At 33.0% G+C, this 72,089-nt stretch overlaps 1 protein-coding gene across 1 annotated transcript; it reads left to right on the top strand.

The window, feature by feature from the left end:
- The first annotated feature begins 42,579 nt into the window (after positions 1–42,579).
- Positions 42,580–58,574, top strand: LOC149423939 (protein yellow-like). Its single transcript, XM_089632201.1, has 4 exons — positions 42,580–42,647; positions 45,032–45,266; positions 57,073–57,261; positions 57,432–58,574. Exons 2-4 carry the CDS (start codon positions 45,035–45,037, stop codon positions 58,391–58,393), a joined length of 1,383 nt encoding a protein of 460 aa, XP_089488327.1. The 5' UTR covers positions 42,580–42,647; positions 45,032–45,034; the 3' UTR covers positions 58,394–58,574.
- The last annotated feature ends 13,515 nt before the right edge of the window (positions 58,575–72,089 follow it).

Genomic DNA, 72,089 nt, shown 5'->3' with positions numbered 1-72,089 from the left:
TGGAAATAACAATACAACACTGTAATATTGTAATTTATACACATTGTATTAAATTTGTTGCAAAATTTTGTCTGCTGCCTAAAAAAAATTAGAACAGATTATTTTGCAAATAACTTATGACGTAAAAATTAGAAAATACGTAATCACTATCAACAGCCACTGCATATTCAATGCAGAGTGATAAGCATTCATCCCCATCACGAATACCAACGTTACCTTGACGGAGATTCTTATTTTTTCTCACATAAAAGATGTTGTTTATTCGATAATACTATTTCGAAGATTTTAATAGCGCCCTCTTTGTGAAAAATTACCTCTAGGGCGCTGTACTGTACAAATATATATAATAATAATAATAATATTTGGATCATTTGTATAACGCCGTTTTTGTGTTAATCACCTTAAGGGCGCTTTATAAATATACAATATTTTAACAACCTATGACGAACAGATTGCATCCACCGTTTATAAAATCAATAATACAAAACTACACGTACAATGCACTTGACTACTTAATCGTTAAAATCACAGAGGTTGTTAAAATGTTCGTAGGTATTATTGATGTATATTATGGTCAGGCAGATAATACACTGGACGTCAGATTGGCAGATTAACACTTGAGAAATTTAGATATGCACAATAATGTACGTAATTGCATGGAGAAAACTTACGGATATAAAATAATGCTGATTTAGAATCTTAAATGATTAGCCTGAAACACCCATATAATTTGAAAAATCATAAATAATCATTGTTTATAATAATTTGTTATCCTTTATGCTATGCAAAAGAATCTTGTCTTGTAAACACAGATTTATCTTTAAAAAATAATAATTTTAAGAACCTCTTCACATAATTTTAATCCAGTTAAAAACGAGATTGTAGGCCCTTAACGAATAAATTGATAGGTTTCCTAATAACTTTCAGTAAGATAGAAACATATTATAATATGTCGGAACATGTGTTAAAAAAATCATAATATATTCGCATTTCGTTATTGTAGGTATATTATCAAGACAAGTGTAGGTGCACGAACACGTGTTCCGATATGTTAGAAATTAATCTTGTTTTTAACCGGATTACTAATAATACGACTTTTGATAATTTAGCGATACTCATTTTTATCCGCGTGGAAACACACTATATTAGAGACGTTATTATTTAATCATGGTGATTAATGTATTAAAATTATATTCTTTAATATACGTGTTTAAGAAGCCAAAAAGCAAATTTTATGATGTATACAGTACAAGAATTTGTTTTAGAATTTATCTTCCTGTAATGCTTATTTTCTGCTTTTGTGCTTCCTATGTCGCTTATTTTGTGCTCACCCCTGATCCGTTCTATCCATATATCGAAGTCCTATTTAAGTAATGTAATTAATTTATTTTAGTCGAAATAAATAATTAATATGAATAAGAATTGATAGATAGAGTGGATCAATAACACACATTCAAGTAATGATATTTATATGTAGATAGGTACTTAACCTTATAAAAAACACTCAATAAAATAAGCAATGTATGTAGGTATAAATTATGTAATTACTTAGGCTTCAGCCGCTATGTATGTAAGTAATATCCTGTTAAATTACAGAAAGTTTCACATTGTTTAATTTCAAAATGTTGCCAAACTAACAAACATGATACCTTACTCGGTAGGTACCTATCAATTAGGTACTGCCAACACCATTTTTCTGCTTTAATTAGTACTGTATCTCACAAATGCTTTACCAGTGAGAGCTCTAGTATTTAGTGGGTACCTAAATAACTTATAGGATTGCATATCGTTGAATAACTAATTATAAATATAAGTTTTCAATGATAACATACCTTATTTAAATAATATCACATGCAATGTGGATTTAATGAGCAATCAAACTAGTTAAGACGAGACAATGCTCTAAAATAAATCCAGAATCTTAATGGGGTAAGTGAAGCAGCCGTGCACAAAAATATGCGACGCGCAGCCCTGGTGTATTGTTCAGACCTACAATTGAATTTGCCTTATCAAATCTCTGAAATAATGTGTGAATCGTAAGAACTTTCCTGTAGCAGGTCTAAACAGTCGATCTTTCCGTGGGGTTTGTTTAATTGATTTCTGATGAACTTATGACTAAAATCTTAAATGTTTCTAGAGGGATCCCTCAGGAAGTCAAGAAAAAGAAAAATAAAAAAGAAAATCTGGTGAGGTAAGTTTTTAGATTCTCACGGCCAAAAGCATTTTTATTGTTTGTTTTTGGGGTGTTATGCCGTGTTGCGCTAACTCTTTCATTAGCCGACGTTTCGGACAGCGTTGCAGTGTCCATCATCAGGGCAGATCCGGTAGATCCGAAGATGTGTGATGTAATGAAGGAGTTAGCGCAACACGGCATAACACCCCAAAAACAAACAATAAAAAAGAAAATCTGGTGTTTTATAAAATTTTCAAACCGTTTTACATAAAATATTTATTTATATTAAATAATTTACTTAAATATAAATAACTTATATCCGTAGGGATCCCTCTAGAAACATTTAAGATTTTAGTAATCCGTTCATCGGAAATAATTCAAATGTGTTCGTCGTGAGAACCCCCGGTATTAGAGTCTAAGTGTACGAACACAAAGAACGCTTGTTTCGGCTTTCAGATTAGCCGGCGAGTAAGCGGCCGACTGGCGCAGGCGCGCCGACAAGAATGTTTGTATCTAAACGTGTGAGAACGCACATAGTGAAGGTAGGTTCAGATTTGTGTCTGCGCGCTGGCGCGCCGAAAAGCTTTACCGGAATGAATTCTTAATTCCTACTCTCCGGTGCGGCCGGTTAGTGAAGCTTGTTTTGGAAGCTAGTGTCAAAACATAAGTCCTGTCAAAATGAGCGACTTACTAATTGCTGCTGTTTTTAACAAATCGCCGATCTGGGATAAAAGAAACAGTTTACATAGCAACAGAAATGTTGTCGACAAGAGCTGGAAAGAAATCAGTAAGGATATGAATGAAAACCTTACGAACAAAAGTACGAACTGAGAAAATTTTATGATAACCTCAAATGTCACGACTGAATTGAGGTATATTTAAAAAATCTTTCTTCGTCCGCCTTAAGCTCACTAAACAAGTGATGATATTCACCATGACTTTTTCTACTAGTATTAATTGGATGAATACCAATTGTTTTATTACTTAATTTCAAGAAAGAATTCTCCAAAAGTAAAAAATCTTCTTCCTACGAGCTTGACATTTTGTTAAAACTGCCAGCTGCTATCAGGCTACCGCGCAAATGGCGCGGATTTTACCGGCGTTCAATGTGACCACAACTCGGCGCCAATCTTCTCCGGCGGACTCAGGAACTGAGTGCTGGTATTCCGAAAGCCGAAACACGCATTCTTTGTGTTCGTACACTAAGGTCGCCTTAATACTATTTTCACGGATGCAATATAAGTTACTTTAAAAACAAATCTACATAATATATGTATACATATCAACCTCTAAGTAGTCTAAAAATTTAATCTCTTGGCTATAAAGAATTCATAGCACCACTATTTACATAAGTACGTTTACAGAGAAATTATTTGACATTGGAAGTTTTTTTAATTCGATTCATATTAGGTACTTATGTAAAATGTAAAGCGTAATGAATAACATTAAGAAAGGTACACTCAAATACTTTGGGCATGTTGAGCGAACGAACGAAGCAAGACATGTTAGGAAAATATATGACGCAAATGTGCATGGTAGAAAAATTCGGGGACGCCCCAGGAACACATGACACGACCAAGAGTACTAGATACTTGAGTCAGGCCATATCAAGAGTCAGAATAATATAATAGTATTTATGAAACGATGTAAGAATGTGAATGAGGCAGGAAGTGTGTGCCAAGATCGAGTTGTTTGGCGGTCCATCCTCTCTGCATACCCCTGCGGAAAAAATGGCTTGATGGTTAGTTAGTCAGTTAATATTTAATTGATATAAAACTAACTTGGTACGTTGGAAGATGAATGGGGGTGCGAAGGAGCGCAAACTCCGGCTGAGGCGACACAAACCCTGACCTCGAGGATAACCGCTTCAAATTATACATGGTTAACATGGATATCCGGATTAAATTTTATACCTTCATATGCTTTTATAATATGTTAATATAAGTAAAATAAAATAATTATTTTACTAATATACAAGTCACTATCAAACCGCGGTGAAGCCACTAACAGACGGTCAATTTTTAGACTTTAATGCTAGAATAATATTCACGGAAAGCAAATAAAATAGTCAAATTTATTAATTGCTCTCGTTTATCGACTTTTTGGCGTAAAAAAGATTGAATCAATTTTTTTAATAATTTATTTCATCAATATTGACAATCGGACATAAGTATTCACACACGGAGAAAAATTACTGATAAAAAATTGATATTTTACTAAATATATTAACAAATTCTTAGTTTTCCTTTTAAAACGGGAGTGTAGGTCATTTACGAATGAATTGATAGGTACCCTGATACACTTTAAGTAAACTATCGATGTCCGAACACTTATAACTCCTTACATTTTTGCATTTCTTCTTGATATATTATTAAAACGCAGATGTATGAACACGTGTTATTACCAAGAATTTACGAACGCTTTATCAGGAAGCTGCCTACAGTTCCGTTTTTAACAGGATGACTAATAATTAATTTGAAGAGATTTTCAACAAATCAGCATTACCTACCCATTTTAGTGAACTTCCTCTACCTTAAACAATGACATGGACACTTCTAGCATTGACTTCCTGATTTTATATTATTTCTTTACTCAATTCAGACTACCCCGTGAAAAATCACGGGCTAGTCTGAATTCTTGATTCTTGACGAATCAGTTCCAATTATAGAAATAATAAAAATTTGTATCAAAGGTAGGTTATTTTGTCGCTTTTCTAAATTCTTCACGTAACTAATTCCAAATTTGAAAATGACGCTTAAAAACAATGCAAATTTGTAACCAGATTTCACGCAGGACTAACTAACACACAGCACAGACAATAAAAATTAGATAGATAATATTAATGAAAATTAGTTTATTTTAATTTTTTTGTTTATTTATTAAATAATAATATTTCAAAAAGTAATTTAAAGTTACACAAATAAAACATGATAATAATAAAAATTTACCGTTTTTAAATACTGATTTTTTAATCACTACGCGGAAACCTAACTAGCATCCTACTTCAAATGCGTAGATTAGTAGGTACTAAGGTCGTAGTAAATATGAAAATCAATTTTCTTTTGCTGTGACAAATAAGTCAATTAAAAAACCCACTCAGTTTCACCTTCACAGCTAATTTAAACTAAGTCCATAGATAGAAACACTCATTATAATAATTTCAAGTTATTATCTACTTGTTAATGTCTTGACTTCAAACCGCATAATGGCCAGTTGCACAATCAAAATGCTTTACACTGTAAAACAAACAAAACATATCCCAAGGCGGTATATTTTGGATTAATTTTCCTTATACACATTACGATAGGTACGAAAGTAAACATTGTTTGATTATGATAGATTGATAAAACTACATGACGTGAAAAATGAACATTTCAAATGTAAAGAGACCAAACTCTTATAATGTTGAGACAAAGATAATTCACTCCTCAAAAGATGTTCTTGTTTCCTACTATTATTGCATTAATCTTACTCACATAACCGACAGAGGAGATTGAATCTAATTGAATTATAATGAACACAAAGGTAGATAACTCCCATTTTTTAATACGAATATCAAGAAAAAAACTGAAATCTAAGGGTGGTTTTAAGATAGGCACGAGTTTAAACATAATACCAGACTTCATTCACCCCTAAGCTAAATGACCATCATGCTTTTAATATTATAAATTACACTTGGTAGAATATAATACATTTTAAGGTTGTTTTAAAGCCTGTTTTAATGTTATAGCCATTAGGAACGACACCCTTTTTTCACCGACCTCTCATTAAAACAATAATTTCTTTTATTTGATGTGTTTGAGTTTCCGTATATAATTGAAATCTTGAAGAAAAAATGTATTTTAAATTAATGATAAATATAACTTGTCTAATATTCAATTTGCTCCCGTAATTAACATTTTATTGAGGTACCACAGAACTAGTTGGGTACAAAAGATTTTTTTTTAAAATCATAATCAAGGTTAACTCTAATATTCATTCTGTATCGAATAGAAATTTTTACTTATTGTTAAAGAATTTACTTTTGTTAAGCGATATCTACTTATATTGATCATAATATGAAATGATACCTCTCGTATGTACGAGTAGGTATACTTTGTTGAAAAGCTATAATGTTTCCTTATATACTCCATATCTACCGGACTGATTTCTCTAAAAAATTTTAAAGATTGTTTTTATTAAGACGAAGTTTTTACGCCTTATTTCTGCACGGGAAAGAGGTACGGAAAGAGGAACGGAGTCAAATTAAAGTAGATTTTCTAAAGTAACAATGGTAATGAATTGTAAAAAACGACGTGGACGCCCGAGGAAAACTTAACTCTTAACATAAATAAAATAAATTAGAAATAGTAGTTTTTTTAACGTGGATTTCATGTTAAGGAAACGGTAGAAAAGACACGATTCAATAATTATTTGTGGTAAAATGACCCGTACGTGATGAACTAAGAAAGAGGAGTGTATGTACTACTTGGTACGGAGAGAATGGTTGAATATGTCGAGGAAGCCCGAGGAAGACATGGCACGATCAAGTGAAACAAATACTGACAAGTACACTAGAATCATCCATCATCAACAGCATCCCCAAAGATGACATATAACCTGAGGGGAATTATTTTCCTCAGGGCCTCCTGTGTGGAGCTAATGTAATTATATAAAGCTATAATAATAAATATATTTTTGAATGTTTTAGTTGTATTTGCGTGCGTTAGTTAGTCCTATGTGAAAATTTATTAAAAAAATGAATTTAAGTGCCGTTTTCAAAAAAATCTTCACAAGCTGGAATTGATTTATCAAAAATCGAGAATTAAGTCTACGCTGGTTAAATTCAAAGTGCACTAACTTCGGGGGTTGATTATACACGATGGTAAAAGTAAAAAAGTTCATAGTTCAAAATTTTTAATTTACAATAAAACTTGATAACAATTTAAGATCAACAAAAATTGTGCTTATTACGTAACCAGTTAGCTAATGGACCCCTATGTTACCTATTGTAAGAACCTGTGCGTTGGTTATACTATTTTATTTTTAAACAAAGTCGATATTGAAGACAACGCAAGCACTCAAATTTACCAATAAAACAATAAAGTATTCATGTAGGGAATTTATATTACCACGAATCTATAACACATTATATTTATTATAATATCCTGGTAGTGATACCTGGTTAACCCTTCCATTGTTACCAAATAATTCTTTAGAAAATCAATAATTACTCGAACAGTCGATAATTGGCCAGGTGTGCAAGTCTGCAGACAGCTTCCAAGGCCTTACATGGGTTCATTGTAAAAGTTACAAGAACGTGATATACTTCTACATATGAAGGCAAATAATTTTATAATGGTGATTCGTTAGTATTATTTCATTTGAATAAAAGCAATTAAACAAATGATAATTGAAACTTGGCCGATATTGAAAGATAAAGACCTGCTAAATAAGATATCGGAGTCAGAAATATTGTTTGATTCATTCAACGAGCACAAGACTCTTACAAAGCAATTACGGAGGAGAACAAATATGGGTGGAATGCACATTATATGAGTGAAAAATTTGATAGTTGAAATTAAATTTGGGTTGTTTCACAGAATTTGATCATTTCATCAAATTTCAAAGTAAAAATTCAAGTCCTGTGAGAGTTCTATTCAAGTTCTGTCATTGTTTCAAAGTACTTAGATAATCACATAATTTAAATAGAACTTTCACAGAACTTATATTTTCATACAAAATTTGATGAATTATTCAAATTCTGTGAAACAAAAGCTTTATGTTCATGAATTTTCACCAATCTTTATATCTACCCATACGCAATTATTTTCGCCATATCTACAATAAAAAATGTATGTTTGTATCAGAGCATGGTCAACCGATCATTTTACACGACCCGGGGTGCTCACGACCCGGGTTGCTGACGACCCACTGGCCCATAACTCGCTCTTTTTTACATTGAAAAAACACCATAGAGGCGCCGCCGGCGGCCGTACCAGGTCATACCCGAAACCCGTCACTGAGTACTTAAGACCAGTGAAATTTTATAGATGCTAGGATATGAATACAAAAGGGTGGACAAAATATAAAATGTTTGCAACGTTGGCATCATTTTTAATTTATTTTATGGTTACATTATTTTTTCTGTCAGGTTACATGATATATTATGAAGGTTACATTTATAACTATTTATGTAGTTAGCCTGAAACACTCATCCACATTGAAAAATCTCCTGATAAAAGATACATGACGCCAACGGGACAAATAATGTAACAAGCAGTAATTGTTGAATGAAACACTAGTACATATTGAATTATTTCGCGGATAAGAGATAAGCCGCCATAGATCAGTGGTCAGAGCTGTCGACCGGAAATCGAAAGGACACGGGTTCATGTCCCGTTGGTATGTATTTTTTATCAGGAGATTTTTCAATGTGGATGAGTGTTTCAGGCTAATAATTATTGCTTATAAAATAATTGTTAAAAATCTTGTCTTAAAAACATTAGTTTACCAAAAAAAAAAAATTATGTAGTGTTTTCATGGCGGTGAGAACATGTTAATCATTAAAAAAAACTTTAAAACTATGTACATACATAAAACAGAGAGGATTAAAAAAAAATGAATATTTAAAAAAAGGAAGTAAGGAAAAGAGGAAATATAAGTTATAAATATAAAGGAATACAATTAAACGATTAATAGGAAACAACATTACTGTTGATTTTCTTTCCCCCATAAATCGATTAATTTTAAACGAGTAATAATGCTGTTGACCAAATAATTGGGGTTTGGGTGTTGCAACCAATGGCCTAGACCCCAAGCATACCCTCGCGAGAATCGGGTGCTGATAACCCGGTTGCTCATCACACTCATACATCTATTGTCGCTCACCTGCACCGGCATCCGGCACCCGGTCGCCGGCACGTTGTCACGAGAGTATGTTGCGAGACCGGGTGCTCGTTCTTTGATGGCTCGTGAGCGGGTTTCAATGAGCGGATCATTCGCGTTCAACCCAGGACTAGTATATATACTAAATCGTTTGTTTCCAAATAATAATTGCGTCTTCCGTGATTTTTGTTAGATATATTACAGAGCAGCATTTTATTCTCGGCAATCCCCTAAATGCAAAAAGATCTTCACGCAATTACTTTTTTTACAAATTAAATCATTTTTTCAACAACCACTTAAATGTTATATATGTGGGTGTCCACTTAATTAGAATAACAATCTATAGCTGATGATGGTCGAAAAGGCAGTGTAACCTGTTTCACTGCATATCTCTTTTAAATCCTGTTATACGAATCTGAAAAAAAAACCTATTCATTTTTCAAGTCGTTAGTGGTTTTTTTGGATGTTATATAAGGATTGCTGAATGACCTGACCACGTTAATGTATGCAACTGCATTAATAATATGTTTTCACTTGTAAAAGTAAGAAACAGACAGAATCTCTCTCTCAATTGCGTTAATTTGTTTTGATATCAAATGAATGAAATAAAACGATATTTTTTTAAACTCATGAAGTTGTCGCTAATTTCAAATTTTGGTGTGATAAATGATTTGACGAACTTCAAAATGGCGAAATCAGACTGAACATTATGAAATCTGGTAGGTATTTAAACATTATTTTGAAGACGCTTTCCGACGTCTATCCCGTTTTTAACCGGATTACCAATAATGCTAAGAGATTCTTAATAAACTATCAATACTCATTTTCAATGAAGGAATATCATTTTTTTAAATTCCGTACAGAATACCTATTTTTGTTCCTTGTTGGTTTCAACCTCGTATGTTTATTACGTAGGATTGATTTCGGACTAAATGGTGATTTGTCTTTAAAAGTTACTTGAAAATTCGGGATGAAAATGTCTTTGCGAATATCATATCATATCCAGAGCTTACCCAGTTATATCCAGTTTTTTTTTTAATTATAAAATCAAATTGTTGTTCAATATAACAAAAAAGCCTCGCGTTGAATAATTTCACATCAATATAGTTCCTCTTTCCCTTCCCCACTTACCTTCAGCCTCACAACATCCCCCAATTGGGGATGCCATAGTCTCACTGGCTCCAGACGGGAGCAGTTGGGACTCTTGTGAGATATTCACTATAAAAATAAATAAAAAGTTAAATGAAACAGAGAACATATTTTACAATATCTAATAAAAAAACATTAAAAGGATCCTACTTATGCATTAAAAATACATACTAAGGTAACTATATAAGATAAAGTTTGATATTTACAAATAACATTGTACAAATAATAATCAGGACGTTGGAGGTGAGTACAATCCCAGACGACCGATATAGTTATATATAGTCGTAGGATAATAGATAAGTTATAAGGAAATTTAAAAACAACGAAAATAAACAGTCATGTAGAGTATTATGCCCAAGTATAATATAATTTAATTTAAATCGCTTGATAAGGCGTTTATAAATCACAGGTCAAAAGTTTTAAGACAAGTTGATATTGTCTCAAGGCTTCAACGGATATATAGGCACAACCTGCCTTGTTGCCAAAAGTTTCATTGAGAACTAATGAAGTCATAGTTTTCAACGGTTTTCGTATGTGAAATACAAATAATGACTAATGGGATTTAATATCCGGTTATTACGCACATTGTTAGTAATCTGTACATGTAGGTACTACAATAATTTGTTAGTCTTTTTACATACTAACCACCAGAAGTGCGGTATTTATTTTTGAGTACTGTATAATCATTCTGTTTGGCTTGTGCTCATTTAGTATACGGTACAATAACTACATAGAATACGAGTAAACTCGATCAAGTCGCAATGACAGTGAGTCATAGATTAACAGAACACGTGCATACATGATCCGACTTTGATTCTTTGCGGTTGAACGAAATGGCAGATAGTGTTTTATCCAGCTATAATTTATAAAGCAGTTCTCATATCATAACCATCCACTGGATAAACTTTTATTCTGTTTATTTATTCAAAATTAAGTATAAGATTGCCTTTACAAACTTGCGTATGATCTCGTAAATCGCTTATATAAGTGATTTATGGCAAAATTAGCAATGTATACGACAATGTAAGTTTCTCGCCGTAATTTATAGCTACAGAAGTTACAGAAGTCGTAAGAGGCGTAAGTTGTTGACAGGTCTAATGGCGCCCTCGCGAACTTACAGCCTTCTCACAGCTTATGAAATCAGTTTGATAAGTTGAGACGCTTACCATGGTAAATGGTACCTAAACGCGCCGATGCGAGATGTCAAATATTAATAGATAAGTTTTCGAAGGTTTTTCTTTTTTCAAAAAAAACTAGTTTTTTTTACTAAGCAAAATCTGATTTGAATACGTGGATAAGTGCATTATGAACTCCCAAAATAAAATATAAAATAACAGTAGATCTCAAAGAACTCAAATCTAGCACTACGAAAACGAATGTAAACGGAAAGAAGATTTTCTGATTCCAAAAAGCGAAGAGATATAATTTATTATTAGGTAGAAAAAAAACTTACCAAAAATACGTATCCGCCTTTTTAATTATCGGTCCAATTCTTTCTAATCTCAACGTTTCTGTTTATAAGATTACGTATGTGAATTCTGGTTGGCATCCGGATAAAATTAAAGAACTCCATTCCGTTCAGAATTGTTTCCATCAAGCCAACTTATATTCCATTATTTTATTTTGGCCTTTTTGTCTTTATCGACAAAATCGCGCAAATTTGGCATTATCAAATCGTTATTAGATAAGGTAAATAAATTACAGGAAGCCATCTTACCGCAAATAAAATTACGGGTGTATATAGCAGTCGCTGTGAGCTAAACTTCCGAACAACTTCCGTGAGCATTCATTACCATAAATTAGATTCATATGTAAACGCTCGTGTGAGTAACTTACGTAAGTTGTAATTTTTTCTTATGAGTGTAAATCCAGCCATACACAATAAAATCATAAGCTACTCATCTCACTAGGGAATTCTCGGGTCGAGATGTGTAGTTTTACAATTGTAGTAAACAAAAACACAAAGATTGAATTAAAAAAAAATGTTTTTGGCTTTCTCACTTCAAGGGTGTTTTCCGCCATCATTTCAAATTATGGAGAGAGTTAATGTGAACTTATATATAACTTTTCTTTAAATGGGTAATTTTCAAAATAATATGGAAGATTTGAATCGAGTTCGGACTCAGAAGAGATAAGATGTTGAAAGGAGGGGAGGCAATTTTAAATAAGGCTTGATAGAAGAAATGATATTTGTTTAGAGAAATCCCAAAAAAATATTGGAAGTACAGTTCCCACTTCTAGACCACAGAATGTATAATCTGGGGAGTCAAGTTTTGAATTTTATAAAAATGAGAACGATTGAAAAAATATCCAATTCTCATTCGAATAAATGAGGAAATTTATTTTTTGGAAAAAGGTCGTAAACTTACAATATTAAAATGTAAACCTACAAAATAATTACAAAAATAAACACTACAGTTATGCAAACTAAAAAAATTCATAGCTGACAACAATAGCATTCTACTGTAAACCAAATAAGTACTGCAAAGTACCTGTGGTTGTTTATCAGCCACAAGCATGGGCTTACAATGCTGATAATAACAATAAGAATAGAATGAAAAATGAGAATTTATATTTTAATAAGAATCTCTTCCAATCGGTTAAAAACTGGACTTCTGGTCATTATTCCTCCATTAAATTTACAATAACTTTCGTACCTACATCTCTTAGACCTAGAACAATATTTTAAATTATTATTCGTAGACTACCATATTTCCGATCTTCAAGCAAACAAGCAAGGTTAACTCAAATTACAAAAAAATTGGATCAACATGTGTACGAGAATGTAACTGGTAACTGCGTTAGCTGGTATAATTACATTACATTGACATTGTTTTAATTGGCAACTATGTCGTAATATCCATTTAAAGTCAGTTCCGAAATTGGATCACTTTCATGTCACAATTTACTTATTAGCAAAAACCAATTGGTTCCATTTCATGCCAACATAGTAGTTAAAATATGTAATTTCTTTTGTACGGTCCTCCGAGTGATTAACTATTATAATATTATAGAAGGTAATGTAATGTAATTAAATTCTTGTTGACTTGATTTGAGATTTTCACCGCCAAAAGTGAAATTACATTAATTAAAACTTACTGATATACTGTTAATTTGCATAAAAATCTGGTAAAATTGTTCGATTTCCTTTTAAAATGGGACTGCGGACCTATAACGAAAGAATTGAAAGAGTTCCTAAAACAGTAATGTCAAAAGCGAACGTTTTAGGAAAACTTGTTCATTTTTTTAAAATTTGTTTTGAATTGAAGAAAAAAAATTGTTGTACTTATAAAGTGAAGATATTTTTTTATATTATATAATATAAAACGAATACACTAAAAAGTGATAATACATGAAAGTAATGATATATCATCGTGATTTTAATTAGCTAAATTATTTAAAATAGGATATATATATCATACAATATTAGTGTGATATTGACATACTGATATTGTGGCACTCCATCGTGATATCTATTAGGAAAAGAACATGTGTTCTCGATATATTGTGAACGAATAATATTTTATCAGGAAGTTGGCGCCGTCATGTATTTAACAGGGTCATTTTTCTTTGTGTAATATTAATATTTGGGTTATTACAACTTTAACGAATTTAGTGTTTTGTGTCTTTAACATTTTTTTAAATTAGTTTAGCGTGGAATATTCTATGCAAACGTTTTTTTAGATTGAAAATAATACAATTAATATATGTGTATGCTCCACAGGAAGGTCCTGAGGAAAATAATTTCACTCAGGGCATATATCATTTTTCCATATGCTTTTTTAAGGAAAGGAAATAGAGAAAGATCCAGGAAGGAAATATGTATTAGGGGTGGGTAGAAATCTGGGAATTAGAGTGTCTAAGAGTAACGGACATATGAATATATCCCCCCCACTGCGGTGCAAGGCGATGTGTCAAGAGACCAGTTGGAGAGGTCAAAGGGTCTTAAAACCAGCCTCTCTCAACCTCAACGCCAAGTAGCTTGTGGGCAGGTGCAACCTGAACACACCTCACCCGATGAAGGTGATGATTCTACATGACGGTAGAAGTAAAAAAAAAAAAAAAAACTTTTTAAGATATTCCATTTTTTCCCTTAAAATGTCAGAATTTGAAAAGACATTGTATGTCTTTTTATTTGTACCATCGTATAGAATCACCTCCCGAAGTATGTGCAATAGGGAATTCTCTTCACACCAAAAAATCACTTATTATTAATTATTCACACGTAGAAACACTTCAGACACAAGAATACATGTTTTTATAATTTTCAAAAATCATTTATTAAAGTTATAATGACTTTAAAAACAGGCGCGAACGAAATATTTCAATGCAGCTAAAAACGCCCGGTGATTGATCAAGCGTTCAAGGGCGAACGATGACGTCACTGTTGACCGGCCTGAGTAGATCCTGCATACCGATGGCGTCGGCGGCGGCAAAGGTGTGACGTAGCACTTGTGACGTAGCGGTCAAAATGGCGCATGACCGTTTTCAGAGCCGAAATAGCACGCAATTTTTAAAACAACTACAAAAAATTGAAAATGCATTTAAAAAAAAAAGAAAAAAAAGAGGCACATAATAAAATAATTATCTTTATTGAAATAAATTATTTACAAAATGCACGAGAATTCCCTATTCACCCCCCGGACACCCTGTATAACTGGCCTATCATGCATTCTATGCTCACTTTCTTTGCACGATCGCAATGTGCTGGCAATATCGGCGTACTGCAGATTGCCCCGTTGTAACCTTTATCTCTCTTTCTCATAAACGACGCACATAACAGATAATAAAATTGATACAATCGACCTCTTGTTGACAGGAAATGTTGACTGTTGAATCATTTTATAAAAATTATTTTTAAATGGGTATGTAGGTTTCTATATGGCAATATACCTACCCACGTTACATTACATAGTACACATAGAAAAAACAATTAAAGGGTTTTTGAGTAATAATTTGATATATTTGTTGAATAATGTTATGCGTGGCCCTCCGCCTTTTCATGGTTGATGTTTATTTCTTTATTTGAATAATATCAACGCTAGAAGAAACAACAAACAATAAATTATTATTTTAAATCGAGGTTATAGGATATAATAAACGGATGTTATTCCGGTTTGATAAAAAATTGCCCCAAGTAGGCTTTACAATTAAACGTATGAGATGAATTCGTAACATCATATACCTTATTAACCATAGTAGATTCTATCCGACTTCTTCTAAACTCCAACAATTTAGTTTATTTTAAAAACATTGAAAAATAAAATAAAATGAAACAAACATCAGAACGACTTTCATTTTTTTAATTAGTAAAAAGCTTAATAGATCATAGCGAAAATGACGAAACGGGATGAAAATATTTGCATTGACCTAAAAAAAAACAATTTAAAAGCTGGGAAATTTCTATAGCGCTAGGTCTAACCATTAGCATGTTACGAATTGGGAGTAACCGTAAGAGTACGTATAGGTACAAAAGCACTTTCTGCAATAGAGTTAAAATGAGTAAGCACGGTGAATCACGATACGGTACGATACGATTTTGACGAAATCCGTCATCTATGATCAGTTAGCGATATTTGCGAGCACGGTGAGAATATATTATGATTGCGGCAGTCGGTAGACAAAGGTTGCTACTATTAGCGCTGCCTCTAAGGTGTAATCCGTCAATACGCACAACCTTTTGGATTTAGTCGTTCGTTAGATTCGATTAGATACAATTCCGTTCCAGCTTGGAGAAACATGAGTTGTTAGTTGTGACTGAATACTTGATGAACTAATTAACTTATTTTTTTAGTGTCAAAAGTGCATACGGACTACCAATGTATATTAAAGTTATTATTTCAATTAGAGGTTTTCAATTTTTTAGTATTTTTAACTTTTACGTAGCCGTTTTACTTTTAGAAATATCAATTCATAGATAATACCCGCGGTGTTGCCATCGTATGTCGATTTCTTATTCATTGCACTATCAATATCGGTCTGGCTATCAACAGCGCAACCGTGCTCCAGAATTCGGTATAAAATCATTGGTAGTTACGCCTATCAATCCGATATTATAAAGTTCTATTATAGTGGATAATACAAGTAATTATCATTATGCTAGTTGGGAGCACTTTTCCCATAAATGAGGTTCAGTTTTCCTGATTAGTTATTACATTATTACTAGAGTATTTCATAGCTCATTAGCATTACTTACTAGTTCTGGATCATTAAGTCCAACTGTTGATAGGTTAACACGGAGAAAAAAGAGTGTTGCCATTTTTTTTAAATCTCTTCAAATAATTGATAAGACGGTTAAAAACAGGATTTCAGGCCGTTTCCTGAGTTTTTTTATAAATTCCTAATATATTAAAACATGCGTTCATGCACCTACATTTGCCTTAGTAACATATAATGACGAAATACGAAAATATTAGGGTTTTCATAAACACGCGTAGATAATACACTATTTTTTTTCACCAAACGTTTATTAGGAAACCTATCAATTTATTCGTTCTAATTTTAAGAGATTCCTAATAAATTAGCAATATTTTTAGGAAGTAAATATTGTTAGGCCATTGCCATTTTTATTTAAATTTAATGTTTTCATATTTATTTATTGTTTATTTTGCAAAAACAGTATAAAAACCAATACATTACTCAAAAGAAAAAAAAAATAACAATAAAAATTATAACAAATAAAAATAAATATATAAGGGTGCATGGGATAAAAGGTTACACGTAGGTAAACAGATTTAAAAGTTAAATAATATTTTGTGTTCAAATTTGTTGTATGATATTATGATAATATCCACATTACCTGCGCGGCAGCTAATAAACTTAGAAAGTCTTCCCAGGGGCATCGCAATTGTTAGGTAGTTCTGCACCCGGAATCAAAAGCCTATGTTGGCGGCCTCGCGTGAAATTATCTGGGACATAGAATCCTATTTTAGCCAGAATGTATGGTATTGATAATAAACAGTTCAGAAGCTCATAAACCACCAACAGTAATGCGACATCACTCCTAGAATTAAGACTGTAGATAGCCAGCTTTCCCGGGATAAATGCTGTTGGGAATTGCCATGGGTAAAAAAACGGTTCTAAAAAAAATGTTCTTTTCATAGACAGTGCGCAATTTTTCCGCCCTAGTATTGAATAATATCATCTTTGATATACCTACTGGAGAAAAACTGTATTCATTTAACTACGTAGCTTTATGCTCCAAAAGTATATATATGTATATAATATATATATATACTATATATATATATATTTTTTTTTTATTATTTTTTTTTTTAAATTTTACTTTATGTAGGATTTACATACGATAAACTATCGCCACTTGTTTTGTAAGCGTTGAGAGGCGGGTTAAGGTAGGGGCTGTATATGTGTATTTATGTCTTTATTGATGGCGGTCTTACAGAGGCACGATTGTGTGAAGTAGGATAAACAAATACATAACAAAATGAAATCAAAATTAGAATTCGGTGGTAATGAACTCATGTTTTTTCCGTAGATATTATGTATTGTATTAAAATAATGAGTCTTGTCATGTTAAATCCTAAATATTATAAAAAAAACTTTTTGTTTCATATCGGACTTATTCGTATCAGTTATATCAGAATTTGTTTGCTCGTATATCCTTGAGAATGGTAATAAAAACGTGACGCAATTCGTCAATTTTTATTTACAAGTTATCGGGAGAGAGAGAGGTACGAGAAGGGTTTGATAAAGGTTAAGAATCCGTAAGTTTGGCAGCCTACATGGTCTAGGGCAGGGGTAGGGAACCTGCGGATCACTTTCAGAACGCGAGAACAGTTTTCCTTCACTCTATTTCAGAAAAGACATTATTTCGAAACCCAGAGAAAGGTATAATATAGCCGACAGATACTTACGTTACTAGAAAGCAGTTTAGACACAAATAAGTGGCGATCCCACATCCATTTTTAATTTAATGTTGAATTTATTATTTAATAATGACAAATCAATGCGTAATAATAAATTATGAGTCTAATGCTAATTAAACTGAGGACTCGCTTACAGATAAAATTACAACTGTGGATTCATTTGCAGCAGACGCATTTCGAAGGAAACCATTCACGTGTATGAAATATACTCCAACCTCTCGTGTATAAAGTGCTTCTCGTGTTTGAGGTACAATTTAATTTCATATTCTAGTCTACAACTAGAATTTGAAATTAAATTCTCGTTGCAGATTGTGTGCTAAAAATCGGATAAAACCATTTTCTTTTCTGGGTGTAGACTTAATTTAAGTTGGGAACTAGTACAAGGATTAATTATTACGTTAAAGCCAGTTTTGTGTCAGGAATATAATTATTAATTTCCATTATTTTTTAATGATAAACTAATGTTTATAAGACAAGGTTTTTTATGCAAAGCACAAAGGATAACAAATTATTATAAGCACTAATTAGTCGTCTGAAATATCCATACAAATTGAAAACATCTCCCGAGTAAAAAAAATTGACACCGACGGGAATTTAACCCGCACTTTCTGATGTCCGGTCAGGTGCTCTGGCCAACCCATTCCCAACCCGCCAAATATTTCAATGTGTACTTGTAGGTTTATTTTAATTATTTCTGATGAACGTATTACTAAAATATCATTTTTTTGTAAAGGGATCCCTTGGGAAGTTACTAATTCATCGTCTAGAAATCTAAAATTTGGTGCTCTAAATTTTATGGTTGAAAAACGTTTTATAAAATTTTCAAACAGTTTTGCATAAAAAAATTTATAGTAGGTCCCTGTTTTTATTAATCTTAAATATAAATAACTTATATCCGTAGGGATCCCTCTAGAAACATTCAAGATTTTAGTAATAAGTTCATCAGAAATGATTGAAATGTGAGCGTTAAGCAAACCCCCGTTATTAGCGTCTTATGTCGCGTTAAGCTCGTGGACTCTTATGCAGAATAACTCTCAAGTTTAAACCAATCTCGTGTTTTGAACGCAACTGGAAAATCGATTTACCAACTCATCTCAACTAAAAACAAAGGGATACCATTCTCGCGCTTCAACTGTATTTATATTTTTTAGTAATGGACTCATTTATGAACATTTGTTACGGCATCGCCATCGATTCCATTTCGAATAATTCTTGTCAGGAGTGATATAAAAATAAAAGAAAAATCAATTCTCGATAAAATGAGGTTATGATGATATGTCAAATATTCCGAGAGCCAAGTTCAATAAGTAAATTAAATTTTTTTAAATGTGTATGTTGGCAATTTCTACAAAGCATTTTATTTCTTCTATTGGAGGGTTGGTACCGAGATCTCCGAGTGAATGAAGGGCCTCAAGCGTATTGTGCTGTGGACCCCGTAACCTGTAGTAACCTAGTCGAGTATTCGATGCTTCAAGTGAACTACGACTATGAAAGTATTTAATACTTATGTTCGATGAAATAATGTAATTTCTCTTTTCTACCACTTGCTTCCTTTTTACACTGAATTTGTGTATCTGTAATATGTTGTAGAAAATAAAACAGAAGAATGCATTAGCGTCGGCACATATGCATTTACGCATTTATGCAATATTTAATCACGAGAATTTCAGATCGATGTTAGTACGGAACCAAAGCCAGTTTTGTTTTTAATCATTTCTAATTGTGAAATTCCAGTTTAATTTGATTAGTTTTAATAATAATCATTTATTACTGTTTTCATTTTCAAAATAAGTGCAAATAAGCATAATAATAAAAACATAATGATCATTTGATGATATTTAGCTTTACTACTTTATTTTAGCGAATTGAAGTGAGTCCATAATAATAATTTGAACAACTCATTATTCGGAGAAATATTTCTAGTATACCTAACCAAATTTTATAATATAAGTAGGGGAAGATTGCGATCAATGGATTAACGCAACGAATGGACCATTTATTTCATATTTCTGAATCCAACCGTTTTTAAAAACCAAGGTCGGGACAAAAATCAAGCAATACACCGTACAGTCTTGCACCGGACATCCTACCGACTGCGCCAAATGTCATGTATGCCATATGTAGCTCGTGCCAATGTGGTGTAGAGGCTGGGTATTATTTTAGCGGGTGAAGGTCGTGCACAATGATGATACTTGATCTTGTACTGATATTTATTGGGGAGCTGCTTGTAACAAAAGAGGGCGCACAACTAACGTGCATCGCCTTTTATAAGATCTTGCAAGCATTCCATCTCGCTTGCACTCATCTACATTCGTACAGACATCACACTTGCTTCTATACTCTGTCTCTTTTAACAGGCCTTATCAGGGTAACCCATGTAGTTGTATTGCAAATAATTTGGGATCTGAATTTATACTATGAAAAATACATGTTGTAATAGACCACTTTTATTGAATTAATAAATGACAGCCAACCATGTTTCGCTTATCGTAAGCTTCGTGAGGGTTTATATTTTATTTAATAATAATTACAAGATATATAATATTAATATATGTATATGTTTAACATAAAAATATTATTTCATTGTTCAAAGCTTGGATTTTGTCATCAATGTTTCTAATTTCTTCCGGTAGTCGATTATTGCGCATATTATTGAAAGTTCACCAATTATTAATTCCTGAGATAATTTTCTTTCGATTCCAATATTTTAAGATATTATGAAAACATCCATGGCAAATTAAAGGATTCGCGTGTAGGTGTTTGTTGGTTGTATAGATTCCAGCAAACATCGAATTCTCTGAACAAATTTACTTGTCTAAATAACAAATTTGCATACCGGCCAATGCAATAATGATAACTAAAACCAAAAATCGATGGCGAAACATAAATTTCGTTGAACGGTAAAAAATGGCCTAGATGCATATTGCACATGCAGTAAAAAAACAAGAGATGTAAAATTTTATGGCATTGCCCACCATGAGCAGAATATAGAAAATTGTGTTGTATAGAGTTTCGTCAGATTTTTCAACAGATGAAAGGAATAAATGATGAGGGTACTAAACCTATACATTTGTGGTGATATGGAGAACATCAGGCATAATATTCTGCATCACAAGCAAAACTATAAAGCCCGTAATCCGTGTGCTGAATTAGAAAAATCCTCAGGACAGTGTGAAAGATTTCTGAGAATCGTCGGTGTTTAAACATCACTCAATCCAAAACGTTGTGTTGTAGCTTGAAAAACATCTGTTCTCAATATAATTTATATACATTTTCTTTCTAAGACGGAAATACAGAAGTTTTTTTACTAATTTATTGCTAATAAATAATTGTCATCTCTGATAATATACTAGGCATTACGATTTGTAGCTTTGGTCTTTTGAATGCTTTTGAACACTTGTCTAAATAAATATATCACTATAATAGTCGACGCGATGATAAAACATTTTTTTTATGTTATTAAGTGGATCTGTGAGCGTGGGTGAAAGCGTTGAGTGCATAAGAATCTGAACAGGCCCGCAGTAAGCGGCCGTGCACCGCACGCGGGCGGCACGTTTAGGGGCCCGCAAATACGGCAATCTCGTAATATTCAAACTCATTCTCATTAATCAGTAAATCACTATGAATATTATTACATTTATTGAAAGCGTTGTCTCGTTATTATTAATTATTTAACCATTCCATAAATACGTATACTATTGGTATCTGTCGAAATTAAGACGCGAAACGTTTGCAGGTTTCGAAACATCTTAACAAAGATAAGGTACTCGAAGGAACTTCTGCGTGTTGCCATGTAGAAAGAGAGTTGGGCGTCGGAATCCCCGATGCCCGTGAAATCTCGCATCCCACGGGTCGGTGAGCAATCTACATAAACCGGATGCTTAAAAATTAAGTTCGCTATAGTAAGTTAATGGTCTGCATTTCAGTGTGTAACTTTTCTGCTCACGGTCTTGCAGCATTCGTATTATGTCCTGGGGGATGACGGATAAATGTTTGTTTTCTACAATTATTTGCATGTAACGCACGTTGATTATTCACGGTTGTTAAATATTACAGAATAGAGCGGAGAGGATCTACAAAAAAATAACGGCCAGGAAAAACCGACCAACATTAAAAAAGTCTAAAACGTATTTAAAATTTAAAAATAATTGAAAATAAACTATTTTATTGAGTTTTTTTTTGTAAAGTTTAATTTGTAATATTAAATACACTTCTTAATTTTGTAACTTTATTTTGTTAGTTAAATTCAGTAAATAAATAATAATAAAAAGCGCACGAGTAATTCGAGTAATCATACCTGAGTCAATAATTGAAGCTATTTATTTATTTAGACATACACAGTACCTACATTTAATTAGAAGTAATAACACCTTGGGCAATTTCGGCAGATATTCTTCTCAGACAACAAACAACCGTAAAGTCTTTTTGAGGGAATATATCACAGCCTGACAAGGTCTTATAAAAGTGTTCTCATTTTATATTGCGGTGATAAATGTGATTTTAACATTATAAGAAAGAGAACACATTGCGTTTTCAATTAGTTTGCAGCCAAAAAATAAAAATGATTCTATGAAATAACATTTACCATTTGAATAACATTTGTCGAAACTTGCAATTTTCTTTTGCGGGCGTTCAGGCGGCTAGCGGTGGGCCTGCATGTCAATACAATTATTAAATATTTCTGTTTTGATACTGACAATTCGTGGTGGGATTCCAATAAATGCATAACGAATAATACATACAATTTGGGGGAAGGAGTGGATGTTAACAGGATTGGTGTACATTGATTTTATTGTAATTTTTCCATCTTCATTGCTTTGTGGATTATTATTACAATTGAATTCCAATGTTTTATAGATAAACCATAGTGGAAAAATTACACAAGTCTGAAGATGGCTATAATAAGCTAAATCAGTCACATTCAAAAAATAAAATAATATATTTTTTTTATAAATTTGTTTCAAAATAGTGTCACGTTTTAATGTTACGACTGCATTTCGCTGAAATCACTTTCCTTGTTTGAGTTACGTAAATTAAAAATCCAAGGCACGAGCTGGCTACAAAATTATGCGGTTGAACCATCTAAGGCAATCTAATTTTACGTTGGTGCGATGTCATGTCCGTTCGTTGAAAATGATTTTCCCTCTTAAAATTGTTATTTTACCATATAAGTTCTACACGATTTGAAGCAAACTTAGATTAGAGGTATAAAATAGAATTATAAAACCACAGACCATAGCTTCCCAACATTTATGATAATATATGTAACCCGATGGTACATCACACTTTAGATTTTTTTTGTTAAAGATATAAGCCATTAACCCTTTGGGGACGTAATATTTTCTCCGCAACCTGAGACTTAAAATTGTAGCGATTATTACAGTTTTCTCGCATATATGAAAACCTCTTATTTTTGTTCACCGTGTTGCTGGCAAAAATTTATGTTGACCAATTATTTTTGTTGAAAAGAAACGAAAATAACAAACAATTTTTAATATTATGTGAAACGTATTATGTACATCTCAATTATTTCATAAAATATTATTTATAATAAAAGGATTTCAAACATTTTACATTAAATAATAAGTTAACTGGTATATATTAAAATAATTGTGTATTGAATGAACTAAAAACATATTTAAAAGATAAGTACTCGAGTATTAATTTATTTTTAGATTAAAATTACATTGTCAAATGTATTTTAATCTAAAAAACTACCACACCAGAAAATTTTACCATTTAGCAAAATGACTTATCATCACTTATATTACAACGAAAATAACTCTGCTCTAATTTCCGTCATATTCTCTATGATATGGTATAAATATCTATAACATAGTTTCCATCAAACATTCAAAGCAGTAGGCAGAAAAAACGGCTATAAATAAATTACAACTGTGTAATTGGAGAGATTGAGGATATACATAATTTAACAAAACCTATTTCCCAGCCAAGAAAACCATAATATTATTGAATTTAATCTAGGCATATACACGTGGATTTTACACTAAGTACACACTCTCTTACGAGTGAGCAATAAAAAAATATGAAATTGAAATAATTTTACGAAATTACTTATTTTTTAACAAATGTGCCATTAAAATTGGGTAATTTTCGTTTCCGAGGATTTGGCACACCTGGTATAATCATAAATAAGAGAGAATTCACAGAGACACTGTTCCGCGCAGTACGCGGGGATGCAACCATTCTGACTAAATATGCTTACCGCGCAGTGCACGGGATACGTCGGGAAAGGGTTAACTTTGCAGGTGGCCAAGAAGGAACTAACAAACGATGGAAAAAAATTTAAAACTGAATTTTTGTATCCAAAAAAACAATAATCAGCAATAAAAAGACTTAAGGGTGTGTACAAAATGACAATGGAAATATGGTAAAAAAACTACTTGCTTGTAACATCTAGTGAATTAACAGGGCAATAATTACGCTGTTAACTCTCTAAACTAGTGTTGTTATCACATTTTATTAATACATCGAGTTTTTTATAATATAATATAAAGTTATACTACGCCGTATTGCGAACCTGAACGAACCTTAAATACCAAAATAGTTTTTTTGGTCAAAAGTCTGGGGAACAAGCAAGTGATTGAGAAACACTGCCGTAAAATAATAACAATGTGATGAATTTATGATGTCGGTGTCCATTCTTGGCTAAGCTTCGGATAATTTCGTCCACAGGACAAGGTAAATTATATAATTTGGTTACCTCCAAAAATATATTTTAGTATCTACTCGACCTATGCACACCATACTCGTACGTTGATTGATAAACAATATGCTTGTACAGCGTTGTTTTGAAACAAGCATACTGAATTTCTACCGACATTATAACACACCAACTTCCCTCGAACGAAGTATTTCATAAAAATATATGTTATTTTTTAAGATAATCTCTATTCAGATACCTAGTTAAAAATTTAATATTATGGAATTCCCTCGATAGAAAAAAAATTCGAAGGTGTTCCGAAAATTCTAAAAAACACGCTGGTTCTTCTATTTAATACGTAATATGAATGAAAAAAAATCAAAGTGGATCTTTGAATGCTACTTAACCCCTCCAACGTTTAAGGGTCATATATGACCGGGCGTCCATATTTTATAAAAGTGTTTTTTTCTATAATGTGAAAAAACGCATTTTTTGAGATTAGAAAGAGAAATAATAAAAAATACTGGAATCCATTAGTAAAATCCTAAAAATAGCCAAAATTAATAATCCAAATTTCGTGCTGCTATCGTAACAATCGGTTTAACTTTAAAACATATTTTTTATTATATCAACTAGATAAAAGTTAAGGTACAGTTTTCTTTCAAATTTCCAAAATAAAACGAATTTGTTTTCAAAATATCGAGTTCTCTCAATTTGTATTTGTTTGGAGTAAAAATGTGTTTTGCGTTTTAATAACATTTTTCACGTTTGATATTAAAATTATATTATTTAGAAATAGTGATGTTTATTTTAAATGTATACACTTGAAAGATAATTTAATATAGTTTTTAAAATCGTATTTTTTTCTACGGAAAAAAATAAAATAAACTGTGTATAGAACATTTCAAATAAAAATAAAAATTTGCAAACTGGATAAATGTGAGGATAAACTCAGATAGTAAGAGAATTTTGTCCTTTTTTTAAATGGGTCATGATTTATTAAATATTTTATTTTACGCCTGATAATTGCAATATTAGTAACCTCCCCTATCATTTGTATCTACTTTTCTCCCTTTCATTCCATCTTCAGTAACCTTCTTCGTTGTTTGAACGCTTATAATGGAGCCTTAATCGGCTGTCAATATTTCTAGGCAAAAAAGTTTTAGCTGTAGGTACTGTAGGTATATTTAAAGCAAAAAAAAATCTGTTCCTTTAGAATAGTGTGTTTTTTACTTGTACGAGAGGTTAATGATGCATTTAAAGTACAAAATTTCTTGTTTAAAAATTTGGGAAGGCACCATTGCAAAAACGGTTATGAGGCAATTAAATATTCTAATAAACTAAAATCCTTTGCAGATGACACTGTGCTCATAGCTCGTCATAAAAACTTTAAAGGAGCATTTGACAGAGCTCAACACGACATAGGCCTTGTAAAACTTAGAAAAAGAATCCCATATAAAATACCTAGGGGTCCTGATTGATCATCATCTTCGTTGGGATCAGCACTTAGCCAGCCTAACTCCCCGAATTCGCAAGCTCTGTTATGTTTTTCGAACATTAAGAAATATCCTTTCTCCTACAATAGTGAAAACAGTCTACGATGCTCTCTGCCAATCCCAATTAGCATATGGCATCATAATTTGGGGCGGTTGTGCACATTATCTTATTGATCCATTACAAAAATCCCAAAAAACGATAATACGTGCTATCAACAAGCGACCGACAAGATACTCCTCCACTCGACTCTTCACTGAATACAATGTCTTAAACATACGGCAACTCCACATAAAATTTACTCTAATGCATTTTTTGTACAAATATAAGAAAAAAACCCTCGTAACGTAAAAACGGTTATGAGGCAATTAAATATCTACTATTGTAGAAGTTTCAGTAGAAAGAAACAATTCTCTTGTCATGCTGGCAATGCTAAAAAATCTGTTCTGCCGTGCGGTATCTTGAAAATTTGTGGAGACGACTGTGGCTAAAGTTTTTAGGCAGTTTTCAGAAAATTCATATGACGGTTTGGTAGTAGTTTTATCACCCAGACAAGAACCTAATTAGCACAAAAACCGTTTTCACTCTTTCACTTAGATTTTTTTAATGCAATTAGTAAATAGAAGCACTAATTATCCAATGCAGATTTTATGTTCCAATTTAAATAAAAGTGTATTGAATCTAATACATTACAAATACTTTATTTGCTTTTTAAATTAAAATTAATGGAATTATAATTACGGTTTCGAATAAATTAATTTAAATTTAAACTTGATGCAGTAACAAAACTGAAACATCAGGAAATGAATTTTGGATATTTCGCATGTATTTGTTTTATGGAATTTCGCACATGTTTTCGCTCAGGAAATTGTAATGGGAGGAATAAGTAGATGAGGTTATTCAAATTTCTCTTACTTGCGGTCAAATTAATTATCATGATGGTGAATCAGACGATCAATTTAATTAGCCCGTCTGAAGGGCAGGAGTCGAAATCGGTCTTATTGCTCACGTGATTTTTTTTTGAAAATTTGATCGCCTAGAAATATTTTTAATTCCCTAATTTAAATACTGCGAGTAGAACACCTTTGGGACTTTCAAAAACTAGCGCATTTTTTGCTGTGTATTTTTTTAACCTAGAAAAAATTATGTTTCAGGCCTATTAAAACTGCTTTAAGTTCCGAAAGCTCCTACTTACGAACCCATTTTTGTTTAACGTTTTATTGTATAATATGGCAAATTAGATATTTAGAACTTTATTTAAATGTTTTGTCTGAACTTTGCAAAATAAAATAAAACGCTTTTTGTCGATGTTTTTTTCTTGCATGAATCAAAACAGGCGCGTTGGTGATTAGCGGGAATTTAAACTTTTACCGTGTACAATATCTACATCGCCTTAAAGTAAATATCTGTTCAATCTAGTTTTCTGCAGTACAGTAATACCTAATTAGTTTTATTAATCTTTTGTTTACATTAGCTCCACACAAGAAGCCCTGAGGAAAAAAATTCCCTCAGGGCATATGTCATCTTTTGGAGTGTTTTGCGGAGGGTATTTTTAGGGTAATGAAGGAGAGAAAGTTCTGGGAAAGAAAAAGATTTAAGGGGTGGTTAGGAATCAGTGGATCAATGGGAGTGATGGACGTATGAATGCATCCCTCCCACCACGGTGCAAAGGACAGTTCAAGAGAGAGAGAGTCCTGCTGGAGAAGTCAAAAAGTCTCCCTAAACCAATTTCTCCCGATCCACGCAGTAGGTGGGCAAACGCTACCGCAACTAAGACCTCGACAAACCTCATCCCATGAACCCGGATACCCTTGCTAAGTCACCAAACATAGCGAACTACTTAAGATGCCCTATGGCAGGGGAATTGGTTATCAATAAAATTGTTCCCTAGGCGGCGGTTCCCATACCCGGATTCCAAATTGTAAAATTATGCAATGACTTCATTTTCATGAATTGTAGACATAATTATTTGTTATAGTGTCGTTACTACATTCCTATTAATTAAAAAATTTCAGTCGATTTTGGTCAAGTACATTTTTGTTAATGTCTATTTGTACTTCAAAGATTGCGTCTTTCACAATATCACATGTTTACTTCGTTAATTAACGTAGGTATTTAGGTATGCGAAAAAGTTTGCATTAATTAACCATAAAACAGTAAATAGATTCCGGTCACTTATCAATTAATTTAAATGATCAGTAATAACTTAGTTAACTGCCTGACTTCTGGTTGATTATTCTGTCATGTATTGATTAAATTGAGACAGCTAATGATAAAACCTTTATTTGATCGAATCAAACTTGGTAAATAATTTTCATTTTAGACTTCAAGAAGTATTTACCGACAGAAGTTTTTTTCCATAATAAATGTACATGCTCTTCTAGTATGGACAGCGGTGTTAAAGACATGTGAAACTATAATAGCAATAAAATCAACAGAATTATGTTGATTTCCATGGATGAATTGACAAAGTTAGGAAGTGAATTTGAGTGAACACAAAATATTTGACAAAGGAATCATCACACCATAAGATAAGATCCCATTTATTCACTCTTGTTTACATTTTGGATAATTATGAAGATAGTTTATTTGGTATAATATTTCGGAGCACTGAACTGAAGGTCTGTAGCGATAACATAAATAATGCCTTTTCGAGAGTGCATTTTATTTTTCTATATCTTAATTGTATATGTTTTTGTTTGTTTTGTTTTCTCGACGGTTTTTATTCATTTCAATTCAAAGGAGTGTCATTTATTCGTAAACGGAATTTATAAATAGATGTTTGGGGATCTGGTAGCGGAGACACAATGAAACAGATTGTTGAAGGTCACAGTTTTTTATTTGAGTCAGAATGCAGCTCGGGAGATGACTTCGGGACCGAAGTGGTCTAAGCGGTATTTGGCGACGGCGCGTTGAGACCGGACTCGTGGATGTGTCAGGAACTGGTGAAGATCGTGGGTCTTCCGGGTGCTCCAGTGCTGAACAAGGAAGTGAAGATACGATGGACCTATCGGCGGTTGAGTGGGAGATACAGGCTGGCGAGAATGTCGCGAGTCCGATGCGCAGACCGGCGACGATGCCGCGGGGTCTAGGCGCGTGGATGTAGCGCTGGCCAGGGATGCTGAAACCAGGGCGCTGTGATGATCCCGTAGGAGTCTATTGATGAACTGTGCAGAGCCGGTGTAGATGGTCCTGTGCGCGCAGAGGCGCGCAGGTTGGTCACTCGTGAGAATGCAAATTTTTGACTGACTCATGACTGACTGACTGACTCGCTGCGTCGGGCCGGTTTATATAACCAAGCCAACGGTTGCAGTAGCTTCGCGAGACCGCTGGTAAACTGCCGGTTACTCGCTAAATCTCGATGTTTCGATGGCGCTGAAATTATGCCTAGGCAGTTGCCTAGAACCTTCTGGCGGATGCGCGTAATGTACCTAGTCAAACTCGCTATTGTATTGTGCTGGTATTATTCTAGGAGCGTCGATTGCTACAGATGATATATTTTAACTTTCTTTAAATAATATAAACATAAAAATAAATTTTTCAGAATTTATTCAATGTAGAACTAAAACACCGTTTAACGGCTGGGATTTTTTTTTCTATTACAATGAAGACGATATAAACGACTCTCAAACGCAGCATGTGAAATAGAAAAGACAGAAAAAGATTCAGTCGCATCTAACCATAATCGAAACCAGGAAATCTGCCTTGCCGGGGAAGTACTCCAACTACTGTGCTGATTCGACCATATCAACTTACGTCATTTATAACTGTATCACACTTCGACTGAAGGCTACCAACATCATCATAATATATAGCACATATTTTATGCTGCTATCTTTGTGTATGATTGCAAGATTTTACCCGAATTAAATTGCAATCTAGATAGTTTTTTGGATAAATATATCCGCCATTATTTTATCACAACTCCGGCGGGAATGGAAGTTCTACCTTTTACGCTGTTCCTACGTGTATTGATGTAAAGGCATTGCTGTCCGATAATTGTATCCCAAACTACACTAAATCTGTGAAATTGGCAATAAGTCCTTGCACTTACTGCACTGGAGATGTTTTATATAACGATTTGTGCGAAAGCGAAAAAAAATTGTAATTAAATAAAATACGTACAGTTTTTGCATGAAACGGCCCGAAACTGACTTTAACTTCAGTTTATGGAGTTGTACTACAAAGTAGGCTTTAATTACAAACAGCGCTTTTACAGTAGGATATGGTGACTACTGTGTAAAAAAGTCCTTCAAATATAAGCATTATTTTCAGAGATATAGCGGTTTAAAGAATAATCCATTTTCTTGAACGGGACCCTATTTTGGTTCGCTTGAAGTGTGTTTTTATGCGCTATCAATTGACTTTTTACAAGTCGGGTCATAAAAATACATAATTTTCATAGTGGAATAACAAAAATAGTAAGTAAAACATCAAATATTCATATTTTATCACTGTACTCTATATATATCTACTCTACTTACTTTATTTATGTTTCAGAAAATCCTCAATTTTATTTAGTTCCGAAAATAGGCGGTAGGAATAAATCTTAAATATCCCATAGAAGTTTTTGCTAATTATTATTTCTCCTAAATGTCTAGCACATGTAACACGAATGTGTCGTTATTTCTTGCATGCACTATGTTCCGTTTGAACCACCTTGAATTAAGTTGACTCACAATTATTTTATTGGCTATTTCGTCTTAGAATTAGTAGACTGAACACATTCACGCCATATAAAACTGTATATTGTCTAAATGGGCCATTATTTTACCATGTGGGTAGTATGAAGTCATGATTTTGAGATAAAATTTGAAATGTAACGCTCAGGTGGGTTAATAAATCAATCATGAAGTAAAGCAGGTAACGTCTAATCAATTATAATGCTTTGTTCATGTTAACCCGACATGACCTAATTATCTCGGTTAGATAAGCCTTTTTCTGAACCTTGAAGTCATACTGCATTAACACTACATGTAACATGTGGCACGTTCCCTATCTATCATGGTTGAAAAAGATTAAATTTGGCAAAGTGAAAAGAAATATTATTCTTAGCGTTTTTTACAGTAAATTGAGGAGACAATGTTCCTCAGAACCCGTGGGCGATGACGTGTCATCTTTGGTATTGCTGTTAGGAGGTTCTTTTTAAGGGAACAAATCTTATATTTGGATTTGAGGCCAAAATACCCAACCAAACTGAAAAATTACCTTTTTAATCAAAAGGTTTAATTTGGGAGGCAGGTTTGGGTATTGCCACCCCAGAAACCATTTATTGGATAGCCAATACCTCTGCCACAGGTTTACTAAACGTGGTTCTATATTTATTTATTTATTATATATTTATAAGTGGCGCTATATTTGGTGATTTAGCAGGAGTGCCGGGTAAATTGGGTGAGGTGTGTACAGGATGCACCTGCCCGCTAGCTGCGTGACATACCAGATCGGGAGAGGCTAGTTTGGGGCGATCCTTTGAGCTCTCCATTGCTCCGCAGTGGGAGGGATACATTCATACGTCCTTCACTCCTGGACACACGGATTCCTAGATTCCTACCCACTCCTCATACCTTTTTCCTTTTCAGATTTTTTATTGTACCTTTCCAAAATACCCATAACACAGCTTCTCCAAAGTTGACACAGGCCCTGCGGGAAATTATTTTCTTCAAGTCCGACTGTGTGACGTTAATATATAATAAAATCAAATATCTAGTAGGTACGGATATATATTATTTTATATTTATTTGTATTTTAAAATATAAAATGTAGGCAATTAAAGAATTCAATTTTTCATGATTTTAGAGGTAACTTCGGCTATTATTTGTGAGTTGAAGAAAATTAAAAAAATATATATAAATATATGTTTACTTTGCAATGTATACAACCACAATAAATATAAAATGAAAATGATTATGATAGCATATGGCTACACCTACTCTGGAAAAGGGTCGAAAGAGTCCAGCTGGAGAAGTCAAAAGGTCTCCCTCAACTAGTCTCTCCCGATCCGGCCCGCCATGCAGTAAGTGGGCAAACGCATCATCCGCCAAGACTAAGGCAAACCTCACCCGACGAACACGAACACCCTGCTAAGTCACAAAACGTAGCTTGCCACTTGGGATGACCTTTGGCAGAGGTGTTGGTTATCCAATGAATGTTTCCCGGGACGGAGGTACCCATACCCGCCTCCAAAATTGGAATGTATAAGTACCACATTATCAACATTTGCTGCTCTACCTATAATAAATACTTAGGTAAACAATCGAAATAATTGTTAGATTTGCAATATCCTCCGATAAAAATCTATTTGCAGAAAGTAGGCACTTATCCTAGCTTTCATATACGTTACCTTTCGCGTGCGGATAATTATTACTTAAGTCATCAAAAACACATACTTACGTTTCACATTTTTACGACTTGGGTGGCGAAAATATAAGTAGGAGAAAATGATTACCTATGCAATGCTTTATACATATATTGCAATTTACTGTAATTGTAATCACTTCATCACAAGTAATGGTCAAATGGTTTCTGCAACGTTATAATATTACACAGGAAATTATATGATAATTATTATGTGATAATATTCCAATCAAATATTTACATCGAAATTATTCATGTTTCTTCTGTCACATAAGTAAAGTAAAATTACTTTAGAAACTATTAATGTATTGAATTTAGGGGCGTGTAATTACACCTAATTAAATTTTTCCGTGTTATCAATTAAAGATGTTATTATTGTCAAACTATGGTTAAGTCACATCGAAATGACTTATTTTTGCGTTATTATTTACCCCTACCTTACTTTTACCAGTTTGATAATGGCCCCGAATGCCGAAACAGCTGTCGAAACAATAAAAACTAAAATACTTAATAAAATTATACATAATAAAACAAAAAAATTATTAACTTAAATATAAAAAGTATATGTTTGAAGTTCTATAAATTAAACTAAATATCCTCTATATTGTGTAGAGGTTTGAGCATCATTTTTTGTTATGCTTGATTTTTTTTTGACATAGGGCATAATATAGGCTTGATGCGGTGTCAATTATTCGTTTTCTTGAAAAACTGATAAATTGATAAACTAAAAGACACCCTCAGCATTGCCGAGATAAAATGTGACTATTAAGCATAAAACATATTTAGTGAGCAGATCTTAATAGCCAGGTACTTCCCCACCTTTCTCTCCCCATCTTCTCCTCCTCCCCACTAACTTCATCCTCTCAAGAAACCCCAATTGGGGATGCCATAATCTCACTGGCTCCAGACGGTTGAGAGCAGTTGTCACTCTTATAAGGTATTCACACATTTCTTTAAAATAGCTTTAGCGGTTTTTGGTGCAGCATCTGAATATCCAGGTTTTTTCAACCTTCACCGACCTAATCTCCTTCCCCCTACCTATTTCCCCCAGCCTCATAAAATTCCACAAAACTAGAGATACCATAGTCCCACTGGCTACGCGCAATTGGTAGAGTTTTACGGATGAAAAAAATAACAAATTAAATTTTATAAATTGCACTTCTGTATTTTGCACATGTTTACTGTAGATAATAATATAATGCGTATTGTTTCTTTGCATAATATATTTTTTTACATTTTAATTTTCAGCCTTTCAAGGACTTGTGTAAAAGAATTTTTTTTTCAAAATATATTTATCATTCATCCTACAAGGGTTTTCTAGGCCATCATTTTAAATTATTGAGAGAGGGAAGGTGAGTTTATTTATTATTTTTTTTTAATTTTGTAAATTTCAAAATAAAATGGAAGATTGGAATGTTTTAAAAGAGAAGAGATCTTAAATGGAGGGGAGGCATTTTTAGATAAGGCTTTATAGAAGAAAGGATATTTTTTTAGAGAGGGACAGCCAAAAAATACGTGATCTAAAGTTCCCACCTCTAGACCACAGAATGTACAATCTGAATAGAACGTACATTTTAAAAATGTGAGAAGGAACGGAGCAATATCCAATCCTCATTCAATAAGTGAGGAAATTTATTTTTTCAAGAAATTAGGTGATATGTTGTAATCACGGTTTTGATGGGATAGTCTTTTGTATTGAGGCATAGCAAGCTCCCTTGGATTGACTAGCAATGTGCCAATATTTTTTTCCAAACATTCGGGATCTATCTTTGAGAATGTAAAAAAATCTGAGTGGGGAATGTGGTTTATTAGGTTTATAATATGGTTAGATGCTCCTTGTGTTAATAATTTTATTAAATAATAAAATGAACACAAAAATAATATATCGAAAGAACAGTATTACATTAACCTTTTGTGCAAATAATAGACACCTGTAATTTAGGGTAATTATAAGTAAAACAAAAGATTTCTACGGATGCGTTACTTATTTATTATATAACCATTCGAACTATTGATGCGTAATTACACCTAAAGGGCCTTACTTATATTTAAAATTTCTAATATTTTCGACATCACACGAACTTCAGTCTCTGTTATATAACAATTGTCATTAGTTTCTTATTATATCATCCCAAACATTGTTTGAACATGATACTATATGAGGCCAAACGAGATGTGCTAACATATTTTAGAAAATTTTGCATGGGTATTATTTTACTTTACCTGTTACCGGAACCTATTATTGAGAATTTTATTGTGAAATATATGCGATTTTGTCTCATGAATTTATGAAATTTTAGACTTGTTTAGACTTTTAGAGTAAGTGACTATTTGAAATATTTCCGAATTAAATGCATTACTAAATTTATTTAACAGACTTATTTTATGATGAAGCTCTCTATTAGAATATTTAGCCCGTTGTGTTACAAGACCTTAAAACCTTATCTGCCTGGTTTATTGACAACTAAATGGAACTGAATATAGCTAAAAACAAAGTTTTAAATTTCATCAAGAACACCAATAAAACTTCATAATATCCATATAGCATATGTGGTCACAATTTGGAAAAACTTGAATCAATCAAAGATTTTGGAATTATATTCGACGATAAACGTTCTCTCAAGATATCGAATACATAGAAATTACTAGGTTTTATAGTATTTTCAATTCTTCAGTGTGTTATTATTTTTGAGCACGGGTAACAGTCTAGAATCCACACAATATTACTCGTATATCTAGACTTGAACTTGTTAGAAGAAAATTTACATCGATTCATTTTATGAATCAGGTGTCTACTATCTACTGGACGGTTACGAAACAAATTACTTACATATTTATTTGGGGATCTTGTAGGGAATAATGAATGAAAGATATGTGTGATATCCTAGCAGCGGCTATATTGAAGTGGTCGAATTACACACCCCAAATAAAGTAGCCAGAGTAGTCACAGTCACATTGCTGACAATAAATGACTATGTCATCGTGGTAGTTGATGTGTATCAACATGTGGGTCACATCACGATGGGATGTGAATTCGTGGTCCATAATCAAAGCGATGAAGTCGGTGTTTTGACACTGCGTTGGTGGAAACCAGACTTAGTAGGTGGTGTTCATCACCAGAAAGACCCATGGTCTTGGGTTTTCCTGGTAGTCCAGTGTGAAGTAGGCCAAAGGTACATTGGACCCAGTTGGCTGATGATTGTGAGCTTGAACCACGGGCAGAGCCGGACACGCTGGTGGGTACTAGCGGACCGTTGCGGGAACGGGGAATACGGAGCGTGGTGCGCGGGTGCTATGCTGAGGCGTTTTTTTGTTTTCTTCAGTGATAAAGTACTCTACTATATTGTCAATAATTCTCATATATTTCCCACAAATCCTTCCTATAATTCTATAACAGTTTTGTGGCGGTGTTTATTCAATACAGGGCAATTTGCTTATTAGAAATAATATTATATGCTGTGTATGTGGGTGTATTGACCCGCCGTTACAGAACTGTCAAATTTATTATTTATGTGTTTGTTTTTGTGAATGTGAAATTTGAATACTGCAGACGCAAAAGTCCATGACACTTATAATTAAATACTAATTTTTAGTGCTGCAAATCGTAGTGAAGCTTACTTTTCGTTTTTTTTAAATCCTTACCATCACCAAGCCAGTGGAATGACGGGCTTAATCGACTACAGAACAAAATAATTAAGGTTTTCAATTTTTTTAAATCTTAATCCTTTTTTGAAAGTCATCAATTAAAACTGGTGCCACATCTCTCAAAGCTTTCTCATGGTAACAAATCAGAAAACATGTGCGTATTATGTATTACCTACATCCCGTAAAAAACAGTAAAAACAAAAAATTATCTGAATAAAACACTTAGGTACGAATACAACGAATTATGACACATTCATTAAAAAAATATGTTTGTATTACACGGTATTAGTCAAAGAACAAATAATTTCAACGCACTCGCAACCTGCAAAATAAATTAACTCGAAAAGAAAATATTTCTTGTTTACATCACCGTGTGCGTAAACACTTGGGTAATATATTTTTTTAACCAGGGTGCGGAATATCTGGGATATATTATCGTTTTGTAAAACTAATTCATGATTTAACCACTGACCGAAAAAAGGTTCTAAGTGCCATCCAAAAGGAATCAGTCTGATAACCTACTTCCAGCTTAACTTTGGATTATTTTCAATTTACAAAGTACCTTTAGCTACCGGAGAGATTCGAGGAGGAGAGTGTACTGAACGCGCTCGGGTTTTGACGAATGACTGTCACACGTAGCCAGTGGCAAGGACAGGGATAATTGACAACTAAATCACCAAGTTAGTTTAAAGTCACTTTCTGCATGTGGACAGTACTCTTAAATGGCAAGTAGTAAGTAACCATTAAGTACCAATTTAATACACGGATAAAAATGACTGACAAAAACATTTCTAATTATTTAAGAATCTCTTCAAATTATTCGTTATCCGGTTAAAAACAGGATTGAAGACCCTTGATGAATGAATTGTTAAACTTTTAGTAAAATAACAATGTTTTAACATGTTGTCAGAGCATTTGCTCATAAATATCGTAACATTTTATCATTTCGTCATTATATATTATCTAGACAAACGCCGACATTATTACAAATTTACTAAAAGCTTATCACGTTTTTAACCGGATTACTAATAATTTGAAGATATTCTTGATAAGTTAGCAATACTATTTTTTCCGTGTTGTCCCGATTAGAAACTTTTCTTATAAAATAAACTAATGAACTTTACACTCAAGAAAAACGTCGTGACTCTACTTAGCCATTTGTGATGAATTGACATATATAAATACCAGATTCATAACTGACGCTTTCTTTACTTCAAACTCCAGTAAATTATAAATAGACACGTGTAGCGGAAGCTGTAAGAAAACGTGTATTATTGTGAATTGTTCTTATGTTTTCACATAATTTACTAGTCGCCACTCTATTACGTGGAAACCAGTTAATCATTAGTAAATCGTTACATAAAAACATCAAACTCGTTCTCTGAACAGGCCCTTTAACGAGCAATTCGATTATTTTAATCGAGGCGGTAACTTCTTGACACTAACGCTTAAATTCCTTATTTGATATGATGTCAAAACAAAGATATTCCGTGAAACACGCTAATTAAATCATATGATAAAGTATGGTAAATACTTGAAGTATTGCCATGGTCAAAGACCATAATCCAAAATCGAAACGTTTCTTGAATTGGCTTTAGCCGTGTTTGGAGACCAGATCTAAATATCAATTTTTTTCACAACGGTCACCTACCGCATCTAAATTCATTCCTGCACCAATCCCTTTAGCCTCACAACATTACCACTATGTATAATGAACTATTCTTCACTTCAATCATTACTCCAAAATTTGTATTTGTGGAGGCGGGTGTGGATACCACTACCCCGGGAACAATTTATTGGATAACCAATACCTCTGTCATAGGTTACCCCAAGTGGTTCGCTACGTTTTCTACTTTTGTGATTTAGCAGGGGTGCCCAGGTTCATCGGGTGAGGTCTTTTCAGGATGCGCCTGAGACAGCTGGGTGGGGTGCCGGATCGAGAGAGGCTGTTTTAAGGAGACTCTTCGACCTCTCCCTTTGGTCCCAAATTGAGTGATAGATGATTGGTCCGTCACTCCTGGACATACTTATCCCTAGATTCCTACCCACCCATTATAACTTTTTCCTTCCCAGATCTGCTTATCCTTTATTTCCTTAAAAACACCCTCCACACAGCATCCCTAAAGATGACAAGCGCCCTGAGGGAAATTATTTTCCTCACATCCTCCTGAGTGAGGAAAATGTAAAAAAAAAAAAAAAAACTATACCCTTTGAGAGGTGGGTATGGGTACCCAAAGTTGTTCGCAAAGTTTGGTGACTTAACAGGGGTGCCCGGGTTCATGTGATGAGGTTCGTTCAGGTCTTTATTTCAGATGCAACCGCCCACTGGCCAAATGATTTTGACCTTTCGACCTCTCCAGCAGCACTCTCTCGGAACATCGCCTTACACCACAGTTGCCAAACGTAGCGATCCACTTGGGGTGACCCTTGGCAGGGGTGTATGTAGGTTCTCAAATAAATAGTTCCTAGGGCGGCGGTACCTATACCCGCCTCCCGTTTGGAGCCTTCATTATATTTTTCTACAATGATATATACATTGATGGTTTATAACCTAAAAAAAAGTAATTCCAATAAAATTAAACTGAGAAAAAATCGACTTTTTTTAAGATTGGATTTCAGACACGAATATGTCCACAACACAGACTTTTATTGATTCATCTCTTTGATCACTTTAGTGGATACAACCAAAAGCCCAGCTGGGCGTAAAAGCAAATAAAATTAAATAAACAATTTTTTGAATAATTAATCTAATATTTTTTTATGTAATTTGGTACCGCACTAGAGTTCCAATTGCTTCCAGCTGTTCTGAGCCAGTGTATATTGTTTGGCTGAAGGGAGCGGGAGGGAAAGGAGAGGGGGAAGAGGAAGTTGAGAAAGTACCTGGTATTCAAATCTAGTTACTAAACGCCATTTAAAGCAACATTTCAATTCTGAATGTTGGTCTTACACCAGGGCGATACTGAGAGTATATCGCCCTCTGAAATTATACTATGCATTATCTTAAATAAATAAATTTGCGAAATAAGAAAAATTAATCAAAATAAAATGTTGCTCGGCTGTGATGAAGGAGATTAACCGAGAAAACTGATTTAAAATATTACTGATTTATTAAAAATCTCTTCAAATTATTCGACTGCAACGAATGATTCGACAGGTTTCCTAATAAACTGTCAGTAGAAAATGAATGTGTTATGGCGATGTCGGGACACGTGTTCAAAAATATTATAATACTTTAAAAATTTTAAGCATTTCGTCATTGTGCCAGGACAAACGCAGATGCATGAAAACGTGTTTTTATATTGTAATTATATTAACAAATTATTAGGAAACGGCATGCTATCCCGTTTTTAACACGATTTTAATAAATCAGCAAATACTAATTTTTTTCCATGTGGGGAAGAATAAGGTTGGAAAACACCTAACTTTTAGGTCACTAAACATGGTCAAAACCATTTCAAGGAATGTATCAATTCTTAATGACAGTCTTTCGTCTGAATTGAACTGACTTTAAATACAGCGATAATGTTTGGGCCGGTATCTCAGAAAAAAACCCTTTTAAATATTATATTTCAATGACCTTGTAGCTGTTGGATTTCAAGGATATAGAGTCTTTTGTGTTAAATATGAAACACTTTCGTACAGAAACACTAAATTCTGCATAAACGACCAGCATAGGTAATAGGCTATTAAACGCACCTGTGTGATATGCCGTGTTGCCACCCATAAACCATTCTTGCTTCCGGAAAGCAGTATGTCCAATTAATCACTCCATAAAAAACGTATGATAATGAAACGTTCAGAATTGCCGATTTTCGTGCTGAATTTGCTTTGTGATTGAATAATCGACCCAGTCAAAAGCTTTTTTAATATCGATTGTTAATCGTGTGTTCAAAATATAACTACAATTTATGTAATTAATATTGTTAAATTCAATTGGATCAATAACTTTAAAGGAGTGTTAACCCGGTGGGCGTTGATGTATGTGTAACATGACTTTTATTTTAACGCACAACACGTTCAAAACATCATTTTTCATCATTTGCTCGTGGTTGCATTATTTCCAAAAAAAATATTGGAATATTATCCTTCTTTGACAATGAAGAGAACCTTTGGTTATTTGTTTTTTTGTATCAAATTAAGACCCCGCAATCGAATTTCTATTCATACAATAACATATTTTGCTTATACACTCTATGTTTTTAAGCTCTCCATATATTTGTCGATTTGAAAACTAATTATAATAAATTCATTCGACAGAAAAAACACATTTAGTTCTTTTTAGTTTAAATGTTATATGCATAAAAATAAATTTACAGTTACAGATTGCACATCTGCTCTGATGATGGATACTGAAATGCTGTCCGAAACGTTGGCTAAAGAAGGAGGTAGCGCAACACGGCATAATACCCTAAAAATAAATTACTTTAAAAATTCACAGTGTTTATTTAAATACTATTTAAGATATTATTTTGTTATATTTTAAATAAGCCATGCTCAACCCGTAGGAGCCGACAAAAATATTCAATAAATAAAAAAAATAAAAAATGGCAACATGAAGACAATACTTAATAAATTGACATTTTGATTTTTGTGTTTAACAGACCCTGTAGAAGTAATATTTAAAGGCAAAATGAATGTATTAGGTTAACACTGCAATTGTAGTGCTTCGTGACGTACGTGGGCACAATTCTTCAACTCTACAATTGCAGGGCTACGGATCATAAGGGTTAAATTGGCGTGCCTCCTGTAAATTTGAATTTACATATCTTCCTTTCAAACCATCTTCTCCTTCTTTTTGAATGCTTACTACATTCTTTGTAGAGAATGGTTTTAATTAAAGGACGAGTGAAGAAACACATAGACCGCCAATAAGACAATCGTAGAAAAATTAAGCACCGCATTGTGCTTTTAGACATGTATAATATTCTCTTTCTTTAAATCAATCGTTCTAAAAATATATATGTGCTGTTAAAAAAATGTTGGAAACCATAAATCTTCATATCCAGCCCCTCTGAACTGAGATAAATTTGTCACGAATTCGTAAGAAACAAATCAAGTTACCAGCAGTTTATGGTAGAGTTCTAATGCCTGGTAAAACAACACATATGGAGTTGTTATAACTACAAACACATTTCTTGGAAATTTTATTTGAGCTTTTAAAAGTAAAACCAGTTAAAACTACTGAATTTTTCATAGTTAATTATTCTCGTTTTCTGTAAAGAATATATTAGTTGAAAAGTCATTTGAAAATTAAGTTTTGCTGTTGTAAGATAAGATCATGCAAATACAATTTTCAGTAATCATAGATAAAGTGTTCCCAGGCGCAAAAAATGTGTAAAAAAAGTTGAACTCTTTGTATGGGAAAATAAATAATTTTACATAGAGAATATTTATTTTCCCTTACAAACAATACAACTTTTTTTACCTAAAAACTACCTTAAAACGTTGGAATTTCGAAAAATTTTTAATTTAATAAGTTTAAAAATCTTTGCTGTACAGCTTTAGAAATATATATTTCTGACGAGTTAAGTGGAAGAAAGTTTTATGAAGATAATGATGCAAAATGGAATACGTTGAATTGTAGTGATTTATTTCAGGGCTCGCTACCTCCTTCTTTAGCCAACGTTTCGGACAGAATTGCAGTGTCAATAATCAGGGCAGATGTGTGATCATTGCCAACGTTAGCAAAATAAGCAGGTAGCTTAAACACGGCATAATACCCCAAAAATAAATCACTATAATACTTTTGGCCATAAAAATCGCAAATCATACCTAACTTGAATTGATTTAAGTTTCAGAAAAGAAATAAATTTAATATCCTTAAAAAAATAGTTTAGTTAAGCAATAACTAAATTTGTATTACTTGGCCCTAAGCACTTTTCGTAATTTTCATATTAATAAAATTATTTTATCTACCTGCAAATAATATTCACATTGTTTCCACCTGACTTAACCTACCTGTCGTTCTATTTGATTGTTAGCCGATTATATTAATGTTTTTTGCCAAAATTACCGTCACTAACACACTGACAAGCCTCTACGAACATAAGAAGCTCACACACACACACACACAGTAGCTAAAATATGACAAGTGAACCGTGCTTTATTAACTTACTTCAATAATTTTGATAGTGGGGTAAAACTACAAACGGCCTACAAAAATAGAAAGTACAGTGGCACTGCGTCGAAAAATCATTACATATCCACGTCCTGGAGATTGATAATTACACGAATACTAATATTTTTTGAGGTGTTTGTATAGTATAGGCCGTGAGTAATTTGATTTGTAGTATTTTTGCGTTCAGTCAAGGAACCATAGCATGGTAGGGCTAGTATTTAAAGCCGGGGTAACTTCAGGATTAGTATCAGTCAGTGGTGTATCATTGTTCAGCATTATTATTGGATATATCACAAGGCAAGTGGGTTTTATTTACACAAATTTCTAATAATCATTTACAAAATACTTGTAATTTCTAGTTCAAAGTAGGTACTTGTAGTTTCTTTTAAGCGGTCATCTTTTTGTTGGACAGTAAAAACACAAATTTTGAAAATTGCAGGAGAATAAAAAGCTGACAATTTTTACATAGTTTTAACAATGTTTATCAAGGACATGAACATTTTCATTTTCTGTAACACATTTTTCGTGATAATTTGAAACTTTCTTTTAAAATATTTTTTTCTTGCTTAAACATGAATTTGAATCACTCATAAGCAGCTTTTGCTATCGGAGTTGTAATTTTGACTGAGAGAAAAAACACGCGGAAAATTAATAACTTATTTTGTCAACATAAACTTTGCTCAATTTGAATGCAGTACTAAATTTTACTCGTTTTTTTTCACTGACCCCACACAGGACGCTGTGAGTAAAATAATTTCCCTCGGGGCCTATATCATATTTGGGGATCCTGTATCTAGGGTATTTTTATGTAAAAGAAGGGGAGGAAGTTCTGGGAAGGAAAAAGGCATCAGGGGTGGGTAAGAATCTAGGGATAAATTTCTCCAGGAGTATCACAAGTGTACGCTAAAATACCTATTTATAATAATTGTTATTTATTTACTTTTCTCCTCCGCATCACATTAGTCTTCTAATTCTCCAAGTAAGCAAACATTTTTTTTCTTTCAAAACCCCATAAATAATTCATGTACGCCACTTTCCTCAATTCTTTTCACTCTTTGTGATTTCTGGTTTATCAATTAAAAGTGATTATTGTACCTAACTTAAACCAACCTTACACAAAATCACACTATTTTAATTTCCAACCTTTAAATTGTTTTTTTTCACAGAAATTTATTTATTTAGAAAAAATCTATCTTTTTAATTTGTACAAATCAGTTATATCATTATGCTTGAGGAAAAAAATGCTGTAACAAAATAACAGACCAAATGTAATATCTCGTCGTTAATAAATAATTGGAGGAAAGTACAATCTTCTTCAGCCGAGTGCATTCGCGTCGTAATCTGATTGAAAAAGCCAATTAACTTGTTTACCTGTTTCTAATGCAAATATGAATTGCAATATTCTGTTACCAACGGTCATAAGTGTCAATCAGAACTCTAAATTGACTTAGTTATTAACAGTAATAATTATTATTTATTACAGGTATTATAAAGTTTATGAATATTTTATATTTAATTATTTTTTCATAGACTGAATCCAAAATGCATGCCCTCCTAGGAATAAACGTATTTTAAATTTTACACAAGTAATGAACAATCAATTACTATACACAAATGGTTGTATATCATTAATTGTGTAAAACTTAAATTAGTATACCTAATATAAGTCGTTCTGTTTTTTTTTATTCAGATATTGAGCAGTGCTTATTTCTAAATATATCCATTCGAATTTATTACAAGAAAATGCAGATTTCCATAATATAATTCCGTATTATATTCCTGAATGGCGTAGTAAGCTTTTCCATATTTAATTTATTTCTTAGAATTAAGATATGTATAAGATTTAAGGTTTAAGATATGTACTTGTATAAGGTTTCTTAAAAATTTTCCACAACCTAGCTTTGGACAAGTTCAAAATGCCTCTTTCAGGCAAGATATTTAGTTAGAAAGAATATTGCTTGCACCTTGAATACGCTCTGTAACGCGATTTACGTAACAAAATTGTTTTATGTCGTGTAATCACGTTATTCATGTTCAAAATATACGTTAACCTTCCATTTCATTTTACTCATAAATTACACATAAATTATAAAACCATTTTTTGCATACCAACGACTAATCTAATACAGTCAGAATTACATAATATTCTGGATATTCAATACCACACTGGGAAAAATAATGATCGATAAAAAAATATATTTTGGCATAATAATATGTTATACGGATCAACTCCATAATAACACATACGTACCTTTGTAATCCAACCTTTATTTGCGTAATCAATGTGATCATTTAATAAACGTTAAAATATCCAAAATCGTAAGTAAATAAAGATTAGTTAGAGTGTAGTGTTTGACATGCATAGAAAATAATATATTTTTCCATACACGCGTCTGAATCCTACTTCCATGATTGGAGATTGGAGATTGAGACTGTTTGTTATTCTTCCCAGTACCTAAACAATTTTCACGTGTTTTTTTAATGCCGCAATACTGCTGTCAAATTTGCAACTAAAAGGATTATAACTACTCCTACTCAGCCTACTTCCAACCCCTTATTAGGCTTTCAAGATATTTTAATGTGAATAGAGCAAGGATTTTGCAGGAGCATGTGGTTTTCTATCATCTCCATCAATTAACATTTATCACTTTTATGACGTTTTAACTAATGAACTTCCACAGATCATGAAGCTCTCCCTATTCGTGCTGGGACTTTGCTCCCTGATGCTGGCGACTGATGCCGCGGTGAAGCTCCAAGAGAGATATTCCTGGACGTCTGTGGACTATGCCTTCCCCGATGAGTACACCCGCCAGCAGGCCATCCTGAGCAAGGCTTTCATCCCAGAAAACAACCTACCAGTTGGCATTGAGATCTGGCAAAACAAACTGTTCGTCTCTGTGCCCAGATGGCGTGAAGGTAAATAACATTTCTTAAATTCTGTCATACTCCTTCATAAGACGATTCCATAGAGTTTTTCATCACATGGCGTCGTGGCATAGTGCTAAATGTGAAAAGAAGTATTTCCTGTCCCTCTTTAAAAATAAACCTGTTGATATCTGTTGTTATCTGTCTGTATCTGTTGGTATCTGTTGGTATCTTTTGGTATCTGTTAGTACCCTGTAACCCCATATAACGATATCGTATTACCAGTACGAAGGAACAAGATATTGTCTACTTTAGCTGATTTTATTTAAGCAGATTTCGACTTGCTAAGGGTCCATATTAGCGGAAAAAAAATTGTTGGTTTACGAAAATTAAATAGGTATGTACATTAGTAAATGTTCCGCTCCGTAAATGACATAATATACCTAAAACAGAATGGATGTACATAAAAGGTAGGTACTTATAATACACGCAGTTCTTACTTTTTTGATATTTCTATCATACCTTAGCATAATAATTTTAAGAGTAGAGGTCAAAAAAATGAAATTTTAGATTACTTAATTTTTCAATTTCTGGGGAAATATCTTTAAGTGATATCAAAATTTAAAAAAACTCAAAAATATATTTCAATTAAAAATAGGCATTTTTTACTCGATCACCCAATATAAGTCCTTACAGTTTTTAAATAGGCATTTGTTACTCAATCACCCAATAAAAGCTCTCACAGTTAATAAATTTTAAATCGCTCTCCTTAACAGTTGTTTGTTTTGACCTTTACTCTTTATGCTTAGTACGATAGAGTTTATACATAAATTTATACATCAAATTTGTATGCAATATATTTAATAGAGTCTGTACTAGAGCTTGGTTACATGTATCTACAACGGCTAAGGTTTACAGCTTACAACTCGGAGCGGCAGATGAGTACGTGGCTTAACCTAACTATACGCCCATCCTTTCTTCTCATCCTCATTTCTTCCAATTGGCAATATCACATTCCAACTAACTACGCGCAGTTGGAATTCTCGTTAAAGTCCTATTTGAAAATATCGGTATATAATCACTACTTCCAAATTGAAAGTGTATTTGCTTCGGGCGATGATTAAACTCATTTGCTCACACGTGACTGCGGGTGAAAATCAATTAAAAATAGTTTTGGAAATGTCTCTATCAAGATATAATTAATGCATTTATATGTGTACTACTATAAAACCGCAAACACAAATTTTATAAAGAAAAATTAGATCTCTTGATAGAGTTATCTTATTAGCAGTAATTAAATCATTTGGATAGAAAACAGTTAATTGATGGATAAAAATGAAGTATACAAATTTAATGCTGATGTATAAAATAATGAAAAATACACATTTACCATTCGCATAGCAAAAGTTATAATCATTTAGTTATGTCCTGCAATTCTGTTTAAATACCACAAAAACACGGAAATTTATCAACTAACGTACATGTTCATACTTAATTAAAAAAACAGAAAAGTTGAAGTTTACGAAATAATAATCTATAATGGTTGTTTACAATACTATACATATTTATTTAACTAGTTCCGTATTATTTCATCTTATCTCACATGTTTCTGATCTACTAATTACTTGGCAACACCTGTTGTTACATGATAAATCAATCGAAATGTAAAAACGGACAGAAATTTGAGTGAGGACGTGAAAGAACATTATATTCGTGTCAATGTCACATATTTGAATTCCAGCATTATGAATAGATAAACTTATATTAAATGTTACAAAATTTGAAGCCTTAAACACTGCCCAACAGCTTAAAAGCCTTCAGTCATATTTCACGTTTAAGATTAAGCAAATAGCCTATTTTAGATCTGTTACATAAATCCTGATCGGAACTCTAAGGTCATTGAAAGCAGAGCAAAACAATTGCATAACTTTTCGCCGGATATATCTACCTGAACTGAGGTGGTCTTGAGTATTATGTATGCCTATGATACATATGTTGTATAGTACGTGGGTCCTTGTGCAATAAATGGTGCCTTATGGACACATGACTTAAAAACAACACGGTAATTAGGCGGGTATCACAGTGTTTCCAATGTGATAATTATCTTCACTACCAATCTCACATACTTTAAAATGCAATTAAAATACAAAAATACGCAATTTTACCAAAATTTTATGCGTGAAACAAAAACGTGAAAGAATTGCACACATTGGAATATTTTGGCAATACGTGCAATGCGGTTTTACGACATTGCTTATTTTTCAAAAATTCACCACAATTTTTTTCGTGTGTTGTAAAGATAATATATTCAATTTCAAAAACCTATGCAAATAAGGGGCATTGCTTTAGTTTGTCAACACTCGCTCTAAATTAAATTGCTCAATATTATTAAAAAATAATTATTCAGGGCATAGCTACGGTTAAGCTTGTAATAAAAACACTTGCCACAGAAAAAAACGGAAACCGCAGCCCACATTCTAAAACCCCAACTTTAACCTGTCATTTGAACCGTCAAAAGTCTGACAGCTCAGAAATACGTAAATCATTAAGATTTATTATAATTAAGCAAAAGTGCATTTCTCCATGATCTTAAAAGCTATAAACAGCTTACGCGAACAATACCGGTTTAATATAAGCCGGTTCATTGATGACCATTATAGTAAATTAGATTGGAAAAAAATTATAAAACAATTTCATTGATGTTATTATACCCAGAAGTGTGATTGCTAATTGGTAAGATGTATAAAAACAACATAATGTCGATTGTTTCTTTTATGCATCAGATTCTAATTTTAATATTCATTTTCTTATTTGATTTCTAAAATATCATCAGGTAATACATTAAGTATTATGCACAGAGTAAAGTGACTATTGATAATTTATTAAAAAATATTTGTAATCCTGAAACGTGATTGCAGGCCGTTTCCTTAAAACTTTTAGTAAACTCGCAATAATATAGGAACACGAGTTCATGCCTCTGCCTTGATGATATACAATGACGAAATGCTGAAATATTATCATATTTTTGAACACGTATTCCGAGATCGTGATTTTGCTAAAAGTGTTTTAGGAAACATATCAATTCATTCGTTGAAGGCCTGCATTTTCAATAAAAAAAATTTATATCTGTGTAAGATCAAGCAATCACTTTTTAGATCTTATGAGTTATTTATTTTGTTGGCTGTAAGAATAAAAAAGGAAAAAAAACATTGTATTTTTTTTTATTTGTTCAAATGTTCAAAAGAACTTTACGAGATTTGGAAATTTTTTTATCAATTTTTTTTTATCGCTTTATAAATATTTTTTGGGGATTAAAAAATGTCTTTTCATATAAATTAGATATAATCTATCGTCAGAGAGCAACAAAAAAACTCCCCATGCATTTAAATTTCATTATTTCGCAATTAAACTGCCAAATATCTACATGATTATACTTCACGTCATTTTTGAATGGACAGCCGTTCGTTACCCACCTTAACGCGTAGGTGTGGGTGTCCACTACCGATTACTTACAAATGACCTAGATACTATTATTCGTTTCTATGACCAACCTAGTCCAAAAAATGTAGTTTTGAAAAAATATTCTTGTTACGTTGCACAATAAAATAATTATTCAACTGGTTCTTTTAAGTAGAAGCCTATTTATCGAAAGGCTCGTGTTAAATAAACATTAACCCAATTTTGTAACAGATACCATTATTTATATGAAAAATAAAGAATTACTCTTCTAAGCATACCAAATGCGATTAACGGTAAAAATTAGGTAACTGTTTTTGTGATCTGTCAGAAAAAATTAAGAGTTTAAGCTTATCTTTGTTTCAGACCAACGAAAAAAACAGTTTTTCAATAAACCCTCTAAAGAAATCTATAAATAAATCTTCTAAGAACGATTGTAACAAATAACTTATTTCATAAACATTCGATCAGTTTATCTTTAAAAATCAGTCACAGTTCATTCTTACATTTATATTCAAGATTTTCCGAATATAATATTCTGAAACCATTTTCAATACATTTTGTTCATTTGATAAAACATAATTATCTCACAAAAATAGTGTAAAACGCTCAAATAGACGGTGTGAGTGCGAAATTACACAGGCGTGAATTTCATGTGCCAATATAACATATCAAAAATTACACAGGGATGAAATTACACAGACGTAGATTTCAAGTTCCAATATTACACAGCTAAAATTACACATGTACGAAATTACACAGGCATGGATTTCATTTACCCATATAACACAACTAGAATTACACATGGACAAAATTGCACAGGTGTGGATTTAGTGTACAAATATTACACAGCTAGAATCACACATGGACGAAATTACACAGGGGTTGATTTCATCTACTCATATTAAATTGCTAGTATTACACATGGACGGAATTACTGATTACACAGGCATGGATTTACTATGATTTGACGCATAGACTAAGTATAAAACATCAATGATTTGATGTGGTTTAATATGCATAACATGATACACAGTCGTGGATTTCATGTACCAATATAACACTGCTAGAATAACACACGGGCGAAATTAAACAGGCATGGGTTTAATGTACTTATATTACTTTGCTAGAATTACACACAGATGGAATTTCAAATTACATAGGCGTGGATTAAATGGACCAGAATTACACAGCTAGAATTACACAGGCATGGATTTCATGTATCAATATTAAACTTCTACAATTACACGGAACGAAATTAAATATGTAGAGATCATGACTACTTTAACTACGCATATACTTAAATTACACAATACGCGTCTATATATTTTTTTAATTTTAGTGTTTATTATCTGCTAAATAGATATCATATTTGAAGAGATAAAAGTTAGGGAAAGTTTTTTTGCGCGTGTAATTTCCAATACCTGTAATTTGGTCCATGTGTGTAATTCTGGCAGACTAATATTTGTACGCGAAAATTGCAGTTGCAGTTTCGAAATGTAACCCAAATAAACACGGGTGTGTCGTTTGTTAAATGATTTAGTTCTGAACTTAATATTTCTGGAACTAGTTGCGTTTTAATCAACTTCGAACCATTTAACACATTTAATGTACATTGAATGTGGGTACGTCTTTTTTTGCTGATCAATTACTTGAAGGGCATTTGGTATTGGTAAATAATTAATACATTATTTATCTATTTAAATTTGCATAACTGACAACTGACACATATGATACAGGTGTATAATTTATTTGAGTGAAAGTGGGAGGAATTTGTATTTTGTGGACCAATAATAAAACCGGTTTGGATAATTCCACAAGCTGGTACTTAAATATTTGAAACACTTTATTACGGAACAAAACGAAAACAATAGCACTTTCAGTTTGTAAGTGGTTTAGTTTTTGCTCACATCGAAAATATGTAATTATTTGTAATACATGTTTATCAATTTATAATGCTGGCCTTTCCGAATTTATATCAGCTTCGTGATACTAATCTTTCTTATCTATTGAAAATCAATGTAGGTATACCATTTTATGACGTGTTTTACAGCAAATTATTGTCTTTAAATAACCAATTGCTGGACACTAAACCTATTTATGTAACTTAAAATAATAGTGCATTCGTACAGTGGTTACATATGTGCTAATATAAAAATTAAATAATATGCAGCAATCAAGCTACAAACTAAGCACAATATTTAAAATTAAATTTTACAAAAATTAAAAGAAAAAACACTCATTAAGCCTGTCATTTTGTTCACTTTTTAAAATTTAACACGTTATTAGTTCGGTATTTCTTGGAAGATCATAACCCTTCTATACAGGGTATCCGGGGGTTGAAGTGAAAAAGAAAAATAACTTTTTTAGAAATACAACTTTTTCCCCATACTAAAATATTTTTCCATAGAAGAATATTTATTTTCCCATATAAATTGTTCGACGATTTTTACCTAAAAACTACGTAAAACGTTGAAATTTCGAAAAAGTTATTTACCTTTACTTCTAAAATTATGTCGAATCACCCCGCAAAGTTAGTGCACTTTACCCGCGGACACCCTGTATAGTAATGAGTTCTGTGATTTCGACTTCTTTCAAAAGGGAAGTCTTATTTTTTTTTTCTTCTTGTACAGTGATCATGTATGTGTTCTCGTTTATTTAGTATTCGCATAAATTCTGAACTTCATTGCCTGTTAAACATTATTAAATCAAATACTATTACTTTTAAGTACAAAATTTGTTTTAAAGGAAATACGTTTAGATCGTTCAGCATATTTTAAATTTTGGAATATTTTTTTCGTCTTAGAATCATTATCGTGGCTTTCTTTTGCAAAACTGTTAGTATTTTAAACTCCTTCTATTTTCGCTACAGCAAAAGATCCGGTAAAATGATTATATACAGTTTTACAGGATTCTTCGCTGACATAATCTTCTTATCCTTCCGAGTAGTGAAACTTTTGTGATGTTCTTTATAACATTCATACTGTTTTTGGCAAAGCCACATTTTATGGTAATGTTGCTTTTTAGAAAACCTTAAATAAAATTACTCAACCCTCAAATCTGGCAGAATTTTATATAAAATTGCAAAATTTTGAAAACTAATTACCTTTTTCACATAAACATAAATATTTTTAATTAGTTTTACGAATTTGTAAATATCGTCTCATGTAAAATTTTCATTTTGTGGCTTGGGGGGTTTTACCAAAACGCAGTCGAAATGAATTGAATCATTGAAGAAGATAATACTAATAAATCCTAATGATACATGAAACAGAACAAGACACAGATAATAAAAAAGAAAACGGTCACAGCTAGGAATCGAACCCAGGATCTCTTGTCTTAGCGGAACAATGACCACTTGTCCCAATGGTCATATTTGTCAATGTTGCAACTATTTTTTCCAATATTTTTTTATCTTCTGTGTCTTGTTCTGCTTCATTAAAAAACGCTTGAACATTAATAAGTTTTAATACGATGAGATATTTATGAAATAATCTAAGTATAGCATATTTGTGGGTATGCTAGGCACAACCCGAAGAAATCTGAAAGGATTTCTTGGAAATATTGAATAATGATATGACATCAGTCAAGGAAACTCTTTCTCTCCCTTGGAATTCTACATAGTTTCTCATTGGTAAGCCAAAATTCATCTCTTCCGTTTACAAATATAACGAATGTGACATACGTATATTTTCAAATATGCCATTATAAAAGAGGTTTGCAATATTACTTTTCATCATTATGTATGACTTCCAGTTGCATTATACCACAGTGAAAACATTTCGAAACGAAAATGTCAACGTAAAGAAATAGTACATAAATTACAAATTATCTGAAATCATGAAAACAAAAAAAAAATCTTCTTATCTAATGGTTATACTAATATAATCCGTTTCTCTCAACCATAGGTCACCCAGAGAAAGCATCACAATCAGCACGGTAAACAACCGGTTTATTGTGTTTTTTTACGTTTGTTGCGGGTTCAATCTTGACTTTGTGCTATTTTATTTATGCGCAAGAAAATGTGTCCAGTCTCCACCTGCATTGTATTACGCAATCCATATTACTTTCACAACAATTATAATAGTGGTTTTTAGTAAATGATTGGAAAAATATTCTTATGCCTGCTTTACACGATCCTTTTTATCATACCGATCGGGACGCTATGAAAAATCTTCGCTTTACACAATATTTTCATACTTACGGTTTCATGCAGATAGCTATTAGAAAAGAAATAATATTTTGGGATGGTACTAAATCTTTAAAATATGACAACTCCTTGAACATGGATCACAATCATGAAAGCACCTGTCACTGTCATTTGCGAGCTGTGTCACATGCTTGGTCGTAGATCTATTTTATCATCTAATCGATGTTTTTTTCACCCGTTCGTCATTTGAAACCTTATCGCAACGATTTTCTTTGGGTACCTATGCCTTGGAAACATTGCCAACATTTTTTTTTTTTTTTTTTAATGTTTTTTTTAAACATGTTCATAATATCTTGATCGAAACAATATTTGCAGCGCAATCGATGCCAAAGCAATATCTGTCACAACCTAATGTCTATTTATAAATCAATAAAGGTATGTGATAAAAATATTAAGTTAACACAAATAGATATTTTTTTATTCTGTGAGTTAACAGTACGTATGTAAAGTTGTCGTTCATTATTTCGTAAAAAAAAATTAAATCATCAAACATACGCGCGAAATTCACAATACCTGTAAATTCAGTAATACACATTTACAATCAATAATAAATACATATTGAAATATTTTTTATTAATGATATAGAACTCAATAAACGTGGAAAATTTTAACGTAAGAAAGTTACGAAAAACAATGAGAGATGACAAACATCACATAATAAAACAAAAATCGGTACTAACAGAGATTAACCACTCACTCTACTAACTATCAAAGAAGAACACTCCTTTTTTCATCCCGAATCGCTAGGAATTCACAAACTTGATGAAAAACAGATGGTGTAAGGCAGTCATTATTCACGAAGTTTGACAATCAATCTTTGCATATCCTTAACCAACTTTTGTCTAAGTTACATTACTTTTTAAATATGAGATTTCATTGATATGTGTCTAATAATATTAAAAAAGTTCGCGATGTAATGTAACCGGCCGGTTTTATATTGCACGGATAAAGGTAAGGGATAGAACCACTTGATAAGCTGTCAGTTATGGATATAGTTATAGTAAGAATCCTTTGATTTTATGTCAGTTATGGATATAGTTAGAAACCTTTGATAAGCCGTCAGTTATGGATATAGTTTTAATCAGAACCCTTTGATTAGATGTCAGTTGTGGATATGGTTATAGTTAGAACCCTTTGAAAATCTGTTAGTAATGGAAATAGTCATATTGAGAACCCTTTGATTAGATGTCATTTGATCAGATGTCATTGAATTTATTAAATGACAGTTGATGCGTGTTTTATGTATCTATTGAATTCGTTCACAGGCTTTCAGAAAACTAATATTATATTTCCTGCAAACTTTAAGCACTAGAATTTATTTTTATTTTTTATTAACAATATAAAGTTTTTTTACAGGTTTTTTTCGATGTCTGTCTCACTAGGATAAACCTGTGTCGATTATATTCATTGTTTTGTTTGCAACTTGCAACTATATAAACTATTTACAAGAGGAGTTAAATTTATGGAATACGCGTCGTTGCAGATAATATTATACAACAAATAAATTAGATCTTTGAACTACCGAAGTAAAAAATTCCAATTGTTACGGCAACCTAGTACCGGAGGAAACAAAAAATTAACAACATATAAATAAACATTAAATTATACTACTTATAATCAGTATTGCTATTGTGTAAAATATGTTTCAGAAACTAAAACACGCAAGCAAATAAAAATGTGTTAATACAACACCTTGGTTCTATATCCTATTTCACGTATTTCGCAAAATAATTAAGTATTTTTAATAATGTTGCTGGTTTCGTCATGCACCGAAGTCCAAACTAATATATGTTTTATTATGCGATCTTAAGTTCATAGTACCTATCTATTGCAGAAGCACTGTTGTGATTGCACTCAAGTGCGATCTGCATTAGTTGCAGTGTAATTGCTGAAGAAAGATGCTCTTCAATAATATTGTTTAATGTGCATATATCTCATCAGTTTATAACAATACGCCAAATGGTTTCGGTGAAATCTCTTTGTAAGGGCGGATACTATAGCACGAATTTAATAAAAAGGTGATTATGGTTGACAGAGACAAAATAGAGGGCTAAGAAACATACAGAATCAAAAGATTTTAGCGATAAAATAATATACTTTAGTACCTATCTATGAAGCTATGAGATTACATAATTATAAATCTTTTTCCAAACTCACGATGTAATACTGTAAATTCCACCAACAATTGTGGAAAAAATACCTTTTGTACACCAAAGTTGTAATTTTAAATAATTTGAAAATACCATTCAAAGAATTTTGCCCATGAAGGTCAAAAAATATATCACAACACGTTCTTGGTAGGCACAATTAATCGGTATATACTTTTTGGTGATTAAAATTTTATTTTATTTGCCACATAAAGTTGACTCTTAAAGCTCGATAGATTTCTAGAATAACATGTAATAACCCTTTTCCTTAGGAAATTTGACATCGAATGTTTTAAGCAGGCTGTTCTCTTGAACTCGTTATTTTATGATTTATATGTAACATGATCCAGTTATAATATTGATTAAGTTTTTTACGGCTTTTTAATTAATTAATTAATGTCCACGATTTCTCATTCGACACTCTGCAAGACACGAATGTTGATATACCTATTCATGAATATAATCTTATTCAGATTTGGCAACCATAATTCATTTCATTGATTATCTTTACTTTGCAAGCATATACCTACACTTGTTTATTTAATTGGACTTATGACAAAATACAAATGAAAATAATTTCCTGCAGAATTTAAATTATAACATTAGTTAGAAACATTGATTTGGGCTAACTACTTATATAAAAGTTTAATTAATCTGGATAAAGTTCGTAATTATTTGTGATAACTTCGAGAGAAATCAATGATGCAGTTAGTTTATTTCTTGCTAAGTTTTCTAAAGCCTACGCTTTTTTTGTTAGTAAAAAATAATTTATCCAATTAAAACGCAATTTACGTAACTTAAAAATTATGAAAATTGCAGAGATTTGCAATTGCATTACAAAGCAATATTATCTTAGGACTAGCTATACTATTCGGGTTAGTCCGAGATTGGATTTAAATATGTGGACAGAAAAAAGCGTGCAAAGAGATTTTTGCTGATATTCAAACTGGTCGCGGTCAATTCATGGCAGCGTGATATCGTTAAAATGGGGCACATTTGCATCTTATGTCTTTGTATGTAATGAAATTAAAAATAATGGCAAATTTTATAAATTTGCTCTTTTTTTCTTTGTTTGGATCGTCTTGAACAATCGTTTGATCGTTTGATCAATCACCTTGATCAATGACCTTTTGTTGTGCTTACCAATTCATTGTTACACGAATTACATCACAGTCCAATACAGCTTTTGATTAACAAGTTTCTAAAGGAAATACAAACTCCAACAGCTCGGAGGGCTTCGAAGCAAATAATGGACGGTTACCGCTGGATGATTTCCAGTTGGGGAAAAATTTACCTAGTCGAATTTTATGTTTCAGAGACCCAATCATATCTGATTACATGTAAAAACGATTGAAATGACAATCTAGTCTCCTTTAACGGAAGCAATTTTCCCAACATGCCTTTCATTGATATGCTTGGTGTACCTCAAGTGACCAACTCAGGCACGGGGGCTCAATTGAAGACAAAGACAAGTTAGCTTTCCAGAAGCTGGGTGTTCTGTACAGAGCCCACAGATACTTTAATGGCACACAACTGTAGAATTTGGCAGTCACCTCTTGTTTGAATATTTTGGAGTCCAAGGTACTTTGGGAGTCGGAAGTTTTATACACGGTTGAGTTTTTGTCACATGAAGTAAGTTCAACAGCTCGACTATGGGTCGATTTGCCGACTTCTGTATTTTCTCTCTTCCACAACATGAGTCTCTTCAAGACCCATGTTCATTTCTTTCTTTCCTCAAACCCTCCACACAGCATCCCCAAAGATGACATAGACCCTGAGGGAAATTATTTTTCTAACGGTCTCCTGTTTGAAATTACTGTAAAAAAACTGGATGTCATCCCTCTGAATAAATTTCTACTGAATCTTGAGCAAATTTCAATTATCCAAGGCCACTTATCTCATGTATTTATATAAAGGGATCGACGTCTCGTGATTTTCGGATAGTTGAGATTTTAACTAGGCCCCATAGGATGACTCCTGCTACTGCTCCCAAATTGATTGCAAAAAACAACAAACAAATCATCCTTATCATTACTTGTTCCAGGAATCCCTTCAACCCTCAACTACATCAGGACAGACCAACCCCAGGCCCAAAACCCCCAACTCATCCCATACCCAAGCTTGGAAGGAAACGAGCTGGGAAACTGCGCCACAGGTCTTACCACCGTTTACAGGATCAAGGCTGACTCTTGCGGAAGACTGTGGGTCCTCGATACTGGAACCTATGGAATCGGTTAGTATTGATATAATGATTTACATTCACACAATTGTTTCATTGATGCGGAATAATGATCTTCCAATCTGGCAGCCTGTATCTATAATGATTGGCAAACTTGTTAATACGTATGTTTATATACTCATAATGATTTGGCCGGTTCTTAATACGTTGTTTTGTTTTAACAGGAAATACCACAACCAACCCTTGCCCCTATGCCCTAAACGTATTTGACCTCAACACCGATAGACGTATCAGAAGGTACGAATTCCCCGCTGCCGATACCAACGCCAACACTTTCATCGCTAACATCGTCATTGATGAGGGATCAACCTGCGATGACACCTATGCTTACCTATCTGATGAGCTCGGTTATGGTCTGATCGCCTACTCTTGGCAAGAAAACAGGTCATGGAGGTTTACGCATGGCTTCTTCCTCCCTGACCCCCTTCTGGGAGACTTCAATATCGCTGGACTTAACTTCCAATGGTTTGAAGAAGGTATTTTCGGAATGGCTGTGTCCCCCACTCAATCCGATGGTTTCAGAACTCTTTTCTTCAGTCCTATCGCCAGTCACAGGGAATTCGCAGTGTCCACCAGAGTATTGAGAGATAGTGCTCGTGTATCTGATTCATATCAAGATTTCAAGACTGTGGGAACTCGTGGACCCAACTCTCACCTCACTTCCAAGGCCATCAACGATCAAGGACTCATGTTCTTTAATCTTATTGACCAGAACGCCATTGGATGCTGGCACTCTAGTCTTCCTTATACACCAGAAAATCACCAAGTTGCCGACAAGGACGACGTTGGTCTAGTATTCCCCAGTGACGTGAAGTTCGACCAGAATGGAAATGTCTGGGTTATCTCAGACCGCATGCCTGTGTTCTTAGAAGCCGATCTTGACTTCAACGATGTAAATTTCAGAATTTACTCTTCCCCAGTAAGTGATATGGTTAGGGGAACCGTTTGCGAGGTTGCACCAACATTCCAACAGCAGATCGCCCCAGCTCTGTACCGTCCTTTCGGAAGGCCTCCTCAACACTCTGCTCTCTCACCTGCTATCTCTTACCGCCAGAGATATCAGCCAAATGCCAATTCTCTTTCCTGGTTGAACAGGCACTACAGGGTGCACGAGCCACTGTACTGAAGAATAATGTTTTCCTATGGGATTAACCTTAGTTAAGCTTTTTCTCCCTACTACTACTTGTAAATGTAAATATCTTGTTACCAATACATATATGTGGATATGATCCAGTGACTATGTACAAATACGAATGTATTTATTTTGTAAATTGTGTGTTTTGTAAATAAAACGAGTCTAGTGTAAATTTTTGTTTATTTTTATAACTATTCTTGCCCAGCTTTCTACATTTATTATGAACCCATCGACAAAATCTTCCCCTTTATGGAGTCGCACCTAGGGTTGCCAGTACGGATTTTTAAACGGCTGTCCGGTCTAGAAAATTTTGGAAAACCGGACAATAGAATGTCCGGTTTTTTTTTAAAATACGCGACATATATACCTCACTCTAGTGATAATTTACAGAGCAAAAGCCGTGAGCGATTCTGGCGGGTGGTAGCGAGAGTTGCTCAACTCTGTTGAAAATGGTACAATACGTGTGCAGTGTTCCCGTATCCAATGTCTTCCTAGAAAGAGTTTTTAGTGTAATGGGTAATGTATGGACTGACAAAAGAAATCAACTAGGTGAAAATACCGTAAATAGCGAATTATGTGTTTTCTTTAATTTAAATGTCAATTCCACTGAATTTAAAGATACAGTTTCAAGCAATAAACGATATATTTAAAGCAGTAGCATATAGTGCCAAATATTTTAAAAAGTGATTTTTTGCTCACCAATAGTAATAATAAATACAAGTTTTAATGTTTACTGAGTGTTTCATTGTGGAACCCACAGATATTTTGGTTAATTTTCTGTTTGTTTTGGTCAAAATCAAAGGGGCTTATGATTATCAAAGGACCCTTTGATTTTCGACAAATTGTACGAAAAAAAATCAAAGGCGGGACCCTTTGACCTCTTTCATGGCCATTCAGCCTCCTCCAATCTTCTTCCAAACATGTACTACACCTCTTTGTCAGATTGTAAATAATTTTCCAGTAGAAAGTCCAATGGCTACACCGATAAAAAATATATTATTATCGAAAATAATACCACCTGAGAGCAAATAGTTCATCTCATTAATACATTTCTTGGATAAACATGCAGCTTTCGAATATAAATCAGCAAGTCTTGTCAGAAGATCTAAATGATAAATATACTGGGTGTCGCGTTACAGTCAAACGAAACAGAAATAAAATAGGTAGGCCAGGAAATTCTCGGCTGCTTTTAGATTATAATTTCACAATTAGTGTATAGTTATGAAAGTATCAACCAGATCCAAAGAATCGCAAATAGTAATCAGCCAATTAAGTCCTTAAGAAATTGTCTATACCAAAGTACTAATGTACATTTGAATATGGGAATCATTCATTAAAGTGATCGATTGATATGATCATACTTTTTAATCAAGATAAATAATATAATTAAAGAGCACGACCAAGAAATATGCAAATTGATCACAACCAAAATTAGTCAATATTGCTCAATATATACTTATTTATTATTTAAAATGGGTTTATAAGACTAATAATAATTGCCAGTGCTTTCAAACGGTCGGGATGTCTCGTGTACCTACATATCTAGGATAAATGAAGTGTAATCAAGTCCAACGTCAAGTAATTTGAATGTGGGAATACGAAATATAGGTTCTAAACAGTGAATCCTGGGCAAGTGCATTAGTTTTTGTATTTCGGAAGTAAGTTCGCAAGTAGCAATAATGCTGATAGGACGAAATGCCAAGAATTCAAATAATTGTAGGAGTGACCGAGGACAGTTATAACTTTTTGAATTTTACCATTCAGGTATAAATTTTATTAAAAAAAAAAATAGATCATTAAGTTATCTACCAAATTCTTAAAATATTTTTATCGACGGTTGTGATTTCGCCTTCAAAATTAGTGTGGCAGAAAAAAATACAGTGTATACACCTAACAAGAAAGGTATGCAAACATGGATCTAAGAATTAATTGTAATATCATTCAATGTATTCATACCGATTCCTTTATGCAAGCAAATTAAAACACATAAATCAGAGGCACTCATTCAAGCGCTGCAAAGCAAAAACAGGCATTCATAACTCACACACCATGAAAACAATAGTATAATATGGATTGCATAATGTCTACTGGTGTTGTTTCTGGATCGGTCTGCCCATATATCACGAATGGGCGGCAGTTGGTTCTTTAAACTTTTTTTCTAATTAGCGGTTTGCCACCTAACCCTGCCATAAATCTCTGATGTCCGAACCCGAAAGGGGAAGGTAACGACTACCTCACCAGACCTCAGCCTATTTGCTGCCGACTTTTTTCGCACCATGTAACCATCATGTAACTATCTAATATCCATACTCTTAGGTTCGCTCGCTTTTAGAACAACATTATTATACATGCAATCATGCATACTTCAAACTTATTAAATTGAAGACTGGAGATGATAAATCACGGTGTTCCGTTCCTTCTTGGCTTTTCAAACCTGAAAAAAAAGTTTTTATTTTAGTAAAAGCGCGATATTTCCCCTCAAATTCATTTATTATTTTCGATTTTTCAGATGGACTCCCAAAATGATCGTAGTCAAAATGTCTTCCCTTTAATATTATTTAAAATCTAATAACATTGTATTAAATAATTGTGGCATTTTTAATTAAACTCACTTGAATAGAACCTTGCTTTGATCCTAGAACTTTCAGAAACCACTAAGAGAAAATTCATTCCTCAAAATTGGAAGAGAATAAAAAAAAATGAAAATGCCTAACGCTACACCATTTATTTATTAATTAGGTTCACATACTGGAAATATCGGTTATACAACACGTAATATCGGTATAATTTGCAAGTACGGAGAAGTCACTTTTCAATTACCTACTGAGAAAAATTTCATCTCGTAATCTACTTTCTTATTACTTCCGTACAAGTACAATACTAGGAATTAAATTTTTGTTATACGACTATGGTGACCATTATTTATTAAGGATTAGCTGACGTTTACCCGGCGTTCATCGGGGTTATAAATGGTTTGTAGTAAGGTTTTGAGGTTTTAAACTCAAGGTTTTTTTTTTTTTTTTTGCGGAAATATATATATTTTTTTAAAGAAAGACAAACATTCTCGGATAACGAATAACCTGACAATATTTGAAATCTTCTACTTCCACCACAGTAAGCGGAAAATGCTGCTTGTGTCGTGTTGGAGAACTTAGCCAGCCGAGGAATTGAACACACTACGCCTGGGTGGGACCCAAATGCGACGTCAATTCAGCCACTGACCGGTCAATATTATTCTAATGAATTTAAAAAATTTTATTTCACTTAATCTGGCGTCTCCGACTTCCACCATTCACTTCCATTACCACATTGTTACTATTAAAAAACTACATTATATCGACTTTTATTCGACTTCGTATCTAATTCACGTGCAGAGATTATGCGTTAAGTATTCCTCGGACGTCCCCGACTGCTTTTACCATTCAAACCACTATCTAAACACTCCTGACACTAATAAGAACAAACTTAGAAATTCTAGCAGTTTTCGAGTCTATAGGGGACAAACAAAGAAACATTATTTTTTTATTATATAGACATGCGTATGTATTGTATGAGATCTGTTAAACCAAATAATTAAATAACTTTGTAAACACCACAATTTAATCAAAAAAGTAAGACATGTTCCAAAACCAATTGTTTCTTTGTCAGGAAAAACGAATAATGAAAATTAACAAATTTAAAAATAGACAAATGAGTACCTGTAGGAAAAAATATTACAATTATGATTATTTTAAAAAAACAATTACAGAAAAATTAATTTATTACATTATTAAAATTTAAATGACTACTAACATTTTTTTATAAATTCTAAGCTTTCTGAATTTGCCTACCACATTTTGGAAAACAAATCATTATTTTGTTAAAATTTTTACCTTCGAATAAAATGTGTTTACAATTGGATAACTTACGTTATAGATAATTTTAGAGTTAAGAAAAAGTGTTAGTTACTACTTCATTCTTGTTAATTTATAAAAGTTTTTTATTTATGCAGAAATGTTTTAGTTCGTTAAATATTTTCTTTTGTATGTAAGCGCAATAATAAACGCGAAAATTAATAAATAATTTTCTATAATTGTTTATTTTAATATTAAAACTTACCATTGACCGGTCGGTGGCTCCATGGTCCCATCCAGGCATAATGTGTTTAATTCCTCGGCTGGCTAAGCCCCCCATCACAACACAATCAAAATTTTCCGCTGACTGTGATGGTAGTAAAAGATTTTAAAATATTGTCAGGTTATTCGTAAACCGGGAATGTTTGTTTTCTTAAATAAATATATTTAAAACCACTCATTGCAATATTTAGGGTATTTTTATTTATTTATTGGACAAATTTTATAGCGCCGCTTTTGTGAGATATCACCTCAGGGGCGCTTTACAGTTGATACAGGTATTACAAAAAATATAAATATTACAAAAATAAAGTGAAGTTAAGATTAAGTATTAGTATTAAGTTAAAATGAAGTATAGGAACAGGTGACACGAAGATAGAAGATGGAGACTCTGCAGCAAGAATCCCAGGTGGTGCGGAAACTGGTCCAGCTGCTGCAGCGAAAGAGTCCACCGCGTCCACCAACAGTGCCAGGTTCGTCATCCGTCCAGGTATGTGTCTGCTGCTAACAAAGCGCTGATGTTTTAATCCTGACGAACAAACCATAGGTTTTAAAATACATCGACCCTTTTTAATTTTAATTTAAGGATTAAATAATGGAGTTTACAAAGTTATTTATTTCATTTAAATTAACAATGTGAAGTTATTCATTCATTCATTATCAATTTATTCCCGAAGAAGGTTGGGATGTAACCGAAACTATTTAACGTAATATAAATTCTAATAAATAGGCAAAGTAATAGTCATTAATTATCATGTAAAATAATTTGGGTTGCTGTAATTTTAAAAAACTGTTTAGGTAATACTTAAAACTACCAACTGGTAACACTTACTTCCAAAGTTCTTGAAACGAACATTCTTGCCTACGTGATTTGAGCTAATTTCATCAAGGTTTTGCATACTGACTTACATAACGTAAGCAAGTGTTTCATTAATTTCGTAGAAATTCTTTATCAAAACATGTTTCAAGTTCGCGGAATTGATTAAATCGATCACATGTAGGAAATTAATTTATCTATTTTGCTGCTTAATTCATACAAACATGATTGAAAATATACGCATTCATAATATTAAAAAACCTGCCGACCTGTCCTCGCACGGATTTTCTTGTAATGTCCGTATCCGGTAATCTTTGCTATTACATAAAAAAATTGGACTGTCGATGAACCATTGTCGTTTTTCAGTTGTGAAACAATAGGTTCAAGTGGTCAGACGAAGCAAGAAAGGCACTAGGCCACCCTTTAACCCTCAGCAGGGTCGGCCAAAAAATTTCATGAAAAATAATCTCAAGGGCGATGTATTCCGACTGTTAGGTGTTAGGTATTATCAGCGCTTTGGCGCCTTTACAATTCGGCGTCCGAAGCGAACTGCTCCAATTGCCTTCGCATAGGGCCGGCCCTGACCCTCAGAATTGAAAAGATAAAGTGTGATGAGAACACATGGAAGCTCGAGGAACCTAAAATATCTTTTGGAACAGCAGCTTGGAGAGACCTTTCTTCGACCCTAGAATGTATTGGCTAAGGATGATGACAAGAGATAGGTATTACCTACATTTTATTTCAAATAGGTAATATTTTACATTTCTTCAAACACATGAAACTTATTTTAACCTAAGTTGCTGAAAAAAAATTAAAAGTTCAATAAAAGTAATCGAAAGGTTTAGATCTAAAAAAATAATTTAGTTTGGGTTCACTGTGTGATGTAGATTCACCAGTTTCTCGCTTGTACTACCAGTTTCCGGAACGTGTAGAAACGTAACGTAATTCTATGCCTGTCCTTGCACCGAAACATAGCGACCGCAATCAAATTTAATTAATTAATCATTGCCGCCTGGGATTTGATTACGTTATAATACAGAAATATATGCTACCATTAATCGCTCGTTTGCTGCAATAATTACCTACACAATTAAAAAAAGCAAATTTGCCGGAAACGAGTTTTTAGTATTTTTATTTATATTAATAATATTTGTGAAGCAATACTGACACTTACTACTGCCTCGCCGTCAACCATTAGGTTTAGGTATGTCGTACAGTTAGAAAAAGGAAAGTGGATTTTATTTATTAATTCGATGTATTTTGGTAATTCGTTCATCCAAGTTAACTTTTGTCTAATGTGTTATTAATTACATGCATATATTATTTATTTTTATTTCATTCGTTCATCCAAGTTATAGGTTCCCAGAGTGGTCTATATGGACCCCCAGGGGTCGATATCGGTTTGCTGGGGGGTCTATGTCAGCAAGAAAAAAATTTGGGGGTCCACGAAATTCTAATGGGGGTACATACGAGCGGACCCCCTTTTATCTCAAGTCAACATTTAGGAGTTCCGTAAATGACACAATAGACCTAACACAAATATAATAGACTGAGAAATTACTTATTTGATATTTGCATTTTTATATTTCGTAAAGTTGTTATTTGAGGTATGTAAATAGAGTATACGATCCTTTTCTCTTCGAAATTAATATATTCAAGCAAAACATTGCACATTGGAAGCCGCGAAGTTCCTAGTTCCCCAACTTATTTTTGAAAAACGTCCAGGGTAATAATGACGTTCAACATTTAAATGTACTTTACACAGACTTCAAAACTAAGTTTGAGGACATTTTGACATTTTGAAGTGCTACGGGGCAAAAAAGCTTGAGAACCTCGGATCCAAGTTAACATAATAAACTAATTTGTTCATTGGCTTTGTCGGTTTTTGGTAGCCAAATTTTATTGCACGTTCTAGTGTTATATCTGTGAATGTCGGTAGCCAAATTTTATTGCACGTTCTAGTGTTATATCTGTGAATGTCCGTGTTGTATACATTTTATTTTAAGTTTTTTGGTAATAGCTACTGCTATGAAAGCGTGTACATACTGGGTGGTAAGGGACGCACTTGCCTTACTTTAACCAGTGATTAACTGTCCTACAGATAACGATTTTTTAAGATATAAGTTGAAAAAAAAACATCAAAAAAGTCACCCGAGACCAAAATTTTATAAATTTTTTTTACTCCAACTAATGTCAGGAATCACTAGTTAAAGTACGTTCCTTAATATCCTTATATAAAATAGGCCCATGCAGCAACAATCCACGTTCCATGTGCACTGTGCAGTGGCGTGTACAGAGTTTTTAAATGGGGTAGGCAGTAGAAAAACATCAAATAAATTCATGTTAATCTATCATCTTACTGCAGACGTAGCAAGTTTTCGCTAAGAATAGCTAGGCTCCAGACTTTAGCCGATGATGGTTAGGATTATCAATTAAATATAAATACTTCATTCATTAAAATTACAAGCCAAATAATGGATATTTAAAAATTCTATATTTTTTTCATCGCAGAATCTCATGTAAGAAAGCCAATATAACTTTTTTTTATTTCTTTTGTAAAATTGTACTAATTAGAAGTACCAACTGATGGAACTAATTTGCAACATTTGTGATTTGTAATGATTTTGTAATTGAAGGCACAGCCTTTTTCGACACTAACATAAACGGATCCGCCCTTGAATGCACATTACACACACATTATTTTTTTGTTGTATAATACGACGTCAACATTTGAATATGTAATTTGCGTCATTTTGCGTGTTTAGTTCCTGCTTTTGACACGTTATAAGTAGGGCGGTCGCAAACGCGAGCGCGGCCTTGCGTTTCGTAGCTACGACTTGTAATTGTAGGTTGATTTCTGGCAATCATTTTTATATTTTTAACATTGTCATTTTTAAATGTCTTAATTAATGATCGTGTTACCTAAGTAGGTAAAGTAGTATTTATATGATGTACTTATTATATCACTGGAATAATATTCAACACTCCAACATTTAACACTACCTACCTATCACCTAGGTAAGCAATTATTTTACAAGCAATAATTATTAGCCTGAAACACTCATCCACATTGAAAAATCTCCTGATAAAAGATACATGACGCCAACGGGTACCTAGGTAAGCCCCAACATTCCGAATTTCTACCGATTTTTATCATATTTCTCGTAAACACAAGTTTTTAAGTTCCTAAAAATATATGTTATTTTTTGAAGATGATATCTATATATTACACGGAGCCTTAAAGGGAACGGTTGCGCAGCCTTCTTCATACCAAACCTAAATTTTGATTTGAGGCCAAAATACATAAAGAAACTAACTATTTTTTTTTTTAATCAAAGGGTGTAGCAAAAATCTAGTACGGGCATGTTATTTATGCCGTATCTACATACAAGGAGTCTGCGGGTACACTCGTGAAAAGTGAATAAGCTTCGGGAGATGATTCTACATGGAAGTACATTTTTCGATAAAAGTTATTTATCTTTTTTACTTCTACCATCATGTAGAATTACTTCCCTAAATTAATGCACTTTACCCTTGGATATTATAATTTTTTTTCTTCAATCTTTATTAATTTTTGTCAGTCAATATTTGTCTCAAAATTTATACAGGACGGTCACCTTATACTTGTGAACCTAATCCCTTGAGCAGGTATATACACGTACCGGTCGAACGTCAAGTACAGACTGGTTAATAATTCTCTTACGAGTGAGCAACAGACAAAATATGAGATTCAAATAATATTATGAAAATATGTCATGATTGGGTAATTTGCAATTCCTAGGATTTTGCACAACTAGTATAATCATAATTAAGGGAGAATTTACTCCCGATTTCTCAGAAAATGTATTCAAACCGGCTGGATACTGTCGACCAATCTGACTAAACATTCTTCCTGTTCCGTGCGCGGGATTAAGGTGGGGTTTGTAGGAATTGCTTTATTAATGCGGGTCTTGAAGAGACCCGGATCTTGAAGGACCCGGATCCCTGGGTCTTGAAGGAGGAAAAACAGATGCCGACAACACGTTCCACATACGCGCCGGCTTACACAAAAACAAGTCGAAGAAGCGCCCCGTTCTCGTGCAGACATCAACAACTGTGAACGTGTGTTCCGCTCGTGTACGTCGAGTATCACGCACGTGCACCGGGCACCGGGGATCAATGCTGCTAGTTCCAAATTATTTAAAAATATTTTTTCATGCAAAATAAAATATATGCATTTATAAATTTAAATTACAACGACTGATTTTTGATTGGAACTCATATTTGTCGAATTAAAATTTTTACGCCCTGAGGCGTATGTGAGGTAAAACCATGTGTGATCGTGTGAGAAATGTGGAGATTCGCAAAGAGTGCAAAGGCTTATGTAAGCGTAATGAGTAAGATCAAGAAAGGGACGCTAAGATGGTTTGGGCATGTAGAGCCAATGAGCTAAGAAATGAGTGTAAGGATTGAGTGATACGATTGAAATGTGAATGTGGTCGCAGAAGTCGGGGCCTTCTAGGAAGACATGGCACGATCAAGTGAATCAGATACTTGAGGCCATGTCAAGAGTCAGAATAATACAATGATAGTATGAATTAGACGATGTATGAATATGAACGAGGCAAAGAGTGTGTACCAAGACCGAGTTGCTTGGCGGTCCGTCCTCTCTGCCTACCCCTGCGGAGAAAAGGCGTGATGGTTTGTTTGTTAGTTCTAAATTTTAAAAATCGTCACCAAAATACTTATTCACAATTTTTTATCTTTTATTTTTTATGTTACTTTATTTTCATTTTAGCTTGGGATTATTATTACATATAAAGATTATTTTTTAATGATTACCATTATCTCAATAAAAATTGTTAAAGTTGCCTTAAAAATCTTAATTTAACTGTTTAATTTAATGGTATATATTTTATAATTTAAATCACAAATAAATAAAGTATCACAAATCCGTACTAGATATTTGCTATCCATTTCAGATTTTATCATCAAATCCAATTCTAAGTTTTGTATGAAAAAGACCGCGCAGCTGTTCCTCTTAAATAAATAAACGAGTAAACAAATACCCGATCAAAAGAAATACTATTTGTACGTGCCTTCTTACCTGTATTGGTGGCAACTAATATCATGTTTTTCTTATCATCCCAACATGAATAAAAAAAACATTAGAAAGTAACAACATTTAATAATGTTTCACCAGTTTTAGAACTAGTTTAGAATTTACTTCACTGTACTCATTGGCGTTGGTGGTGTAATGGTCAGCATAGTTGCCTTCCAAGCAGTTGATCCGAGTTCGATTCTCGGCCATCGCACATTATTTTTGTATTTTTTTGTTGATTTCTTTTTTTTTACTTTAACACGTGTTGACCTCGATAAGATCAATCTAAATTATATTCACGAAGTATCGTTCAGTATTAAATTTTTAATAATTTTTTATATTTATTGTTATCTAAGGTGCTTTCATGCAATATCGAATTATGCCCACTGAAATCGTTTTTTTAATATTTATTCAATTATATTGTTTTATGAAAGCATTTTTTTTTTTAAATAGTCGATTTATTAAAAATATAGAGTTGGAACGTATAAAGCGACATCTCGTGTATTTAGAAAAAGTTAAATTGAAAGTATTTATGATTCAGATATCGCCTGAACCATGAATGACAAGTATGCGAGAAGAAAGTAGTGGAGCAGATCCGTATTTCCTAAAAGACAAACAGAGCAAATTCCATGACACCGGAACTCATCGTTGTAGCATTTTTCATGCTTCGTACTTATTTGAACAACATCAATAAATATAATTACCATAACCGTTTTGCAAAACAAAAAGAAACGCTCCAGAGTTAAAGACAACACTGTTGCTTGAAATGGCTTTAGCCAGGTTTGGTGAGCAGATCTGAATAGCCAGGTACTTCCCCACTTTCCTCTTCCCCATATACTTCCCCTCCCCAGTACCTCCAGCCTCACAATCTTCTTCTTCTGGCGCCCTATCCCATCGAATAGGGCATATTATTATGTTAAATATTATTAAAAAAGAATCTTTAGCACACTATTTAATTATGATTTTTTTTTCAAGATGCATTGCATACATAGCACACGCTGAATATAATATTTCCATGTTGATAGTTTTTGTGTTTAAACTCACTGTGCATCAAATTTAATAATGTTATTATGAAGTTCTGCAAGTATTCTAAGTAGTTTGTAAACGGCATTGAACGCCGAAACACCTATGACAATAATAAAAAAACTTAAATACTCGCAGAACTTAATAATAACATAATTAAATATGATACACATTACATTTTTATTTAAAAAAAATCATTTCCTGTTTATATACTTTTGATAGAAAATGTTTTTATTTAAATTCTATTACCATTACCAGATTTACCCAGTTAGGTAGATAGGTAGGTATGGTAGACCCATAACGTTCTTAATTACATTAGTATTCTTACCTCAGCCTCTGGGCGCAGCAGGGGTAGGCTGTGAAATATGCCTGCATCTCATTATCGGTGGCTGAACAGCTCCTGCAACGCTGTTCTATGGATAATACCTGGGCCTTATACCATTTGTATAGGTCGCATTAAAGTTGACAACGGTGCTTGCATAGATGTACACTTCCGACAGTGATGCCTTTGCGAAAAGCCACTGATCAGCTTTTCGTATCGTTGCTTATTGATTTTTTACCGAAAATGTATATTCAAGGGTACAACAAGAAAGGGAGCAGTTTAACACTAAATTTAATGCTGATTGAACTAAAATTGTTTATATTGAGATTATGTAGAGCGTAGGGTAAATTAGACAATGATTGCACGCAACTAGTGTTTGCCCAATGTCACTTTGATTGTCTCTTTAACACATAAATAATAATAATAATAAATTCCTGTAATATTCAAAAATCTGTTAGTGAAAAAATAAGAAAATACACAGATTTAGGAAATGAAATAAAAAGAATTTGGCATTCTCAGACTATAAAAATATTACCATTCGTTATTTCGGCTACTGGCATTATACCTAGCTCTCAATTGTTTTGTATTTATTTTGCTTATATAATGCACTTACATAATGTTGATTGACTAGATTTATCATTTGTGGAAAAGTGAGTGGAAGGGTTAAGTTTTTCCTTTGGGGAAGATTTAACCCGGACAACTAAATCGGAAGTTAAAAAATAAACGTTTATTTGACAATAATATTTACATGTTTGCATATAGTTAGTATACATACATTTAGATGATTATATTGCCAAAAGGGCAACTGCTCAGCTGTACATTCCGGATTTCTCCTGAATGTAGCTGGTTTTCAGCAGTGCCTTTAATATAATGTGTTATAAATCGTTTAATTTAAATAAAACATTTTAATTAATAATAATAATAATAATTCAATTTTTCAATTAATAATAAATTTAATTTAATTTTTAATTAATAATTTAAATAAAACATCCAAATTCAAACTAATTCAATAAATCAAATATAAAAAAATACAAATTTCTTTAAAATAAAATAAAATATAAATTCAGGATTAAATTTACATAAAATACATAGATAAAATAAAAAAAATAATAATCACAAGTAGGTGTCCCTTTCATTTTAAATTCGATCAATTATGATGTTGTGCGGTTGACTGTGCAATATATATATGAATCGAACTAATGGATAAGCATTTTTTTCAATTTTGCGGGTATTTCAATATCTTAATGCTTTACCCATTACTACTGACAATAAAACGAAGTAAATAAGTGAGTGTCCCATCATCAGATTGTTTTATTGACGATTTATCGAATTGCTAAGGTGGGCAATCGCAGTCAATTCAATTTGGAAGGCGGGTTTAGGTACCGCCGCCCCGTGAACTATTTATTGGATAACCAACACCTCTGCCATAGGTCACTCCAAGTGGTTCGCTACGTTTGGTGATTTAGTAGGGGTGCCCGGGTTCATCGAATGACGTGTATTCAGGATGCGCCTTTCCACCATCTGCGTAGCGTGCCAGATCGGGAGAGGCTGGTTTAGGGAGACTCTTTAACCTCTCCGACTGGTCTTTCGATTCATCATCGCCTCGCGCCATTGGGGGAGGGATATATTCATACATCTGTCACTCCTGGATAAACTAATCCCTAGATTTCTAGCCACCCTTCGTGCGTTTTTCATGCCCAGAACATCTTCTTTTTCCTCTCCTTAAAAAGAGCCTCCACGCAGCATCCTCAAAGATGACATAGGGCCAGAGGGAAATTATTTAACTATGAACGAGTGGACAATAACTGTACATTTACCTACATTTGTGTTAATTATAAATAAATATATTATGGTGTAATGTAATCGATGGAAGGATTTAATAAGTTATTTTAATAATTTGATAGGTTTATTAATGAACAGGTAAATTTGATAATTTAATTGGTATATTAACAGGTAAATTTAATTTCATTAATTGAATTAGAAATTAATTAAATGTTAAAACTAATTTTTTAATATGGTGGGTAGGACCAAACCTACACCGGGTGGGCATTTCCTGTTTGCCCATTCATGTATAATATTTAGACGAGACATGAAGCGAAAAAATAGGATCCTTTATTTTACCTCCAACTGACCTCCAACTCTCCCAACGCTCTAACTAAAACTACCCAGCTGGTCTACACGCACCGCTTATCACGTGATAATAGTGTAACAAGTTTCGACGAGATATTGCAGTAGCGCCTTTATCTGTATCTCTATGGTTTTACCCCTTATTGGAAATATATTCGCTGTATAAAAAAATAATATTAATCATTTTATAATACTATGTACATCTG

The sequence above is a fragment of the Hesperophylax consimilis genome, chromosome 5, assembly GCF_061612785.1.
Source record: "Hesperophylax consimilis isolate HC1 chromosome 5, BYU_Hcon_1.0, whole genome shotgun sequence".
NCBI classification, from domain to species: Eukaryota; Metazoa; Arthropoda; class Insecta; order Trichoptera; family Limnephilidae; genus Hesperophylax; species Hesperophylax consimilis.
The sequence above is the reverse complement of the archived record's forward strand: the minus strand, read 5'-3'. Positions and strand labels throughout refer to the sequence as shown.

Excerpts from the sequence above, each read along its gene's own strand:
- LOC149423939 (XM_089632201.1), top strand. The coding sequence starts at position 45,035 with ATGAAGCTCTCCCTATTCGTGCTGGGACTTTGCTCCCTGATGCTGGCG. Across the intron at positions 45,267-57,072 it reads TGTGCCCAGATGGCGTGAAG|GAATCCCTTCAACCCTCAAC; the intron begins GTAAATAACATT and ends TACTTGTTCCAG. Across the intron at positions 57,262-57,431 it reads TACTGGAACCTATGGAATCG|GAAATACCACAACCAACCCT; the intron begins GTTAGTATTGAT and ends TTGTTTTAACAG.